Here is a 54,805-nt window from a genome sequence, read left to right as displayed (position 1 = left end):
ACAGCGCACGCAAGAACAATGAAAAAAGGAAAAGGAAACCCCAAGAGTCACATAAAGGAAAACCAATGTGTGAATTTGATGATATCTAAACGATCAAAGCACCCTTTCCACCCCACGCCCCACACTGCTAAATATATATAAGGAGCCCATCACAGGTTAGAAGGTACATAAATCAACAGCTGCACTCTTCAACAACACTGCTGAACATAAAGCTGACCAGGCCCTGACACCTGACAATGGAGCATCTTATCACTATTCTGCTTGGGATCTTTACCCTCTCAGGTTGCCTTCAAGCAAACCCTATATCTGACTTCAAACCTGAATTAATAGGGACACCCATATGTGTAAGTTATATTGTAATTTGTTCTATTTATTTGTTTTCCTATGTGCTTTTTAAACTATTTTTTGTTTTTTACTTGTAACTAATATTCTGCTTTATTCCACATAAACAGGATTCAAATGCATTGTTCTACACTCCCGGTGATGGTACCACTACCCAAGCGACGGTAAGAGTATGTTTTATTATGCATTTAGGCTGATTTTAATACAACAGAACCACTGTTGTAGAGAAGGAACAGTATGAGTATAACCTGTTCATGACACTGAAAGTAAATCTAGTCCCACACACACATTAGTTACAGAACACTGCAGTGGTCTATGTTCACTTGTTGGGTTGAAGTGGGGTCAAAACAGCAAACTTATAAAGCCCAACGAAAATGATATTGACTGAGAATGATGCATTTTACATTCCCAGTTTAGCAGATCAGTCCATTAAGAACAAAGAGGTTCTGCTGTATGATGCACTTACTCGTATCAGCAAGTTATTTTTTCATTATACTTTTAAAAACCACAAACAAAAGGAAGTGTAGTACAGGAAACGACAGCTCGGCATGTGTCTCTGTTTCATGTAGCAGCAACTCAGAGCAACAGCGAAAACCACACGCTCATCCTCATTCAGTCAAAGCTCTGAACAACACAACTATCTCTGTTCACAGGAATCCTGCATTAATGAAGTATACAGATGTTTCGAAGCTCAACTGGACGCCATAAAGAATTGTACCATCACTGCTGGACAGCGTTTCCACATCGACCTGACAAAGGCTTTCTTGAACAAAGAACAAGATGTGAGTATTTATAAACATTAACCCATTTAGGTATAACATTTAGGCATAATGTCAACGATGATTCATTTTATGTCTAAGTTTAAAAAATAGTTTTATATCAGATGTATTTTAGTTTATACAATTTTGCTGGAAATAATGCAATGACTCTTTTCTACAGGGAACAACAAACCTCAAAGACTGTGACTGTGAGAAATGGCCACAGCGTCCTGTAAAAGAGTTTCTTCACAAAATGGAAGGGGTAGTTAAAGTGATGAGACAGATTAAAAAGTCAAAACTGTCAAAACGGTAGACCAAACTCCAGCAGGTGTTTGATTACAAGCTGGGGTTGTAGGGTCACTTCATGAAGTATGAGTCTTAGGACCTCATGCAACATAAAACTCATTGTAGTCATGAAGATGGACAATGCGGGATGATACCATGTCAAAAAACAATGTTCTCTGCTCTAAATAATCACTAAATACTGTTGTTGTTGTTGTTGTTGTAACCCATTACTGCTATGTATTTATTCACTAATGCCACTGAAGAAAATATTTTGCTGTGAAACCTAGCTATTTATTTATTGAATTATGTATTTATGTATTCATGTTTTATTTATGTATTTATTTATTTATTTGGTTTAATTAAATTTAACTAATGCACATTCAGCTTAAAATTAGTTGAATATGAGTTGTCATTGTATTTATTGTATGTGTGATATTGTTAAAGTGGCACTATGCATTTTTTTATGAATAAAATGTAAATTTGTCCAATCTGTAAGGTGGAGTGTGTTAATACAATATACAATCTATATGGTAGAGTATGTTAATACAATATAACGTATACAATCTATATCAGGGGTCTTCAACAGGGGGTCCGGGACCCCTAGGGGGTCCTCAGAGTTACTACAGGGGGTCCGCCAAATCTTTGTGTGATATGATTTTTTTTTACTTTAACCACTTGAACCTTTCCTTTTCCGAGGAGAACTTTAGCCAAAAATAGCAGATCTACAAGCTCACAACGCCTCGCGCTGCGAGGCGTTGTGAGCTTGTAGATCGGCTATTTTTGGCAAAGAGATATAGGTGTAGAGGGGAAAAAAGAGCAGACCACGTAAACAAAAAAGTTGAATCTGAAACACAATTTCATACAATATGTAGAGGGGGTCCCTGCTTCATCTCTGTCTCAGCTAAGGGGTCCTTGGCCTGAAAAGGTTGAAGACCCCTGATCTATATGGTAGAGTATTTTAATACAATATAACTTATATAATTGGGATGGTTGTATTTAGTCTCCCTGCTCTTCTATTGAGACATTTAGATCCTGTGTGTAATAGGTGAGACATGACCTTTGACATAATCCTGTTTCTGGTTTGACACCACTTCTGATTACATTTCATTCAATGTATCCCCTGAGCAAGCGGGCAGGTTCTAGCTCAATGGTAAAAATGGCAGCGCTAGCACAGGAGATCCGGGTTCAAATCCGGGGTATAAGAGAAAGGTTACATAGAGCAGCTTTAATGCCCTGAAACTGAACGTATAACTTTCTAGGACAATTGTATTTTAATTTGCATGAGCCTTGAATCAATCAATATTCCTTATAGCAGTATCGAAAGGTGAAATGTGTCTAGATAAACTCTGCCTATAACTATTTTTATAACACTAACCACACACGCGCACGTGACTGTACATGCAACCATACCAGCCTGATGGGTGAGGTGAGGATAATGGCCCCGATTCACTAAGCAATTTAAGACCATATTTTGTACTTACCGGCATTTAAGACAATTCCTACACTAGCAGTCAGATTCATTAATGTTTTTTTGTCCGTGTTTTGAGCGTGAGGTGTGCACGTTCTCAAGTCAGCCCCGAGGCTGTCTTACCAGGGATCAAGTGTGCATATGTCTTTAGAATGCTTTATTCTTCAGGCCAAAATCTATTTGCACGCACGCACGCACGCACGCACGCACGCACACACACACACACACACGCCAATTTGATGGATAATTATCATCACTGACATTAACCACAAACAAAGCATGGTCTCATAACATATCATTCCTATCTGGATAGGAACTTATTCCAAAAATCAGGTTCTATCTAGAATAAACTGTCTGGAATAAGATTGTCTCAGCAGCAGATTTGAACTGGAAACACATGTGAAGGTGTGTGTGGTTCTGGTTCAATCCTGCTGCTGATCCAATCAAACAAAGCTATGGGAAAATGAACTACTGTATGAGCAATGGGAAAATGAACTATGAGCTATGGGAAAATGAACCGGAACAGGAAACAGGTATGCTGCCTTCTGGAAACCTGGGACTGACTACAGTTATGTACAGACTTTAGTAGATAGAATTTCAGAGCTAGGAAGTTTCTGTAACACGCCCCCAAGGTTTCAGGCAGTGTACTTTCCTATTATTCACATAATCACATTCGTAGATTAGATTTGACTAGATTAGATCTGATTTGATCTGATTAGATTAGATTAGATTAGATTAGATACTGACACCCAAAATGGAAAATGCATGATGTCTCCAGTGCAGAACATGTCGGTTAAAATAGAGACAAATAAGCAGAACATGTCGGTTAAAATAGAGACAAATAAGCAGAACATGTGGGTTAAAATAGAGACAAATGAGCAGAACATGACGGTTAAAATAGAGACAAATGAGCACAGAGTGAGGTGACGCACAGAGCGAGTGAGCGAGTGGACGCATCTTGGCATGACAAAGTTTGTGAACCCATGGATTAACTCACCATCATCATCATCATCATCTGGCACAATGAATGCAGGGGGGCATGAGCACTGTGACCCTGTCTGACCCCTCAAAGTTAAAAATGATACTTTGTATGTTTATGTTATATGAATAAGTAGTCTGTACTTCATGCAAACTGTTAATAAAGTATTCAATCAATCAATACAATATTAAATGAGTTCGTTTAAGTGTTGTTGGGGAAGAGGCAATTTAAGCTATTTTCAGATGCTTTACCGGTGATGTTCTATTTTTAGATCATGTCCTGTGTGAAAGCAGGTGTTTGTGGGCACCATGTTGGCCACCACTGACGTAGACAACACACACATATGAGTGTATTTAGACAAATATGGTCACAGTACAATGACTAAATGTCACCATCAGATCTCAAGTGAGGAATGACAAAGGACAGTGTGGAGGTGAGTGATGGTGATGTCCTGTGGGGGTTTCACCATAAGTGGAGAAGGTAACATTACTTTATGCACCTCAATGAAAGGAAGAGTGGATGAGAAAACCCCCTCTGTACCACTCACTGACGACAGGGAATCCTCTCTAATGTATTCCTGTTGTGGTTGATGACCAGTGACATATACTATGCTCTGTTGTGAGTGTCGGGTTGTGTGTGGTTTCATCGCACAGCCCTCAGAAGAAAAAATAAATAAATACAAATTTAAAAAAAGGAAATGCCAAGAGTCACTTAAAGCAGTGGTTCTCAACCAGTGGTCCAGGGACCACCAGTGGTCCTTGAGGGGGTTCCAGGGGGTCCCCAGACAAATTAATAGTTAGGAACCAAATTGACCCTTATGTGTCTGTAACTCTGAGAGTGCACAACGGGTCCATTTGCACACTCTCAGAGTTAAATGAACACATGATGATGATGATACAGTGTCGATTGGGACCCCCAAGAAATCAAAATGGTTGAGTCTCGGGCATATCATTTCAAATGGGGGTCCGAAACAATAGAGTGATGGAGGTTAACCCCTTGAAGCCTATAGCATCACTATTCTGGAATGGAAAAACAAAAACAAAAAGATCTTGAGCTTAACACACTTTGCAGAGGCGTAGAGGGAACATTACAGAGCCAATCCCGGTCAATAAGTGTTAGTTTTGAAGAGGCTTTAAGTTTTGATGTAAATCCTTATTGTTTATACTTTGTTGTCTGGTGGTGTTGCTTACAACCTCACAACTTGTTTTCACTGCACTCAACATTTGAATGTATTGTTTGAACTGATACGTTTATATCATTACACATTTTGATCAATTTGTTGTGGTCAACTTCCACAGAACTGACAGTGTCAAGTGATATAGAACATTTCCTGAACTCACTAGAAATTCAAAAAACATGAAAATCTATGTTAACCTGGTATTATAAATTCTAGCATGCTTGCTTCCTGTTAACTAGCCTGCATACAGAGTGCAGCAAATCACACACAGTGCACATAAGCACACAGACAACACCCAAACATGTGATCCGTGCAAGTATGAATACACTGTATAGACAATACAAATCACAACAATATAACGGGCATTCAGAACCAACCATTTTTTGTAGTTGAAGTTTCCCTGCTACACAGTTTAGTGGTTAATGTATCCATTTGTAAGAGAGCGCACAAATGTAACCAAATGGACCCGTAAGGGTGTAATACATTAGCACTCAGGATGTTACTGTGTAGTTAGAATTATTCTCTGACCTTCATTAACAAGGTCAGTGTTCACCTGCAGGACTGACATGAACAGTTTTTTTTTGTGTTCATCTCTGTAAACAATGGACAATATTATATCAGATTGGACTGGATTTTTTTGTAAACACAGAAACACAAACACAGTATCATACAATACTGGTAAAGACAATACATAGAATCCACATGCATATCCATATATTCTAGTACACAACATTGTCAGCGATGCAGTTTGTTTAACGCTGTGATGGCAAAGTGGACAGAACTCCTGCTAATGCTGCTAACGTTAGACATAATATCCAACGTTCAATGTTGCACAAACCAATGTGATGGATCATTATTATCACTGACCACAAAACAGTTATGATGTTTACAAAGCCTGCTCTCATAATACATGATTCCTATCTGGAGATAGGATAGGAAAATGGACATAGGAACTGTTGTTCCGTAATGGCTATTCCTATATCAGGTTCTAACCATAGACAGTAAAAAGTATGGACAACATTACGCCCATAGACTCTACAGAGCGTACATGAAGACTATTTTTCAACAATTTCAAATCCGCCATCTTTCTATATCCGGTGCACTCGGAAATGTATGCTATTGGTCGGGACCCGAGCGGGGGTGGGGAATTAATGCTATTGGTTGTGCAGCGTGTCAATCAAATTAAATCAAAGGTAGACACGCCCCTCCTACAGCATTGCCTACTTTATAATAATTTTTTGAATAAATGGGACCATAATTTAGCAAAACGCATATCATGGTGATTGAAATAATACTTTAAACTAGCAACTGGAAGCATAAAGTGTTTATGAAAATGTTTATTAAGGTAACAAAATCAAGTGTAAAGTTTGGCAGAAACCTTCTGACACCAGATTTAGGAATCTGATGCATGTGTGTGCGGTGAACCAAAAACCATGGTACACATCATGAGAGACTTGGGACGGATATGACGCCAAACGTTTGACTGGAACTAGTTAGTTTAAGTGTTATGGGGGAGAGAGGGAGAAAAGGCTTTTTTCAGACCGTGCTTTACCGGTGATGTTCTATGTTTAGAACATGCCCTGTGTGAAAGCAGGTGCTTGTGGTGCACCATGTTGGCCACCACTGACGTAGACAATACACACATATGAGTGTATTTAGACAAATATGGTTCACAGTACAATGACTACATGTCACCATCAGATCTTAAGTGAGGAATGACAAAGGTCAGTGTGAAGGTGAGTGAAGGTGATGTCCTGTGGGGTTTTACAATGCACTGGTGTTAGAAGAGGGGAACATATGATTTACAGGTAAAACTAAGCTGTTCCTATGTGACCAAATCAAACATTATTGAATGTAAAGCCTCAATGGACTATACACAAAGGTCTGCCCTACTCACTGTTATTAGTATAGGAATAAAGGCGAAATAATTAGGTAAACAGAAAATGTTCTTCCACTTCAATGGGAAGTGACTCTTGTGTTTTTGCAACAATCAGCAACTTTTCTTCAGTTAGAAAGGCTGTTGTGTCAAATGTGTCTCTTTATAAGGCATAAAAAAATCTATGACAATTTGTCAATTCAATTTATCTTGTTGACAGTACAAAATCATTAAAACTACAATGATATAACTACATTTCCCTATTCTGGGGGCGAACATTCTGTGAAAATAGGCGATCTACAAGCTAAGTACAAGTCACGTTGCGACGCTTTGTGAGCTTGTAGATTATATTTAGCGAATGAGAAAACCCCTCTGTACCACCGACGACAGGGAATCCTTTCTATATCCTGTTGTGGTTGATGACCAGTGAAGGATATTCTCTGTTGTGAGTGTCAGGTCATGTGGGCTTTCACCCACACAGCTCTGTCTCACAGCGCATGCAACAACAATGAAGAAAAGGAAACCCCAAGAGTCACATACATGTAAAGGAAAACACTGTGTGAATTTGATGATGTTTCCACACTACTAAATATATATAAGGAGTCCATCACAGGTTAGAAGGTACATAAATCAACAGCTGCACTCTTCAACAACACTGCTGAACATAGAGCTGACCAGGCCCTGACACCTGACAATGGAGCATCTTTTCACCATTCTGCTTGGGATCTTTACCCTCTCAGGTGGCCTTCAAGCTAAACCTGTCGATAAGGACTTCACACCTGAATTAATAGGGACACCCATATGTGTAAGTTATATCATATGTTTATATATGTTTGCACATCTGTATTTTAAACATTTTCTTTTTGACTTTTATGATTTTGACTTTTGACTTTTCTTGATTATTTTAACTAATAAGCTGTTTTCTTCCACACAAACAGGATTCAAATGCAACGTTCTACACTCCCAGGCCCGATGTGAAGGTAAGAGTACATTTTATTACCTGCAATTATTAATGATTTGAATACAACAGAACCACTGTATTGTAAAGAAGGAAAAGTATGATTACTGCCTGTTCATGACACTGATCGTAAATCTAGTCGAACACTGCAATGTTTGGTTAAGTTTGGTCAAAATGTCAAACTTTATGCCCAAGGAAAATTAAATAAAATTATGCAACTAATGAAAAGTATGAAAATATTATTCATTTTTAGATACTTTCGAAGTTTAGCAGACCAGTCCATTAAGAACAAAAATAGGTTCTGCTGTATGATGCACTTATTCGTTTTAGTTATTTGCTCATTATACTTTTACAAACCACATACAAAAGGAAGTGTGGTACAGGAAACTACAGCTTGGCATGCGTCTCTTTTTCGTGCAGATGCAACCGTGTGAAAACCACAAGCTCGTCTTCATTCTAAGTACTGAACAACTGTCTCTGTTCTGTTCACAGGAATCCTGTGTATACTGGTGTTTTGGCGCTGAACTGGACACCATAAAGACTGACTGTTACACCACTGAGGGACAACGTTTCCACATAGACCTGGCAAAGGACTACTTGAACAAAACACAAGATGTAAGTATTCATCAAGTTTTTGTTTTGTTTTTTTTAAATAAAATACTGAACCGGCAGGATCTTAACCACAATGCAATGCACAAACATCCAGAGATGAGCTGACCTTGAAATGCTCATGTGCCTCCTCCTATAGGAACTAATGTTTGTAAGGTTATGTGGCGTTATGGTTATGCTAGTGGTTTGAATTGCAGGTGGAATACATTTTACACATGGTATTGTAAGGGGTGATGTTAGGTAAGTTTATCATGTCAGCGATGATTACATAGTTTGTATAAGGTAAGAAAATAGAAAATAGGCAGTAGATTAGAGATGGTTTAGTTGAGATACAGTATGGGGGGTTGTCGTTTAGGATGGGGTAAAGTTTCGGTATGGCAGTTAGCGACAGATATTGGTTGACCATAGATTCGTGGAGTCAGAGCATAGAGTTATGGTGCCGGTTCAGGAGCCACCTTAAAAAATAACTAGCTTGAATGTAGTTGAAATGAAATGTATTGAATTAGTGATCAAGAGTTCCCCATTTGCTGGAAATAATGCAATAACTCTTCTCTACAGGGAACAACCAACTCTGAAGACTGTCCCTGTGAGAAATGGCCGCAACGTCCTCTGCAAGAGTTTCTTGAACAACTTAAAGTGGTTGTTAAACCTATGATACAGAAGAAAAACTCACGGCGTAGCTAGACAGAACCCCAGCAGGTGTTTGAATACAAGCCGGGGTTGGAGGGACTGGGGCCATGGTAGTAGTCAGTGGACACACACCACGTGTTCCTCTTCTTAAGTCACTTGTGTGAGAAGTGTGAGCCTTAAGGCCTCATGTAACATAAAACTCAATGTACTCAGTGTATACACGGTTTCACTCCCAAGAAGCTACGTGTTGACGCTTGGGCAGAACTCCGCCATGTCTGCAGGCTCACCACGAGTTACAGATGTGGCTCGCCGTGGGCCTGTGGATCGGCAGTTTTCAGTTAAGAGTGTGGGAGTGGGGACGCTCAACCGGGGGGACTTTTAACCGGTTTGAATTGGTCAACGAGTTGGTTTTATTTATTTATTTATTTATTTATTTATTTATTTATTTATTTATTTATTTATTTATTTATTTATGTATGTTATTACTACTGTTCATTTTTATGTTTTCTTTGAACGAACATGCATCTGTTCCATTTAGTCTAGCACAGTGGTTTCCACGACCCCCATAACTCTGAGAGTGTACAAATGGAACCAAATGGACCCGTACCTGTAAGAGGCCATTTGGAAGCCCATGAGGGTCCCTGGACCCCAACTGTAGACCCACTGGTGTTTCCAGTGGGCCAACATGCACAATATTAGCACCCTGAGGCTTCGTCCACACGTACACGGGTATTTTCATAAACGCAGATATTTCGTTTTCGTTTTTGAAAACCTCCGCGTCTACACGGCCCTGTTTAAAAAAATCTCTCTGTCCACACGACAACGGCTAAACGTTACAAAATGATTGCAAAAACTCCGTTTACCGTGTCCACACGTGAACACATAGCCGGAGTTTTTAAAAAAATACACTGTGGCAGGAGTTTTCCAAAAGATGCGTTTACATGGAGCAAAAACGCGTTTGCGTGTGGACGAACCCCCCAAAACGCATATAAAAAGCTACGTTTATGAAAATACCCGTGTACGTGTGGACGAAGCCTCGACTCTGTTTGACCAGAATTGAACAGAGCCTTCATTAGTATCATTGGTAACACCTGTGAATGTCTTCATAATATGGCTGCTGTGAATAGAGCCTATTACAGCGTAGCTATAGTTTGATGACACTCACACCTACGTATTGTAGAAGGCAATGGTGGAAAGAAACTAAGTACATTTCTTCAAGTACTGTACTTACTTCATAGTAATAAGTATTTGAAAACCTTAGTTACTGTTTTGTGTTTTGTTTTGTTTTAGATATTGCATTACGTGATGGATTATGCATTGTTATAGGTTAACCTAGCAGCCATTAAAGTCAGCCACAGCTTTACCAGCTGAAATATATGTGATAAAGACACTAATGCATTACATAACAATACGATAATATTAGTGTGGAATGGACCAGTCTGCATAATGAGTACTTTTACTTTTACATTTGGTAAATATATGTGTGTGTGCCAACAGTTTTGCCCATTTACAATACAGGACTTTTACTTGTAACAGAGTATTTAGTATTAAGTACAACATGTGAGTAGTTATTCCATCACTGGTAGAAGGCAGTGGTGTAAAGTAACTAAGTACATTTACTCAAGTACTGTACTTAAGTGCAATTTGAGGTATTGTTTACTTTACTGGAGTATTTCCAATTTGCAATACTTTTACTTCTACTCCACTACATGTCAGAGGTAAATATTGTACTTTTACTCCACTACAATTATTTGAAAACTTTAGTTCCTAGTTACTTTTCAGATATAAATGATTACATTATAAAGACATACATTAACCACTTTAGCTCTATTTTATACCTTGGCTATTTGAAAATAGCCGATCTACAAGCTCACAACTATTTTGCTATTTTCAAACATTTGAGTACTTTTACTTTTGGTGCTTTAAGTACATTTTGATACCAATACTTTTGGTACTTTATGACTCAAGTAACATTTTGAACACAGGCCTTTTACTTGTAACAGAGTACTTCTTACATTGCAGTATTGATACTTTTACTTAAGTAAAACATTTGAGTACTTTTTCCACCACTGGTAGAAGGTGAGATAGGCTCTATACACAGCAGCCATATTGGGAATGAATTGGGCCCCTTCCTTACTTCCTTTACAGGTGTTACCAATGATACTAATTCAGGCTCTGTTCCATTTAGTGTGGCTTAGTGGTTGTCTTATTTTCAAGGACCCCCATAACTCTGAGAGTGTACAAATGGAACATTTGTACACTCTCAGAGTTACACACCCACCATAAGAGGCCATTTGGGAACCAAAATGGAGTGTTTCTAGTGAGCCAACATGCACGATATCAGCACCCTGACCAAAATGGAACAGAGCCTTCATTAGTATCATTGGTAACACCTGTGAAGGAAGTAAGAAGAGGCCCAATTTATTTCCAATATGGCTGCTGTGCATAGAGCCTATTATTGAGCAGTACGAGGTTACTCCTCCTCAACGATGAACCCATCTACCTTCATGTTGGTGTAGACTAGAGTGGAACATAAACTAATTGTTCAGTCATAACTTCATCACCCACCAAGGAAACACAGGATATAGTGTGTGTCTACTGCTGTCATGTTTACCTCAGCACCCACAATGTGATCAGCAACATTCAACCTCGTGCCGCCAGGTTTTCCACACGATGGAAAGACTAATTTGTTTTCCAAATTGACCATTGTGACGCAAATTCACACAATATTTCTGTAGACCCAGACCGGATCAGCAATCTGCATAGTGGCTTTATCCCAGTCTAACTACATGCCTCTGGAAAAAAAAAAAAAAAAAGTTCCACGCAAATACAAGCATCCAGTTTCAGGATTTCTCACAGAATAACATCTTACGGCAGTACGGCAAGCTTATAGACCAAATTATCTGGGTATAGATAAAGATAACGCTGGCAGCATTACATCGGAGCAGTATTATTTATTAACCTTATTTCTGGAATTACATTACAGTACACTTATGATATTGTTGACTGTTATAAATATAAAAAATATAAATATATATCCACAGGTTGACAAAGTAGACACAGCTAATGTTCTGGATGCGTAATTCTATATTGTGAAAGCGTCCATAGATATTCTACCCGGACATACCAGTTTGTTTTACAAACATTCAAAAGCACGTTTAAAAAAGGTTAAACTATTTACTGTCTTCCAGATCAACGCTTATCAAATATGCATGTATTTATAAGTTTAAACATACCCCCAACTCCATTCCCAACCCTTTAAGTAATTACTTCCAAACAAATTCTCAAATACACAAATACAACACTAGACAGGCTACAAATCTTCACCCCCACCTTTTACCGTACTAGTCATGGTCGATTTCCCCTTAAATATAGAGGTACTGCACTTTGGGACAAGTACTCTACTGGTATACAACGTTCTTCACTTCATTTATACAAGAACAAATAGAAGGATGTTCTGATTGACCAGGTCACATAATGTCACATCAATTATTACACATTCCCCGATAACTTTTGTTTGTTTTTTGTTTTTTTCTATTCCCTGTTTTCCCCTGGTTGCACTATGGATTTGACATCCTGTAAAATCTGAAATCTGAATTATTATAATAATAATCTCGTCATTGATAATTAGGTATTTCGATCATGTTGTATATTTACATTTTTATACTGCAATCATGTTATTTGTACATTTTATACCTTTATATTTTCTCCCGGATCGCTGGCCTTGCGATCCGGGCACCTATAGGCTCATAAGCAGCCTGACAGTGCGTCGTCGGTTCGAGTCCCGTTACCGACGACCTTTGCTGCGTCTCTCCCCTCTCTCTCCCGTATTATCTTTACTTTAAAAAAAACTATCAATTAAGGCCAAACAACGAAAAAAATCATTCTATTCATATTTGTTTTGTATTCTACCTAAGTAGAGGCCTTGTATGAGCCCTTTGGGCTTCTTGCCTCCTCCTTGCACTTTTCTTTTAATATTCTGTGTACTGTTTTTTGTATTGTTTTTACATTGTGCTAAATAAATCTAATCAAAATCAAACATTCAAACATTGTGATCTGGTCTAGGCCTACACAACTTTGCTAAAGATTCATATTATAATGTATGTTGAGTCACTTCAGTACTGGTTGTGTGGTTGTGACCTACTTGCAGTTGGCTCTGACAGAGAGAGAGAACACACACACACGCACGCACGCACGCACGCACGCACGCACGCACGCACGCACGCACGCACGCACGCACGCACGCACGCACACACACACACACACACACACACACACACACACACACACACACACACACACACACACACACACACACACACACACACACACACACACACACACACACACACATGTTTTATGTGTGTAACCACATCATAAGAGTTGCATACCATGTTCATCTAGGAATCTACTATCACCACAGAGTGAAACTACAACGTTTCTTTTTGTCTTCAAACCATTGTGTGTATAAACATTTACCTTTGATCAATGACATGAGAACGGGATATATTCGCTACAACTCTTTTTTTTTTGGCACATCGTACAAGATTGCCAAGCAAATGTATAGTGAAAATAACCAATTTACAAGCACACGCACGCATGCATGCACGCACGGTGGTGGAAAAAGTACTCAAAGTAAAAGTATCAATAGTATCAAAAAGTTTGAAAGTATTGGTATCAAAATGTACTTAAAGTACCAAAAGTAGAAAGTACTCTGAATGTCCCATTTCACAAGTTTTCAAATGTATACAAGTTATAAAAAATGATTTGAAAATAGCAGATCTACAAGCTCACAATGCGTTGCAACGTGACACACTGTGAGCTTAATAGTAGTTAGTAACTAGTAACTAAGTTTTCAAATAATTGTAGTGGAGTAAAAGTATAATATTTGCCATGTAGTGGAGTAGAAGTAAAAGTACTGAAAATTGGAAATACTCCAGTAAAGTAAAAAATACCTCAACAAAGTACAGTACTTGAGTACACATACTTAGTTACTTTACACCACTGGCTGTTTCAAAATGATAGCCTGTCAGGCCTAGTGGAGACAGCTAGGCTCTTACAAGCTGCCAAATATACACACACGCGCGCACACACACACACACACACACACACACACACACACACACACACACACACACACACACACACACACACACACACACACACACACACACACACACACACACACACACACACACACACACACACACACACACACACACACAGGAACCTCAATATGTCTGCATATTAGTCATCAACACAAAATGAGAACAAAACACTAGACCAGATCCACCCACCATATCAAGTGATTATCAATAGGCTCTATGCACAGCAGCCATTTTGGAAAGGAATTGGGCCTCTTCCTTACTTCCTTCATATGTGTTACCAATGTTACTGATGAAGGCTCTGTTCCATTCTGGTCAGGGTGCTGATATTGAGCATGCTCGCTCACTAGAAACACTCCATTTTGGTTCCCAAATGACCCCTTACGGTGGGTGTGTAACTCTGAGAGTGTAAATGGAACCAAATGGATACTAAACCTAAACTTGCATATCTACAGTATGCCAACAAATGCCGACAGTACACAGTAAAATCCTCAGTGTTCATTTAAAGTTAATTTAATTTTCAAAATTGACAAATTAACTCTGATATTACTACTGTAGGCCTGCACCCCTACACCAATGTTACGCTTTAAACCCTAAATTCTGGATTTAGTCTAAGACTTAAAATAAACACAATGAAGCAGGTACTTAGGTGATAGTGGTACGTACCATACATCGTCGAGACATTACGGTTCCTTGGTACACTGACAATTCCTCTTCACGGACAAATGAGAGACAGAAAACACAAACATATCAATGCAGTCACACGTCTGCTGAAAACACAAGTGCTAAAAAGCCACAGTATCACACACACATACACACATACACAGGAAGCCCCACCCGGCATTTCCTGTGTGTGTTTGTTGTAGTGAAGTGGTGCTGTGCGTTCCAAAAAAAAGTTAAAAGAGGTAACTACAGGCTACAACTAACACATTCAGGGAGCGTCATTTGGGGTCTCAGCCAGGGGATGGTTGAGAGAGTCTTTTGCATATTTTGTTCGCTTTATTGTCGGGTAATATTTGCATTACGTGTGGATGCGCTCATATGTCACAAATAGAATAAAATGTATCAAATTAATCACACAAAGAAATAACCCAGTGTTTAAGGACCGTAAGCACACGACTCCTTCACAAGTGTTTCTGGTTTAAATGGAAGCTATGGGAAAATTAACCGGAACAGGAGACGGGTATTAATATGCCACCCTGGAAACCTGGGACTAAGGTTATACACAGAGTGTATATACGACACAAAAGAGCATGGCAGTAGTCGCCCCCATGGCTCCAGCTGCTGCCTAGATGAAGGCCGTCAGACCTTAAGGTTAATTTCTCGGTAATTCTCAAGGACCCGCTATTTGATATGCATTATGCCAGGACACTCATTTGATACTTCATGTATGTATAGTATGATGCATTTGTCTGTGTATGTATTTATATATTTATGTTTTATTATTATCTCTGGAACCCCAGTCTACACAGTAAAATCTCTAAATTTTACTCTGAGAGTGTACAAATAGAACCAAATGGTGCCATAAGGTCATCCTGTGTTCAAACCACAGAGTATATTGTTCAAGGAAAGGTCATGTTCTAACCACTGGGAGGCAAATTGGAAGGTTTTTCATTTAATTTTGTACTTTTATTAAAACATAATATTATTTTCACCTTTTCATTACTGTATTATCATTATCAATATTTATTGTCTCTGCCAGGCCGAAAGGCATGGCGAGAGTATGTTTTGCACCCTGTCCGTCTGTCTGTCCGTCCGTCCGTGTGTCATTCTGTCTGTCTGTGTACAGCTAATCTCCGGCACTGTTGGCTTGATCGCAGCAAACTGTGCACACACACTCCCTGGATGCCAATTCAGAACCTCTGCCACAAATTTTTCACATGGGCCTGTTATAGCGCCACCAGGAGGCCGCTTTTTGCAAAAAAAACATTTTTGATAGTACTCCTACAGATTTTGTTCAAACATCACGCAAATCGCTACACAGTATCCCTATAGTCATTAAACGAAACAGGTTCTTTCAGATATTTCAAATTCCATCGTGATTGGCTAAAAATGGCTTCCACAGTTTGCAGGAGTGCTCTGTTGTACCTACCAAAAAGTGACCTTTTCAAATGGCCCGGATTTACAGAGGACTATGTAAAAAAAACACACACACACACACACACACACCAACACGGTCTCATTCCCAAGTCGGCAGATATAGTCTTTTAAGCCATCCCCCAAGACAGCACACCCTGCCGCCGCGGGCCGCCGCCGACGGCAAATACGACAAATAGATGGTGTGTGTGTGTGCGTGTGTGTGGAGTGTGTGTGTGTATGACCGCTCCCGGCAGTATGCAAATCAACCCCTGGTTATATGATCTCATTGAAACGACAGAACGTGCTAAAAAGCATATTTTAACTGCATTAGACCACACACCACCACCCACAAAAAAACAATGTATTATTCTGAGCATTTTCATACTATTTTGGTAAGTTTTCGATGAGTATTTGTTGAGAACGGGACATTAGTTTGACTTTTCCAAGCCCATGAGGTTTCTTTTTTTTGCACTTTTTCCATTACACTCGGTACATCTACAATAACGTTCAAAGCTCAAATATAAAGTGCTTACCTAATGGCCACGGATGTTACAATTCTGCACGGGTCCTCCAAAATACCTGTATCTTTTGTATTGTTCAATAAAAAGCATTTTAACCCGATTGGTGGCCATTTTCTCCATGCTTTTAACTACCTGATCCTATCGGTCGGAAGGTGTATTGCACTCTGATACTTTATAACTCTTGGCAGCCAATCGGATTAAAAGGCTTTTTATTGAACAACACGGAATATACGGGTATTTTTGAGGGACCGTACATAATTGTAACGTCCGTGGCCATGGGGTAAGCACTTTATAGTTGAAATCTAAACGTTTATGTAGATGTACAGGCCGTAAATGAAAAAAGTGCAAATATCAGGTTGAAGTTTCGTCATGACTGTCATGATATGACGTTTCAGGGCTACTTTGAAACCGAGGAGTTATCTATCTATCTATCTATCTATCTATCTATCTATAGATATAGATAGATCTATCTATATCTATAGATAGATAGATAGATAGATAGATAGATAGATAGATAGATAGATAGATCTATCATAGATAGATAGATAGATAGATTATTATTATTATTAATAATAATAATAATAATAATAAATAAATAATTGTGCTTAGATGATTTAAACATTTAAATGCAGCGGTTTTCTGTTGAGGACCAGGCCGGCACAACCTTGACATAGCCTAGTTTCCATACATATTAAACGTATTTCTAATTAAAATACATATTATCTAACTCGTAACCGCTAATTCGTGGTGCATACTAGAATACGCCTACTACTGTACGTCCGGTCTAGTGGATACGTTTCCGCATCCGCTAGACCGGATACCACTTCTGCAGTCTGCACACAGCTGTTTCAGGGTAAGTGTCCGTCCGTTCATTGCATTTATAAGATATACATCGTTAAATATACACCACAAAATGATAGAACCAGGCCATGGTGTCATTGTTCACATGTTAGTATGAAGCAAGTTGTTTGATCTGACTGGACAAGTTAAAGACTATAAGCGACTATAAGTTAACTAGACTGCTTGGTTAGGTTGCACGTTGCTACGCTAACTAGCTAAAACAAAACAACGCTTCGCACTATGATGCACCAGTAAATCCCGTACTTCTCCTGTACAAATGCAACATATACGGTGCTTACCCGGTTGCCCCAAATGCTAACTAGCAGTCCGGAGTCTTTGTGCAATGTATTAGTCAATATTTTTCAATAAAGAAGTGTTTTAATCCCGTCTGTGGCCGAACGCCATTCCTCCCCCTCGTTTATTCCCGTTTACATTGAGTGTAATTCCGGCTTTGACCTGATGCGCCCGTCACTACCGCCATTGGGAACTTCCAACAGAATCGTCCACAGACGGGATTAAAACACTTCTTTATTGATACTACGGTCTAATACATTGCACAGAGACTCCGGACGGCTTATTAACATTTTGGGCGACCTAATCCTTAACTGAGAGAGAGATGAATCAGGGACCCCCTAACTGAGAGAGCTATCAAACAGGGACCCCCACTATACAGTTGTGTTGCAGATTTCATAGATGTTGGATTCATGTTAATGTCTGTGTATTTTCAGACATTTAACCACTTAAACCCCCAATACTTTCACTCTGTACTTGGTCTGCTCTTTTTCCCCCTCTTTGCCAAAAATAGCAGACCTACAAGCTCACAACTCCTCGCAGCATGAGGCGTTGTGAGCTTGTAGATCTGCTATTTTCGGCTAAAGTTGTCCTTAGAATAAGGATGCTATAGGGTTCAAGTGGTTAATGTAAAAAGCAATGATCCTATCACACAGAGATTTGGCGGACCCCCTGTAGCAACTCTGAGGACCCCCTAGGGGTACCGGACCCCCTGTTGTAGGGGCCTCATAAAGAACACTCATTGATCCTGCCTGGGTCCCATTACATTGAACCAAATGCAGCACTTTTTGGCACATTAACCATGAGCTAAAGTGGACTGAAATAACATGCCAATTTCTCTTGTAATTCAGGTTGAAGAGGGTAAAAATTAACATATGTTTACACTTGGCCATGGGGGGGGCTGATAAATGGTTACTCTCTCCTGATTTTCTGTTTCTCTCTTTGAAGATTTTAATATGTAGAGGTCCTTCTATGGCAGTGGTTCTCAACCTGTGGGTTGAGACCCCAAGGGGCTCCCCACATTATTTTGGGGGAGTCCCCAGATGACAGTGAAGTGACAATTAAGGACTTTTAAGACCTTTTTAATACCAAAGAAAATGACAAAGAAAAAAGACCATTACTGCATCAAAAGTAATCAACAGACTACTCTATTAAAACAGGTAAAACATTGGCCAAATTGGCGAATACTGTAAGAAAAAGCCAACAATTATGAAAATAGTCGATCTACAAGTTCACAACGCATCGTAACGCGGGGCGTTGTGAGCTTGTAGATCTGCTATTTTCATAATATTTATCTGTGGAACCGAGTCAAACAAAATGTATTTAAGCTCTGTAAGTTCTCAATATGTTATGTGTGTCCCATTAATCTTCCTTAACCTTAAATACTGTTTGTTTGTTATTCTATTTATAGTGGCTCATAGGAATGGACGGAGAGACGGGTGACAGCCGGAATGTAGACGGCATCCGGGAGCAGTATGGGTTGGCGCCCCAGCCTGTGTCTTCCGTGAGGAAGAAGCCCAACAAATCCACGGTGAGGCCTTTAAGGAGGGCCATTCAAGCAAGCTGCAGTACCTCCACGGGCCAAGAAACCATCACATCACACCAGAATGAAATGTTTGGAGTGGGGGAGTCTGGTGCAACGCTCAGGTCCTGGACCTGGTGAGACGGAGGAGGAGCCCGGCCAGGATGCCAGGATTATTTATACCCCTATTCGTTGATATACATTTGACCTTTAGTCGGCCATATGCATGCACTGGACAATGGACTATACCTGCCATTTTATGCTATGTGAAGATAACATTGATTCATCTCATGTCTATAATGCATTCAATAGTGCTTAGAAATACCTTGGGGACAGTGACGAAAGCAGGGAAGATCGCGAGAGACCCAACTCATAACCTCAGCAGGTCCTGCCCTCAAGTAGGAGATATGGTGCCTCTATTCAGGAAGGCAAAGGGCAGTGCCAGTTTCATCCCCTCTGCCATTGGGCTCCTTAATAAACCCTGATCCACCTCACCTGGTCGAACTGGACTTGCTTGCTAGCCCCACCACGCACACACACAGGCACACGTGAAGTCATACACAAACACATTCTGGGTTCTCCACAAGTGTGGAGAGGACATTGCTTTCTTTTAAAGCCTCTTTTAAATTTAGAATTGTATCTTTTATAGAATTGAAGTACTTTGTTAGGTGTTTTAATTGTGGTGTATATTTATGTATTGTCTTGTCTTGAATGTATGCATTGACCTGAGCAAAACAATTTTCCCTTGTGGATAATGAAGACATCTAATCTAATCTAATCTAATCATTATTAGCATACTTATAATGCCATATGATCTTCTTTATAATCTTGTATAATTATAGTCATAAGAACTAATAAGTACTCATAATGCTTTATAACAATAAGCATGTCACATTATACAGCATTCTATAAGGACTCACACGGTCAAGTATAAATGCAATGTAATATGCTTGTAGCACTATAATTACAATTACATTATAAACAAGTATAAGCACTCCTAATGTAATCAGAACACATTAGTCATATGGTCAAGTATCATGATACTTTATAGTTACTGGTCACTCACTGACTTTTTTTCCTTTGGCCAGGATCATAGGATTACTATAGTTCATTGTGTATTCTTAGATACAGATGCTGAGAGACTATGGAGACTTCTTCGGCTATTTTTGCAATGTTTTAGTTAAAAGAGAAATTCAGAAGAAAATCTATGTTCATCACAATATTTGGTCCAATGTGTTATGTATGCATGTTTGTTCACAAATGACACGTATGTTATTTAGATTGCATCTGGTTTGGCATGTATACCTGTATCTTTCACTAAATTGTTTTCTTTGAACGATTAACTTTGTCCTGCAATTTGGTGAAATAAAAATTCTGCTTTTTGAATTTGATTGGAGTGATTGAATAACAATGCCCTTATTAAAACATTACATTACAGTAATTTAGCAGACACTTTTATCCAAAGCGACTTACTGCAAAATCATACTGCATTCAAGGCTAGACCTATATGTGAAGTTAAACCAGATAAAAAGTCAGATAAGCCGTATTACAAAAAGGGTTAATTCAACATAGTATATTGTAGTATACAATACCCCAGTATGTAGACTACAGCATGCAAGAGAAATCCTAAAGAGTGAGATCTTTGATGACAGTGTTATTCATCAACCGTGCTACAAGGCAGTGTTTCTCAGTGCTACTGTAGATGTGGATTTTCTGGGTTACTTTGATGATTTTGATTGATTGATTGATCATCCTAAAGAGTGAGATCTTTGATGACAGTGTTATTCATCAACCGTGCTACAAGGCAGTGTTTCTCAGTGCTACTGTAGATGTGGATTTTCTGGGTTACTTTGATGATTTTGATTGATTGATTGATCATTAACAGTTTGCAAAAAAAAGGCACAGTGGCACAAATGTATACAAAATAATGCTAAATGGACAACCCAAATAAGCCCTCAGGGCTTGTTTCCATTAAGATCTTGTGCATTCAATTCATAGGTACATACATATAAAGACAAAATATGATATGCAGTAATATGCAAAAATATCATATATACGAGTAGTAATAAGAAAGAAATATATGTACTGTAATCAGTTTGGGGTTCGTTTCCGGTGATGAGCTTAGACTTTTTACAGGGGCCAGTTACAATTTGCAGTCTTTTGGAAGAGGGTAAGTCCTCCATTTTGCTAATAACATAAAGGGCATGACCTTTACACCATATTATAATAATTGTAATAATAATAAAGTCAATTAAGAGAACCGTGTGTCGGTATGTGAGAAAAGTTATATTGGCGCATTCGGGCTGAAGAGCTGATTAAGAATCCGTTGTCCGATTGTATTTTCGCCCCCTAGTGGCCGAGATAATAGTGAAAAACTGTTCAAAAAGAGTAAAAACAAAATCGGACACCAAATTACGCATCAGCGCGCCGCCCCGAACTCGCTCGTATAACTCTCCTAGCACACGGCCTTACCGTTCTCCTTAATTGGCTGGGGTATAATCTTAACGTATTTTGCGCAATAACACAATATATCTCCATAACGATACGTTTTTAGAATCTGCCGTTCGGATATGTTCTACAGCTTGCCGAGACGCACGCGTGGATGTCTTTTTTGTCCCGCTACGACACTTCTAACGTTTGCTTCTGACACTGTCCAAGGTACATAGAGGCGTAAAACGTTGACCCATACTGACAGGCAAAGTCAAAAATAAAAAAAGTGTCGTAGAGGGACAAACAAGATATCCACACGTGCGTCTCGGTAAGCTGAACAACATATCCAAACATTGGATTCTAAGTCCTTATTGTATTCGAGATATTAAGCGAGATAGGCTAACCAATTAGCTATCAATTAAGAGAACCGTATGTCTGTGTGCTAGGAGAGTTATACGAGCGAGTTCGGGGCGGCGCGCTGATGCGTAATTTGGTGTCCGATTTTGTTTTTACTCTTTTTGAACAGTTTTTCACTATTATCTCGGCCACTAGGGGGCGAAAATACAATCGGACAACGGATTCTTAATCAGCTCTTCAGCCCGAATGCGCCAATATAACTTTTCTCACATACCGACACACGGTTCTCTTAATTGACTTTATTATTATTACAATTATTATAATATGGTGTAAAGGTCATGCCCTTTATGTTATTAGCAAAATGGAGGACTTACCCTCTTCCAAAAGACTGCAAATTGTAACTGGCCCCTGTAAAAAGTCTAAGCTCATCACCGGAAACGAACCCCAAACTGATTACAGTACATATATTTCTTTCTTATTACTACTCGTATATATGATATTTTTGCATATTACTGCATATCATATTTTGTCTTTATATGTATGTACCTATGAATTGAATGCACAAGATCTTAATGGAAACAAGCCCTGAGGGCTTATTTGGGTTGTCCATTTAGCATTATTTTGTATACATTTGTGCCACTGTGCCTTTTTTTTGCAAACTGTTAATGATCAATCAATCAATCAAAATCATCAAAGTAACCCAGAAAATCCACATCTACAGTAGCACTGAGAAACACTGCCTTGTAGCACGGTTGATGAATAACAGTCATCAAAGATCTCACTCTTTAGGATTTCTCTTGCATGCTGTAGTCTACATACTGGGGTATTGTATACTACAATATACTATGTTGAATTAACCCTTTTTGTAATACGGCTTATCTGACTTTTAACTTCACATATAGGTCTAGCCTTAAATGCAGTATGATTTTGCAGTAAGTCGCTTTGGATAAAAGTGTCTGCTAAATTTCTGTAATGTAATGTTTTAATAAGGGCATTGTTATTCAATCACTCCAATCAAATTAAAAAAGCAGAATTTTTATTTCACCAAATTGCAGGACAAAGTTAATCGTTCAAAGAAAACAATTTAGTGCAAGATACAGGTAAACATGCCAAACCAGATGCAATCTAAATAACATACGTGTCATTTGTGAAAAAACTGTTTAGATAGATAAACAACATACATGCATACATAACACATTGGACCAAATATTGTGATGAACATAGATTTTCTTTTGAATTTCTCTTTTAACTAAAACATTGCAAAAATAGCCGAAGAAGTCTCCATAGTCTCTCAGCATCTGTATCTAAGAATACACAATGAACTATAGTAATCCTATGATCCTGGCCAAAGGAAAAAAAGTCAGTGAGTGACCAGTAACTATAAAGTACCACGATACTTGACCATATGACTAATGTGTTCTGATTACATTAGGAGTGCTTATACTTGTTTATAATGTAATTGTAATTATAGTGCTACAAGCATATTACATTGCATTTATACTTGACCGTGTGAGTCCTTATAGAATGCTGTATAATGTGACATGCTTATTGTTATAAAGCATTATGAGTACTTATTAGTTCTTATGACTATAATTATACAAGATTATAAAGAAGATCATATAGCATTATAAGTATGCTAATAATGATTAGATTAGATTAGATGTCTTCATTATCCACAAGGGAAATTTGTTTTGCTCAGGTCAATGCATACATTCAAGACAAGACAATACATACATATACACCACAATCAAAACACATAGCAAAGTACTTCAATTCTATAAAATTCTAAATTGAAAAGAAAGCAATGTCCTCTCCACACTTGTGGAGCACGCAGAATGTGTTTGTGTATGACTTCACGTGTTCGACCAGGTGAGGTGGATCAGGTGTTAGGGGGTTTGTGTTTATTAAGGAGTCCAATGGCAGAGGGGATGAAACTGGCACTGCCCTTTGCCTTCCTGAATAGAGGCACCATATCTCCTAGGGCAGGACCTGCTGAGGTTATGAGTTGGGTCTCTCGCGATCTTCCCTGCTTTCGTCACTGTCCCCAAGGTATTTCTAAGCACTATTGAATGCATTATAGACATGAGATGAATGTCTTGGAGGGGCTAGGTTCTGTGGATGGCATCCTGGCCGGGCTCCTCCTCCGTCTCACCAGGTCCAGGACCTGAGCGTTGCACCAGACTCCCCCACTCCAAACATTTCATTCTGGTGTGATGTGATGGTTTCTTGGCCCGTGGAGGTACTGCAGCTTGCTTGAATGGCCCTCCTTAAAGGCCTCACCGTGGATTTGTTGGGCTTCTTCCTCACGGAAGACACAGGCTGGGGCGCCAACCCATACTGCTCCCGGATGCCGTCTACATTCCGGCTGTCACCCGTCTCTCCGTCTATTCCTATGAGCCACTATAAATAGAATAACAAACAAACAGTATTTAAGGTTAAGGAAGATTAATGGGACACACATAACATATTGAGAACTTACAGAGCTTAAATACATTTTGTTTGACTCGGTTCCACAGATAAATATTATGAAAATAGCAGATCTACAAGCTCACAACGCCCCGCGTTACGATGCGTTGTGAACTTGTAGATCGACTATTTTCATAATTGTTGGCTTTTTCTTACAGTATTCGCCAATTTGGCCAATGTTTTACCTGTTTTAATAGAATAGTCTGTTGATTACTTTTGATGCAGTAATGGTCTTTTTTCTTTGTCATTTTCTTTGGTATTAAAAAGGTCTTAAAAGTCCTTAATTGTCACTTCACTGTCACCTGGGGACTCCCCCAAAATAATGTGGGGAGCCCCTTGGGGTCTCAACCCACAGGTTGAGAACCACTGCCATAGAAGGACCTCTACATATTAAAATCTTCAAAGAGAGAAACAGAAAATAAGGAGAGAGTAACACATAGGGGGTCCTCAGAGTTGCTACAGGGGGTCCGCCAAATCTCTGTGTGATAGGATAATTGTTTTTTACATTAACCACTTGAACCCTAGCATCCTTATTCTAAGGACAACTTTAGCCGAAAATAGCAGATCTACAAGCTCACAACGCCTCATGCTGCAAGGAGTTGTGAGCTTGTAAGTCTGCTATTGTTGGCAAAGAGGGGAAAAAAGAGCAGACCAAGTACAGAGTGAAAGTATTGGGGGTTTAAGTGGTTAAATGTCTGAAAATATACATTAACATGAATCCAACATCTATGAAATCTGCAACACAACTGTATAGTGGGGGTCCCTGTTTGATAGCTCTCTCAGTTAGGGGGTCCCTGATTCATCTCTCTCTCAGTTAAGGATTAGGTCGCCCTAAATGTTAATAAGCCGTCCGGAGTCTCTGTGCAATGTATTAGACCGTAGTATCAATAAAGAAGTGTTTTAATCCCGTCTGTGGACGATTCTATTGGAAGTTCCCAATGGCGGTAGTGACGGGCGCATCAGGTCAAAGCCGGAATTACACTCAATGTAAACGGGAATAAACGAGGGGGAGGAATGGCGTTCGGCCACAGACGGGATTAAAACACTTCTTTATTGAAAAATATTGACTAATACATTGCACAAAGACTCCGGACTGCTAGTTAACATTTGGGGCAACCGGGTAAGCACCGTATATGTTGCATTTGTACAGGAGAAGTACGGGATTTACTGGTGCATCATAGTGCGAAGCGTTGTTTTGTTTTAGCTAGTTAGCGTAGCAACGTGCAACCAAACCAAGCAGTCTAGTTAACTTATAATCGCTTATAGTCTTTAACTTGTCCAGTCAGATCAAACAACTTGCTACATACTAACATGTTAACAATGACACCATGGCCTGGTTCTATCATTTTGTGGTGTATATTTAACGATGTATATCTTATAAATGCAATGAACGGACGGACACTTACCCTGAATCAGCTGTGTGCAGACTGCAGAAGTGGTATCCGGTCTAGCGGATGCGGAAACGTATCCACTAGACCGGACGTACAGTAGTAGGCGTATTCTAGTATGGCACCACGAATTAGCGGTTACGAGTTAGATAATATGTATTTTAATTAGAAATACGTTTAATATGTATGGAAACTAGGCTATGTCAAGGTTGTGCCGGCCTGGTCCTCAACAGAAAACCGCTGCATTTAACTTTTTAAATTATCTAAGCACAATTATTTATTTATTATTATTATTATTATTAATCTATCTATCTATCTATCTATCTATCTATCTATCTATCTATCTATCTATCTATCTATCTATCTATCTATCTATCTATCTATCTATCTATCTATCTATCTCTATATCTATATCTGTATAGATAGATAGATAGATAGATAGATAGATAGATAGATAGATAGATAGATAGATAGATAGATAGATAGATAGATAGACAGATAGATAACTCCTCGGTTTCAAAGTAGCCCTGAAACGTCATATCATGACAGTCATGACGAAACTTCAACCTGATATTTGCACTTTTTTCATTTACGGCCCGTACATCTACATAAACGTTTAGATTTCAACTATAAAGTGCTTACCCCATGGCCACGGACGTTACAATTATGTACGGTCCCTCAAAAATACCCGTATATTCCGTGTTGTTCAATAAAAAGCCTTTTAATCCGATTGGCTGCCAAGAGTTATAAAGTATCAGAGTGCAATACACCTTCCGACCGATAGGATCAGGTAGTTAAAAGCATGGAGAAAATGGCCACCAATCGGGTTAAAATGCTTTTTATTGAACAATACAAAATATACAGGTATTTTGGAGGACCCGTGCAGAATATAACATCCGTGGCCATTAGGTAAGCACTTTATATTTGAGATTTGAACGTTAATGTAGATGTACCGAGTGTAATGGAAAAAGTGCAAAAAAAAAAGAAACCTCATGGGCTTGGAAAAGTCAAACTAATGTCCCGTTCTCAACAAATACTCATCGAAAACTTACCAAAATAGTATGAAAATGCTCAGAAAAATACATTGTTTTTTTTGTGGGTGGTGGTGTGTGGTCTAATGCAGTTAAAATATGCTTTTTAGCACGTTCTGTCGTTTCAATGAGATCATATAACCGGTGGTTGATTTGCATACTGCCGGGAGCGGTCATACACACACACACTCCACACACACGCACACCATCTATTTGTCGTATTTGCCGTCGGCGGCGGCCCGTGGCGGCCCGCGGCGGCAGGGTGTGCTGTCTTGGGGGAGCACACACACACACACACCATCTATTTGTCGTATTTGCCGTCGGCGGCGGGCCGCGGCGGCAGGGTGTGCTGTCTTGGGGGATGGTTTAAAAGACTATATCTGCCGACTTGGGAATGAGACCGTGTTGTGCAATATTAACTCATTTTGCTGGGGACCTGTGATAATGCAGCCTACTGTCACTTATTTTGGTAGACCCGGATGCTTATTTCTCTTGCAAAATCTGGCAACGCTGTACAGTGCCCATATCCACAGTAGAAGAGCCCGCCTATACTGTATGTGACACTTCCCACACTCACAATTCAACACGCTTCAGAGGGAAGTGGGTGGGTTTCTTTTTTCTGCCTGAACATGGAGCAGAAACTGGTTTGTTTTTTTGTTCTTGTTTAGTTTTTAACTTCTATCTATTAGAACATTAGGCCTATTCTTCTGTCTTTAGTTATAGTTTTCTCTCTCTGTAAACAGGATGTTCCATTTATACTTGTTTTTACTCGTGATTTTCATCTCCTGTTACTCTGTCGGTGAGTCATACTCGCAGCTAAATTGTTATTGTAATTAATCCTGTACCCTGTATTATTTCATCATCCTAGCCCTAGAATGGCTGTGGTATAACATCTTAATGTATTCCATAATACACAGCCATAGATCACTCCTATGCCCTCCCGGTTATAACGGAGTCGCCTGAACCCTATAATGAATTGACTTGCGGTCAACTTAGGCTATTGTCATACAGTAGTTTGAAAGTTCTGGCAAAACATGTGTGTTTAGTTAAAAATGTCTCCACTTTTCCACTAGCTTCACAAGGACCCACAAATGCCTAGGGCACTGGTTCCCAAACTGGGGGTAGGGGAACCAGCCTCGCATTGGGAGGCGTTGTGAGCTTGTAGATCTGCTATTTTCACAATATTTATCTGTGGATCCGAGTTAAACTAAATGTAATGCCTACAAGTGCTTGTCAAGGTGGGGGGTCCCCAGTTCAAATATGATAAAAAAAATATGGGGGGGGGGGGTGGGGTCGCGGCCTGAAAGGTTCGGGAACCCTTGGCCTATAGGGTGCCATGACCCTGGGGGATGTTCAACGAGCCAGGATTTTTATTATATGTTTTTTTTCTTTACATTTTTAAGAATTGTAAATAAATAAAATGTTATTGTGTTTTATAGAACACACAATATTAAATTGCACCCTCGAATGTGTACGCTTTAGTTTTTGGTTTTGCCCAGCCGTGCGTATCCAGACCAGACACTCCAGACACACAGGTGTGTTTTCTACACTCTGAGGATTTGCCCAAAATCTTTAGGCAAAATCTTGCCATGGGCATCAAATTGGTCAGGGCCTGCACTGAATACATGAAATGTATGTATTATCACAGCCATTCTGCTACTCTCCTCCCAACCCCTGGGATGTCCGGGTACATTAAAGGAGTAGTTCACCCAAAAAATGACTTATTTTCTATACATTACACACCCCATGAAGCATTGAATTCAGCCAATCCTGAGACAATAATTTGATTTCCGGTAGGAGACTCAAAGAGTCTCCTTTGAGTCTCCTACCGGATACATTAGCATCTTTCCGCCGGTCATCAAATTATTGGCTTAGGAATGAGTCAGAAACAAAACAATCTCCTTGAACTCAATGCTTCATGGGGTGTGTAATTGATAGAAAACTAGAAAAAGTGCTCCTCGGAGCACAGGTCTCCGCCAGGTCAGGTAGGTTATTGTGGGCCAGCAATGTTCAGAATTTGCCAATCAGGCTGGAATATAAAAAATTGGACGGAACCATCTTGATCACTTGACTATAGAGATAATGTGTACTGATTTGCATGATGTTTGGACAAAATTTGTAGGAGTAATATAAAAAAGAAAAATCGGCCTCCTGGTGGCGCTATAATAGGGCAATGTTAAAAGGGTAGCGTTTGTTCTTCAACGTAGTGCGAATGTGTGTGCAAAGTTCCACCGCAATTGGACGCTGCGTTCATGATTTGCGGCATTTTGTTCAAAACGGGCCACTCCTGCAAACTTTAGATGTCAATGTTAGCCAATCAAGATGGAATATGAAAAATCAACAGATCTATCTTGATCACATGACTATAGAGATCATGTGTACCAATTTGCGTGAAAATTTGGATAAAATCTGAAGGCTTAATCTCAGAATATGTGTTTTACATAAATCGGCCTCCTGGTGGCGCTATAAAAGGCTAATGTGAAAAATACAGGGCAGATGTTTTTTCTTGGCCTCTATAGAGTATGCGTGCAAAGTTTCATGCAGATCGGTGCAGTTACAGTTAAAAATGCAAATTGGCCTTTTATAGCGCCACCATGAGGCTGATTTGAAAATGTTCAAGTGCCATTTCTTCCTCGGCCTAGTGGGAATGTGTGTGTGAAATTTCACAGAAAGCGCAAGCTGCGTTCATGATTTGAGGCATTTAGTTAAAAATGGACCAATCCTGCAAACTTTGCGTGATGTTTGGATAAAATATGTAGGAGTAATTTCTAAAAATGGGTTTTGCACAAATCGGCCTCCTGGTGGCGCTATAACAGGCCCATGTCAAAAACTCGCAGCGACCGGTCCAACTGTGCCGGAGATTAGCTGCTCACAGACAGATGGATCATGACACACGGACACACACACACACACACACACGGACACACGGACACACACACGGACGGATGGGGTGCAAAACATACTCTCTCGCCATGCCTTCGGCTTGGCGGAAACAATAAGCAATTTTTTGGGTGAACTACTCCTGATGATATAACCTTATCTCTCTGTCTTGTTTTAAGCTCCTGGAGTCTGGGTAGGGATATCTAGAGAGGTATGCTATGGGAAAGATTTTACTATACCTCTTCGTGAAGTGGGCATCCCCGAAATGAGCTTCGTCCCTCGAAACCTGTTCTTCAGTCCAGCTAAAGGAGGCAAGAAGATACAAGTGATGGAGAATGGGACGGTAAGATATGGAATATGTTCTACATGTTTGTAGCATCATGTTGGAAGAATTTGACGGTAGGCCTATTGATTGAGCACTTTATTGAAAATTAATTCAAACGGATAAACACCTATGAAGGAAGTAATGAAACAGCCCAATTTATTTTCAATATGGCTGCTGTGTATTAGAGCTTATTTGCCTCTGGTTTATGAGCATGTATGTGTGTTGTCACCCCTTCTAGATGTTGGACCCACACTATGAGAACTCATCTCATCAGTTCATTGTACGGGAAGCGACAGAGAGAGATGCGGGGGACTTTTCTTTCATGTTGTGTGACATCTCCTTTGGTGCCCTGAGACTGACAATCAGCGGTGAGACCATAATGACTCTTAAATCCCGTCTCTTCCAGTGTAGTCTCGCGTGGCCAGACAACTATTCCACAATCTCCGAATGCTATATATAGAGTCTGGAACTACACCTCCCGAAAGCAGAGAAAGGAAGCTGTCATCTGTTTGTCATTTCCGTTTCCGAAAATACATTTTCATTTCAAGCTATATATCGTTGCTGTCCGGCATGCAGGAACCAGCTAACTTCATTTTTCTGCTTTTGCATTTTTTTCCATAAATCAGTGCTATTGAACACCCTTTACGTCTGTGTGTTGGTAAAAAAAAACCTGAACCTATGAAAAGTATTAAAAAGCGCTTCTGACAAAAGCAGCTAACTCCATTGGATCCTCAAACTTTCTGCTAAACCAGCTAACTCCACCAAAGGGGGGTGGACTTAGCTGGTTTTGCTGACTCCAGGCTCCACCCCCCTTTGACCTCCAACCTCATTGTGAGCTTACAAAAACCTCCTATCTCCATTTTTGTTTTGTTTTTTTCATTTCCTGAAAAATGAACATTTTGGAGTTAGTTGTTTCCTGCCGTAAGCACAAAAAAATATCCAAATAATTGGATTTACTGTAGGACAAATTTACATGACTGCAAAGACGAGACGGAAGTGGGAAGGAGGTGGGACATCCCCTTTACCCCCCGGATCATTTTCAGCACTTCCGTTCTCCATGCTGTATGACGCGAAGCATTTGGAAATTGTGGGAGGCAACAGTCTGGCTCGCGAGACTACTACTAAATATATCGTTTCTGTCCGGCGGGAACCATGCAGCTAACTCCATTTTCACAAAACTCCATTTTCACATTTTTTTCATAAAACAACACTATTGAACATCCTTTATGTCTGTGTAAAAAAAAAATGTAACCAATGAAAAGTATTAAAAAGCGCTTCACCATTGGATCCTCAAACTGTCCGTCAAACCACGCAACTCCACCCCCTCTCTTCTCCCTGCTGCCGTTCTACAGCACATAGTGAGCGCACACAGACAGAGGAGGAGATCTACTGCGGAGCACGCACTAATGTTATGAAAACAAGTAATTCTATTTCTAAAATCTATGAAGTGTTTAATGAGGAGAGCAATGTGCCAAGAAAATAGTTCATAGCATTTCTCTTGCTAGTTCTACTGAAACTCCAACTCTGTGAAACCCTCTTTGCAGAAGTTATTGTTATATTTAAAGTCCTGTTTATTATTGTAGGCCTATATAATAAGTGTCATGAAGCATTGTGAGCTTGGAGATCTATTGTTAGCTTAGCCCCAGCCCCCATTTGAAACCTCTCCCTCCGCAGCGATTGGAGCTATTGGCGTCAGCTGTTCAGACAAAACTCTGAACTCCACTTGAGCTGGATTTGGGTAAAGTGGTGATAATATAATGCATGCAAGTATCTGACAATATATAAAGTCACTATACCAACTTTGATTAGGCAGTATGGCTTTGTTTTAAAAATATAAGGTTTTCTTAATTTCCTGAAAAACGTATATTTCTTTTTTTTTTGTGTCATTTCCTGAAAAATGAGCGTTTTGGAGTTAGCTGATTGCTGCCGGACAGCAGAGATATCTATCTATCTATCTATCTATCTATCTATCTATCTATCTACAGTATCTATCTATCATTTTACGGTGTATTTACACAATAGTCCATCTCATTTTTCCAGCAGGATGATAGCTTGATTCTGATTCTTAATGTCTTCTCTAAATCGTCTTGTTTTATTAATTATCAATCATATATTATTTCCCCCCTCTGTATTTTTTAATTCATGTATTTGTTTAGATTGTTCAAGTACAGAGTGGGAGGAATATGGGACCGACAGCTCCTTCAAGGTTCCCAATGATGCGTATTCCCTGGTGTACACTCCTCTGGGAAGCGACGGCGAGGCCAACGCTTCATCGTCGGTGCTGCTGTGGAATCGCACCGGCAACCCTCAGACCAGTGAGGGAGGAGGAGTCAGGGGAAGGCTGGCGAGCAGCCGGTGGAAGACGGAGAAAGTCACTCAGGAGGACAACGGCTACTACACCTTCAGAGACAAAGACCACAAGTTTATCTCCAGACTGGAGATGACAGTTGAAGGTTGTTGTGACGTAGAACTGGGCTGCCATTGTATCACGCATAACCAATGGTGTAAAGTAATTAATTACATTTACTCAAGTAGTGTATTTTTTACTTTACTGGAGTATTTCCAATTTTCAGTACTTTTATTTCTAGGCAAATGTTTTACTTTTTTACTCCACTACAATTATTTGACAACTTTAGTTACTAGTTACTTAATTGGATTATTATTACAAAACATACATTAACCACTTCAGCTCTGTATATATTTCGGCCATTTGAAAATAGCCGATGCGATGCGACGCATTGTGAGCTTGTAGATCTGCTATTTTCAAAAGTTGTGTATACATTTTATACATTTGAAAACTTGTGAAATGGGGCATTCTGTATAATGAGTACTTTGTACTTTTAGTACTTTAAGTACATTTTGATACCAATACTTTTGTACTTTTACTCAAGTACATTTTGAATTCTGGACTTTTACTTGTAACAGAGTATTTCTACATTGCAGTATTGGTACTTTTACTTAAGTAAAACAATTGAGTACTTTTTCCACCACTGGTTGTGACGTAGAACTGGCTGCCATTGTATCACGCATAACCCCTGTGTTCCATCTCAACTTAATTCCATACTTTAATAGCAAGTACAGAGCCATGGCCAAGTTAACTATCGCGGGTTTGCATAGTTAAATAATGTCTGACAATAGGCCTACATGAATCCAACACATTAATAGAAAGGATGTTTAATCCGTTTAATCTGCAACACAACATTATACAATATGTATAGGGGTCCCTGCTTCAACTCTCTCTCTCTCTCTCAGCTAAGGGGTCCTTGGCCTGAAAAATTGTTGAAGAGCTTTATTTTAATGCTATCTCTTCTATCTCATATACAGAGCAGAGACGGAACAGGCAGAGAGTGGAGGGCGAGGATGTCCAGATCATCAGTCTCGGGGTGGACTCTGCGTTGTTCGACCTGACGTTCACTCCAACGGATAGCGTTTACCCAGTGGTGCTGATGAAGGCGGGTGAGTCGGGAAGGGACCATTATGGAAATGTCATGTCACGATTGTTATGGCCAAAGTAATAGGCTCTATGCACAGCAGCCATTCACAGGTGTTGCCAATGATACTAATGAAGGCTCTGTTCCATTCTGGTCAAACAGAGTCAGGGTGCTGATATTGTACATGTTGGCTCACTGGAAACACTCTGCTACACCAGTGGGTCTAAGTTGGGGTCCAGGGAACCTCATGGGCTTCCAAATGGCCTCTTATGGGTGTGTAACTCTGAGAGTGTACAAATACAAAACAGCGTTATGAGGGTCGTGGAAACCACTGTGCTACACTAAATGGAACAGAGCCTTCATTAGTATCATTGGTAACACCTGGGAAGGAAGTGATAATATGGCTGCTGTGCATAGAGCCTATTGTGATTAACAATATTTGTGACGATTGAAATCTGCTTTTGTTAACCACCCCATTAACACCCGAGGCAGATTCTAAAAATCTGTTCTAAATCCTAACAGTTTTTTTTCAATATATATATAAAAATATGTTTACAAAATAAAAAATATCTTAAAATATTTTGTTCCAGGGACCCCCCAGAAGCAAAGATTTGAGTTACAAATGTTTGCATTAAAAATATATATATATTCAAAGATTTGCAAAAATGTCCACCATTTTTCAAAAATAGCAGATCTACAAACTCATAGCTTGTATATCTGCTATTTTTGAAAAGCCAAAGAAATCTAAGATGACACGGATGCGTTCCCAGTCATTTAAGTTTTATTTTAACACCAAAGTTTTATTTTAACTTTGGGGCGGAATCTTTGTCAAATGCGTGGATTCATGGTCTTGCGCATCTTTCACTCGAATCTACGCATGTGTATCGACAAAGCATTGGCAGATTCAGCCCCATAGGTAAAATAAAACAGTGTGACTGTGCCCTTAATGGGTTAAGGGTTACTAAAACAACCATTGCAAGGCTATAGCAATATTTTCATATTATTTATATTAGAGCTAGGTTTAGGGATAACTTCACTAACACATGTACTTAGTTACTTTCCACTACTGCCTTTTTGCTAACGGCACAAAGGACATGTTGGTTGTCCCAAGGGGGAGAATGAATCTATCATTCCCCCCGTTGCTGAACCTTCCCACAATCTCCAAGTGAAGGGGATTAGAAGATGGTTGTCCATAATATGCACCCTGTAGCAACCATATTCTGGGGGAATACGACGCTTTGCAACTACTGCAATATTTGTCAAAGAGATTTATTGTAGACGGTCCGAGCACCGAGACGACTCAGGTCCAATGTATGTCGAACGGCTCCACGACAAATCTCTGCAATATGATTATTGTGAGTGCTTTTATTTATTATCGTGATGATACCGATTATCGTCTCATCCCATACAGGCAAGATGCAGATGGACGCCATCGAGTGGACTAAGTTTGCAGGTAGACTTCAGAAGATGGATGGACCCCCACTGCAGATTGTGATTGAGGACCTCCAGCCCTCGGACTCCGGTCGCTTTAAGCTCACAGACCAGAAAGGCAACCTGGCCCTCCGCGTGAATCTTGAAGTAGAGAGTGAGTTATGCTGCATTGATCCATGGTGGCACGTTTAGGTAGCCTGGGTGCCAGCCTGCTTCGCTACGTTCGGCGGATTTTTTTTTCTCTCTGCGCTTATTAGTCTGGAATGCCCCCGATTGACTCGTCTTGTAGAACTACACTGGAACTACATCTATCTATCTATATATACATTTCTAAACCCAAAACCCAAAAAAAAAACCTGCCACTGTGTGGGACTAAACACAAAAACAACATATCAATGTCACTAACAAGACACGCCACAACGTGCAGAATTACTACGCGCAGTCTGTAGGCCACTTCATACTGCTCAGCACACATCTGCCCCCTCGCAGCATAATTAATTGCGGCCAACACAAACTCACAACATTACAGTCGGCCATGTTGTTCCTTAGCGTCATCGCCGACCACCGCCCAACGAGACCCAAGTGAGGTCAGACAACACACTCCATATTTGGGCATAGCTCCATTGGGAACATCTCCTATTATGGCTTTATATATCTACCTTACAATTGGAACCTGCGCCAGAACGGTTGTCAGTATGTCGGTTGTCAGTATGTACGTTGCATCACTCTTGCCAGATTGCATGTCAGTATGTACGTTGCATCACTCTTACTGTCTGTCTGAAACTTTACACTACATCATCACAACAAACCAACCTGTTACCAAGACGACGATGACGATGAGACGGTCGTCCCGAATATGGACACAACGCCAGTGTGACGTAATCTCACGACAGCATGACATCACATCCTACCTATAAATTCTAGGATGCCGTCAGATCGCACCAGTTCGACGGCTTCCATAGTGATAAATAGTAATCTACCTTACAATTTGAATCCAGTGTCGAATGTCCCCGTGTGTGTACGTTCCTGTCCCCGTGTGTGTAAGTTCCATCACTGTTATATCCATATATGGAGTTTCACATCAGCATGACGTCAGCACTGGATATCTCCAAATGACATGATGATCGCCGTGGGCAGTGGTGGAAAAAGTACTCAAATTATTTACTTAAGTAAAAGTACCAATACTGCACTATAAAAATACTCAATTACAAGTAAAAGTCCAGAATTAAAAATTTGGATGCCAGGTACCTCCACCAAGCTGAGCAGTGCTGACACCCTGGAGCACGACCAAGATGCAATGCGCTTCAACGTGGAATATCTAAACACCCTCTGCCCCCATGGATTTCCCAGGCACATCATCACCCTCAAGCCTGGCATGCCTTTGATGCTACTCCGCAACCTCAGCCCCAAAGACGGACTCTGCAATGGGACAAAACTCCCGTGTGTGTACGTTCCTGTCCCCGTGTGTGTAAGTTCCATCACTGTTATATCCATATATGGAGTTTCACATTAGCATGACGTCAGCACTGGATATCTCCAAATGACATGATGATCGCCGTGGGCAGTGGTGGAAAAAGTACTCAAATTATTTACTTAAGTAAAAGTACCAATACTGCACTATAAAAATACTCAATTACAAGTAAAAGTCCAGAATTAAAAATTTGGATGCCAGGTACCTCCACCAAGCTGAGCAGTGCTGACACCCTGGAGCACGACCAAGATGCAATGCGCTTCAACGTGGAATATCTAAACACCCTCTGCCCCCATGGATTTCCCAGGCACATCATCACCCTCAAGCCTGGCATGCCTTTGATGCTACTCCGCAACCTCAGCCCCAAAGACGGACTCTGCAATGGGACAAAACTCTTATTCCAGAGGACCCTCAACAACAAGCTGCTGCTGTGCAAAATAGCCGCCACGCAAAAGGAGGTCCTCATCCCTCGGATCAAGTTCATTCCTGATGCTGGACTTTTCACTTTTGACTGGGCCAGGCGACAGTTTCCAGTCCGCACTGCTTTCGCCACCACCATCAACAAATCACAAGGGCAAACACTTACAACAGTTGGGGTCTGGCTTCGATCCCCTGTCTTCACTCACGGACAGCTATATGTTGCCAGTTCCAGAACGGGTGACCCAGCAGCCCTGAAGTATGCCATACACCAGCAGGAAGACCACACTGCAAACGTCACTGAAAACGTGGTTTTCACAAAAGTGCTTCTTCCCCACTGAGGTAAGGCTGTTGCATTCTTCCATCTGTCATTTCGGATTGCTCTACATAACTAACAATGCCTACAACTTCACACAAACATCACTGTCTTCACTCTCACATGATCCATGGTGTACGTCTCACATTGCGTGCTTGACTCCTTCTCCTTTTCTCCCATTCTGCAGGCTCTGCCATGACAACCTGTGGACATGACGACGTCGCCACTGTCTTTCACACCTTCTCATTCTTATCCACCTTTTACACAAATAAACTGCTCACTTCATCTCCTGCCATTTGGTCTATCTTTTAACATTCTACACCACTGCACACTGCTCACAGGTCTGCCATGCCAGGTGTGAGTAATCACAAAGTGGGTTTTGGTCATTGCAGAGGTCATGCACGTCACCTGTTTGTCAAGTGGGTATTTTCATAGCCTGGCGTGGATTTAGGGGAGCACAAAACTCTCTCTCACACTGTGAGGTGCCGGTAATGTGGCACTGCCAAGTGGACGCCGCGTCACGCTAGACGTTCGGGCCGCGTAGCGGCCCGAACTTCTAGTATGTTACGTTAGGCAACGTCGTTGCTGATTGGATGTTGTTCAAACGAATGACGAATCAAAACGATCACACCGTTTTTTTTGTCCCGCCCCGCTCCACAGACCAATCAGAAGCCACGGTAGGTTTCGAACCTTGGCTGCTGTGTCCCGCCTCCTGGAGATAGGAGGCATTCCAGACTGAGAAGCGCAGAGAGAAAAATAAATCCGCCGAACGTAGCGAAGCAGGCTGGCACCCAGGCTAACGTTTAGGGGTCATGTCCATAGAGAATGCCTTTTGAGTTGGCAGCGCCAGTCTGCCATGTATTTCTATGGTCAAGAGGCGCTGGTGCGCTCCTCTTCCCAGTGGGCTATTCAGGCAGGAAAACGGTTCAAATTTTGTAAAGGAGTCATTTGATCCTCCTGGTCAGTGGTGGAAAAAGCACTGAAATGTTTTACTTAAGTAAAAAGTATCGGGTGCAATACGTTAGTCCGACAGCGCATTCCTCCGACAGCGCAGTGCTCCGACATTAAACAGTAAACCCGAACCAAACCCGCACCCTAACCCTAACCGCACGCGGATGCCACATAGTCGGAGAAAAGGTCTGTCGGATTAACGCATGCCTCCCAAAAGTATCAATACTGCAATGTAAAAAATACTCTGTTACAAGTAAAAGTCCAGAATTCACTGATCAAAATGTACTTAAAGTACCAAGAGTAGAAAGTACTCATTGTGCAGAATGTCCCATTACACAAGTTTTCAAATGTATAAAAATCGTTTGAAAATAGCAGATCTACAAGCTCACAATGCGTCGCATCGTTGCGTTGTAACTTCGGACAGACTACATTGCTAACCGGAAGATGCTACTTCATTCAATTCAGTTGCCTGACTGTGTTAATAATAACATAATTATTTTTATAGAGCGGACGTGTGCATTTTCAGAGCATGTTTATTTTAGTAGTTCACCCAAAAAATGACTTATTTTCTATCAATTACACACCCCATGAAGCATTGAATTCATGATTTTTGTTTTGTTTTTATCGCATTCCTAAGCCAATAATTTGCTAACCGGCGGTCTCTCCGGTAGGAGACTCAAAGAGTCTACTTTGTGTCTCCTACCGGATGTATTAGCATCTTTATTATTATCATCAAAGTATTGGCTCAATAATGTTCAATTCCTGAGCCGGAACAAAATCAATCGATTGTGTTCCTTGGGCTTGGATCAATGGAACTAACATAGTGTACTTTAAATTCTTATTTATCTGTATCACAATAAAAAGTCATTTTCTTCAAGGTTTTAAAGGAAAACAAATACCATGACATTTATTACATTATTATTAAAGCTAACTTAAGTTAAAAGTAGCAATACCACAATATAAAAATACTCTGTTACAAGTAAAATGCCTGTGTTCAAAATGTTACTTGAGTAAAAGTACAAAAGTATTGGCATCAACATATACTGTACTTAAAGTACCAAAAGTAAAAGTACAAAGATTTTTGAAAATAGCAGATCTACATGCTCACAACACATGGTAATGTGACGCGTTGTGAGCTTGTGGATCGGCTATTTTCAAATAGCCTAGGTATAAAATAGGGCTAAGTGGTTAATGTATGGTCTATCATGTAATCATTTATATCTGCAAAGTAACTAATAACTAAAGTTTTCAAATAATTGTAGTGGAGTAAAAGTACAGTACAATATGTGCCTCTGAGATGTAGTGGAGTAGAAGTAAAAGTACTTAGTACTTTACACCACTTTTCAAATCTTATTTTTTTTGCAGGGGCCCACTTAATATACCCTCGCAGCCCACCAATGACCCCCAGCACACAAGTTGAGAATCACTGATGTAAATGAACCTAAAGACATTTGTTTCTGTCCTTGCAGAGCGGGACCCTCCTTATGGCTTGTATGTCGGTGTCCCCGTCGGCATTTTGTCGGTGGTGGTCCTTGCTGTTGTGAGCTGGTGTTGTGTGAAAAGGTGCTGCAAGAAGACCACTAGCAAGACCGCAGACACACCTGCTGTCTATTACCATGATGTAAGCACCAACGCAAACACACTCTATCGCAGCGGTTCCCAAACTGTTTCAGCTGAGATCCAAAAGATAACTTTGTTGTCTCCCTGAGACCCAAACTTACCAGAAATCGATTATGAATCAATACTATTTAATAGTGAAAATAGCTGACCTACAAGCTACAACGCGTCACACGTTGTGAGCTTGTAGATCTGTTGTTTTCACTATTTACGTTTTTTTTAACGTTTATGGATTCTTTTTCGTTTTCTTCTGAAATTCTATGAAATATAATAATATAATAATAATATAATTTCTGAAACACTTAGATTTGAAAACATATATATTTTAGAAAATATTTTAAGATAATAATGATGTTTTTTTTTGGGGGGGGGGGGTGCAAAATAAAAGGGGGGAAACAAAAGGGATATTTACTTATGACCCATAAAAATTGGTGCGTGACCCACAATTGGGACCCGACCCACTGTTTGTGAAACTGCTCATTTCATAATAGTTTGCATTTGAAGCAGCTTTGTGTTTTTGTCTCATTTCAACATTCTTGGTTCAATTCCAGGACACCACTCAACCGTCCACTTCAGCTCATCCTAATTCATCACATGGACAAACTTACCCTGCCCAACCACTGGTAGGTGCTTTATACATCATTATACATTTTGTCCACCTCAAATGTCTTTATTTATACCTTGGCTGATACGGATTGATATGAATTGTTTCATGTGTCTGGTCCTGAAAACCTTCATGTCTGCTCATCTCAACCTGAGGGTGTGGACCAAGGTTATAATAGTTAAAGAAAACTAACAAAATAACTAAAATTGAAAACATATTTTCATTAACTGAACTAAATAGAAACTAAAAAAAAAACCTAGAAAATGTGCTCCTCGGAGCACAGGTCTCCGCCAGTACTGTTCCTGATTAATCCTGTCTTACCTATTTATATTACATATTGTCACGTGTCACTTGACCAATGTTAGTCACACCCCATTCATATTTAGAAACAACAGTGGTCATCACAGTGATGGAAGCTCACTTCAAAAAATAAAAATGATTTTTTGAAGTGCGTGGTCATATTTATAGGTTTTTATTTCATGCGTCTCGCTAGCCAATCAAAGCATTGGTGACAACATATTGTCACGTGTCACGTGAAGCTTGACCAATGTTAGCTTGGCTGAGACGGACACACACACGGACGGACAGAAAAGAAAACATACTCTCCACCATACTGGCGGAGACAAAAAAAGATAACTAACTGAAACTGTATTGTGTGTTTACAAAACTAACTCAAACTAACTGAAATTATAGACAAAATGCCCTTAGTTTTTGTTTGTGCATGGTTATTGGTTCATCTGTAACTGAATAGATTTTGAAATGCTAAATTTTGTTAAGTTTTTATTACACAATACCTTACTTACCTTTTCAATCATGCACCTAAAAAATAACCCAACGTATAAAAAAAACTAAAACTAATAAAAACTAACTAAAACTATTAGCATTTTCTAAAATAAAAACTAGCAAATCCGCTCTAAACACCTATTAAAACTAACTGAATTAGAAAACAAATATTCAAAACGAACTAAAACTAAATTCAAATGAAAAATCCAAAACTATTATAACCTTGGTGTGGACCCACTCCTAAATACAATTTACAATGTCTACATTTAGCAGACGCTCTAATCCAGAACAAATTTGCAAGTTGGCGATCAGAATAAGCAGAGTAAGCATGAATTCAAGTCAATAAGTAAGGTAAATAATCACATAAGTAGAGTGATCTACAAGCTTGCGCCGCGTTGTGAGCTTGTAGATCGGCTATTTTCAGCACTTCTTAAACATCTGTTTTAATTTCTAATTAATGGAATTTCTTAGATTTAAAAAAAAAAATATTTATTAAATTATTTTGGAAAATAATGTTTGATTTTTTGCTTTAACAAAAACAAAGTGTGGGTCCGTGACCCACAAATGGGTCCCGACCCAGTGTTTGGGAACCACTGGCTTAGACAATGTACCTAGCATCTGTCTTAAAAAGAAACACCTAAATAAACATTATGTACATTTGTGGTCAAGAAAAACAAATCGAAGAAACACAAAACATGAGCACAAGTGACCAAGATATGTCTCAATGTCTGCATAGTAGCCATATATTGGTCAATCACTATAGCATCAATTGAAAGAAAAGGTGGTAAGGAGGGTACAGGCAGAGTGAAGTGCTAGGGGGTGAGATGGAGGAGGAGTTCACCTAAAAAATGACTTATTTTCTATCAATTGCACACCCTATGAAGCCTTGAATCCATGGATTGTTTTTTGTTTTTGTCGCATTCTTAAGCTAATAATTTGATTCCCGTCTCCTACCGGCTAATGTATCCGGTAGGAGACACAAAGTAGATTATTTGTGTCTCCTACCGGAAATACACACGGTCATCAAATTATTGTTTTAGAAATGCCACAAAAACAAAAATAAATCCATGAAATCAAGGCTTCATGGGGTTGTGTAATTGATAGAAAATAAGTCATTTTTTGGGTGAACTCCTCCTTTATAAGGTGAGTGCTAGGGGGTACGGTGCGAGTCTGAAGAGAATGCTAGGGGGTACGGTGGAGTCTGAAGAGGTGAGTGCTAGGGGGTGAGGTGGAGTCTGAAGAGGTGAGTGCTAGGGGGTGAGGTAGATAGTAAATAGGGAAAGACCTTTGCACTTAAACCCAAAGCCTTAATTTCTACTAAGCCCCGTGTGAGGTTCACAAATCTTCCCTCTAGTGTTAGTTTAAAGTACAGTTGAGTTCCCTGCAGCGCTCTATAGTAAATACAATATTTATTAACAGTCAAGCAACTGAACCGAATGAATTAGTGTCTTACGCTGTTTCCTGACACACATCGTGAAAGCAAACGTTCAGTTTTTCCAACAACTCGAGGTAAATGTTCTGTGATAGGAACTCTTTTCTTTTACATTAACCACTTGTACCCAAGCGTCCCTCCTAGTCTTTGGATGGGAACATTGGCCGGAAATAGCCGATCTACAAGCTCACAACGAAGAGATTTGGTGTAGAGGGGAGGGGAAAAAGGCCAGACCCACTGAGAGCCAATGGTCAAGTTTACTTAATAGTAATGGTTTAAGTCAGGGGTGGGCAACTTTGATGATGGAGAGGGCCACACTCCACACTCACTCCAGAGTGCCACATTGCATATACTGTCGGGCATACACCTCTTCTCTCCGTATTTTAACTTATTTTGTAAATGAATGCCGTACTTCGCCATTCTGTGTCACACAAAAGTAGCAAAATAGCCCATCTCATCATCAATAGCCCTCTCAAAACGCAGTGCGATGTATTTTGAGCTTGTTGATCTGCTATTTTGGAATTGGAATCCTGATTTTTTTTTTGCTATTTTTGAATTATATTCCTGAAAAGTAACATTTTTATTTCATTTCAAATGCATTTAGTTATACTTATGTTAACTTTATGAACTTAAATACAAATATGTGGACATAAAAAAGACAACAGAATTGTAATACTAGTCATTAAGCTACTAATTTAGACTGAATTAATTAATCTGGGTCATGATTGCATGTTTGGAATTGTAACAGCTGAAATCAATTATTTATCAGTATTTCAATAATAACCTGCGGGCCGCATTAAGTGAAGGTGGGGGCCGCATGTGGCCCCCGGGCTGCCAGTTGCCCATGCATGTTTTATTATCTGAAAATACACATGAACATGAATGCAACATATTAACCCATTAAGACAGGGAAATAATTTGTGTCAAGTTTAGATTTCTTTGAGTGCTGCGCTATGAGCTCGGAGATCTGCAGTTTTTTCATAATGTCTATTTATGAATTGATTAATTTAAGTAAATAAATTGATTCATTAATGTAATTTATACTCCTATCTTATAATTTAAATGCCTGCCCATCTGCCATCTCTGTGTCACAAAGATAATTTGTGGGCTAATAATAACAATACAAAATCTATTCTAGATTATTGAATTATTCAATTTTAGCTTTTTCTTTTTTTAAGTAACTAAACAGTAATATGTAATATTAATATATTACTGTTGCTCAGACATTAATATGTAACAAAATGTATTACTTTAAAAGGAAGGTAATAGGTAATGGTAATATATTATTAAAATAAAGTAACTTGCCCAACACTGATGTTGGTAAACAAAGAATTGGTCTATTTGATGCCAATACTTTTGTACTTTAACTCAAGTCAATTTTGAATACCAAACTAACTACAATAGGGTATTGATACTTTTACTTGAATAAATAAAAATGTGTACTTCCATCACTGGTTCTTCTTTCTCCAGGTGGAGGCCTCCACAGCGTCTCATGAACCTGCTCCAACTGCTCCTCTGGGTTTCGACGCTCTCTCTAATGACGCTGGACCCCAGTTTGACCCCTCTGCTCCACCCCTGAGTTCACCCCCACCTTACAATGATGTTTACGCCTCAGACAGAAGCAACTTTCTGTAGACAACTAACTCAACATTGAACAAATAAAGAAAAGGAAAAAGAAAAAAATATGAATAAAAGATTGGTTAAGGGGCACGGTGGCGCTGTCGCCTCACAGCTAGAAGGTCTTGGGTTTGATTCCCGCCGGGGATGCTGTGGGCGTTGGGTGCGTGTCCTCTCCTCTGCGTCATCAGTGCCCATACCCTAGGTGGGGTTGGCGAAAGGGCCTCTCTGTGTGGAGTTTGCATCTTCTCCCCTTGTCCGCTAGGGTAGGTACCCTCACAAAAAAGATGCAGTAATCCTGGTCTCTATATTGCCTCCCCCTGGTCAGCCGGGGCGCCTGATGGAGGGGAAAGGAACCGGTTGGAATAACGTGTTCCTTCCACGCACTATGTCTAACCAGGGAACCTCCCCCCCTGCTGAAAAAACCAGCACAAACCAGCTTATGATGGTTGCTGGTTTTAGCTGGTATTAGCTGGTCTTGGCTGGTCTTAAGCTGGTTTAGATGGCATACCAGGCTGGACAAGCTGGTCAGGCTGGTCAGGCTGGTTTGCCAGTGTAGTTGGTTAGCTGGTCACTAAGCTGGATTCTGCTGGTCTTTGCTGGTCAGCCAGCTGGCTGGCTGGACTGACCAGCAAAGCCAAGCTGGTAGCTGGTCAAATGGGTGGACTGACCAGCAAAGACCAGCTTACCAGCTAGACTTAGCTGGTCAGATGGCTGGACACTGGACAGACCAGCAAAGACCAGCAAAGACCAGCTTAGCAGCTGGTCAAGTTTGGTTAGATCAGTGGTTCTCAACATGTGGATCGGGACTCCCAGGGGGGTCCCCACGTGATTTGGGGGTGGTGCCCAGATGACAGTGAAGTGACAATTTAAGGACCTTTAAGACCTTTTTAGTACCTAAAAAAAACCCACCATTACTGCATCAAAAGTAATCAACAATCTATACTATAATTTTTTTTTTGAAAATAGCAGATCTACAAGCTCACAACACCTTCCTTGCGAGGCGTTGTGAGCTTGAAGATCTGCTATTTTAACAATAGAGTCAAACTAAACGTAAATGCATCAACTCCTACATTCCAAGTGCTTATCAGGGTGGGGGGTCCCCAGCTCAAATATGATTATATAAAAATCTAAAATATATAATATAATATAATATTATATATAATATAAAAAATAAAAAAAATCCATCAATTAATAAAAAAAATAGCAGATCTACAAGCGTTGTGAGCTTGCAGATCTGCTATTTTAACTAGTTTGGATCCCGGGGAGACATCATACCTGCCATTAGACTGTGAAGATTTTCTTCTGTTACAATTGCCCCCCCCCCCAGTATATACAGTATGTTATTGTATTGTATTGTATGGTATTGTAATGTATTGTATTTTATTGTATTGTATTTTTTTTTATTTCACTTTACATTTCTTATGCTTTTCTTGTGATGTGACATAAATAATATGGGTAATAATAATAATAATAATAATAATAATAATAATAATAATAATAATATATTATTATTATCATGACATTCATCCAAACTTATTTACTTAATTTCGCAATTGGCAAATAATATGCTAGTTTGATTCTGAATAACACTTTTTTTTGCTATGGTTACCAAAATGAACAGATCTACAGATCTACATCTTGTCGCAATTCGACGCGTTGTGAGCTTTGTGATCTGTTTTTACAGAGAAGTGGGCCTGAGCAGTGTTGCCATATCTGCTTATTATAAGCGACTTTGGGCTTGTTTTTCTGTTGCTTGTAAATATTAGTGAAATATTTCACTTATTATTTTTGAAAATAGCAGATCTACAAGCTCACAATGTGTTGCAAATGCGACGCACTGTGAGCTTGTAGATAAAGCTCTATAAACCTGTGTATAGGTTTAAAGTGCAAATGTCGCTTCTTTTGGGCTTAATTGTTTTCACAGACCTGGCTGCTTATTTTTCTCACAAAATCTGGCAACAATGTCTGCTGGCTCGCGACCCTTGTACTCTATGCTCGCGACCGCTCGCGACGCGCGGGGAGAATGAATGCTGTCTCGAGTCACTTCAATAGAAAGTTAGATAAATTGCGTTGCTTTGGATTCATCAAAAATAATTATAAACCGGCTTCAGAGAAGATAAAAGAAAGAAGAAGAAGCGGCGGACATTTTAGGTGAGTGTTGACACACAGAAATACTATTTATGTAGGCTTTTTAGCCTACTATTACTGACTGTATTTATAAGTGCGTAGGCTGCTGTGTTCGAAGCCAATCACAAGTCATGACCCAACATTGTTTAGTTATTTAATTTGTCTTGAAAAAGGGATTATGACAATAATTACAAGAAATTACAGTGGGAATATACAATATAATGTTTAATATAGGCCACTATCTGTACTGCTTGCCTGTGTGCTGCTCAAAACTAAATTCAGAATCTGACGTGTGTGTGTGTGTGTGTGTGTGTGTGTGTGTGTGTGTGTGTGGGGGGGGGGGGGCTTTCAGTGATGAAGCTACAGAGTGTTTTAATATCCTGTGAACTCTGAACATTAATGATTCGCCTGTCTGTCTGTCTGTCTGTCTGTCTGTCTGTCTGTCTCTGTGTGTGTGTGTGTGTGTGTGTGTGTGTGTGTGTGTGTGTGTGTGTGTGTGTGTGTGTGTGTGTGTGTGTGTGTGTGTGTGTGTGTGTTATTATTACACATTTCTTTGGCTGCAGTGGCCAAGACGAATGGTTTGCAGGCAGCCCTACTAAAACAGAAAAAGGAACCCAAGAAGAGAGAATTGTTTTGTGTAATATTAAAGTAATCATTGCTTCAAACTGTTCAATAACAGGGGTCTCCCAGACTCTCCACCTCTTTAGTAAGCCGAAAATGCATTTCCAGGAATACCAAATTTAACCAATCAGAACTCTGGATACAGGATAAATAAGTGCAATTGGAAGTGATGACACAAAGAAGTGGGCATATAACATTGGAACAGGAACACTAACATTGAAGCTAATGAATAGGTACTCTCTCCTGAAATTGGCAACCCATCTGAAACTGAATTGTCTACTTATTAAAGAGATGAGAGACCCCTGCTTATTAAGACTGGGAACGCATCTGTGTCATTTTGTTTTATTTCTTTGGCCATTCAAAAACAGCAGATCTACAAGCTCATAGCGCGGCACTCGGTGGCACGCTATGAGCTTGTAGATTGCTATTTTTGAAAATCTTTGAATATATATTTTTTAAAGCGAACATTTGTACCTCAAATCTTTTTCCTTTTATTTTCAAAAAACTTTTAGTATTTAGAGAACATTTTTAGAATCGGCCTCAGGTCTTAATGGGTTAAAGCTGCACTATGTAACTTTCCTCTTCTCCCCCGGATTTGAACCCGGTTTCCTGAGCTTTTACCATTGAGCTAATAGAGCCTGCCTGCTTGCTCAGGTGATACATTGAATCTTGACCATCAGATCAAAATTCATGTCAGATCCTGTGTCTAGGTGAGACATGACCTTTGACACTAAATGTCTCAATAGAAGAGCAGGGAGACGAAATACAACCACCCCAATTGTATAAGTTATATAGTATTATTTGTATTAACATACTCTAACATACAGATTGCATAAGTTATTGTATTAATATACTCTACGATACAGATTGCATAAAATTACATTTTATTCCACTTTAACTTTATAACAAAAAATATCTTGTTTTATCCAAAATATATCTTGCACTACCTTTAGACTCTGACTCGTCTGAATATGGTGGAGATGCTGTTGTACCCCAAGCTATCCACGACGAAATGTCAAGTACAGTCGTACCCAGGCGAAGGCCAAAGAGTTGGAGCTGGACCTACAGCATCTTAAAACTAAGTAAGCAATGACTAATTTTAACGTTGCATGAGTTTGCTCTTCTCTTTTTGTATATATCTATATGTTGGTTAATTGTTCTCATGTTCTTTTTTACTTAGATCTTGACCACAAATGTTAAAAAAAACATTATATAGAAAGCATGTTATATGGAGTGGACAGATGCTAGGTTCATTATTAAACTGTTATCCTACTAACGCATACATCAATTCAGTTTTTTTTTTTTTTTTTTTTCGTACCCTGTTCATGCTTTAAGATGCAACAAATTAGAGATTGCAAAACAGAAACTGGAGGAAGGGCCTCAATATAGCTCTGCAGCAAAGCCTGACATCCCTGCTGCAGATAAGCAAACCAGTGACAGCATAGGTGTGTTTAGACAGTCATACTGTTCTACGGAAAATGGTGACAATGTGTACAATATAAGTACTGTGATACTGCCAAAAGGATCTTAAATGTGATTTTCTACATTTTCAGTTGCAACTTCCTCCATTTCCTCTTCCCCCGAGTCAGACGATTTGGCATCGACACCTGGGATGTTTGACACCAACGGTGACAAGGTATTGAAGAAACATACTGTGTAGGACAGTGGTTCATAAAAGTGGGGTCCCCAGGGGGTTCCACAGTGTCCCCAGCTAAATAAGAAACAGTTAAGCACAAAAGCACTATTTCAGAAATAGGCAACGGGTCATGATGCATCGTGAGCTTGTAGATCAGCTATGTTTTGCTATTTCTGAACTATTTTTGAACAGTTTTGCCTATAGATACACACAGAGATAGACGGGAATGCCCAGGAACGCCCATTCGATTTTGGCTCGGGGGAAAACACAACGATCTGCCTCATAGAGTTACATCATACACGATCGTTTGGATCACTTTCAGAGCTATTTTATGGACGATAGAAACATTGTCAGCCAAGAAAAAATCCATCAGAAGGACAGCTGGAACACAATCGTCCACTCGCCCTCGGCAAAGTTGACTTATTTTTAAGATATATGTGACTAAAAAGACCCAACATTGACAATCTATGAGCTCACAGCGCGTCGGAACGCGACGCGTTGTAACTGTGAGCTAGATTGGCAATGTTTGGTTTATGTTCCCCCCAGAATACATAAACTGGGGTTCATGTGGTTTATCACTGATCAGATTATCCTTATATTTTATTGCATTAGTCAAGTTTCAGCACAAGCACCACCGAGACCGGAGATGTTTCCCTCTTTACATCTCCGTCTGAATACTAAAACACTCGCCCCAAAACACAGTCGCCCCGGGGCAAACCCGCCGGTATTCACCTGGTATTCCTAAACGTAACCTCAGTAAATCTATGCCTAAACTGTTAAACATAACCTTATTCCTATACGGAACCTCAGTAAAACTATGTCTAACCCTGAACTTATTTCAAACCGTAATACAAGAACCGCTGGTCGGTGAAAATGGGGACGAGCGTGTTTTGGGGAGAGTTTTCTGGTTACCACCCGTCTCCCTCCGTGTTGCCAAACATGTTTACATATGCACAGTGTTGAATCGCCTGGTAGAGACACTATTACAAGATATGATCAATTAAACTTACCATAATATCAAAACCCAACAACCATTAAAGGACGACTTCACCGCTTTTCAACCTATCTTCATATAATTGGTCCTCACTAATACTCATGATAAAATGGTACAATTTTTTTCTACTTGGTCTGTGTCTCATAGGAGGGCTGTGGACAGTCCAGAAACCTGTCTACCAGTGACATCATCGTTAGGCATGATTTTTTTTCCCAACAAGATTTCACATTTTTTATTTACATTTTTATTAACATGAGAACAATGGCTTCTTTTATTGCATTGCAACTTTCCAGGAATAGAAAGCCTGCAGTTTCTATTAGCTTGGATTCCCCATTGATGATGTCACTGGTAGACGGAACTCTGAACTGTCCACAGCCCTCCTCTGAGACACAGACCGAGTAGAAAAAAATGGTACCATTTTATCATGAGTATTAGTGAGGACCTATTATATGAAGATAGGTTGAAAAGCGGTGAAGTCGTCCTTTAAGTCATCAATAATGTTTATAGTAAATTTGAAGTACAGTTTAGAGACTGTTTTGTGAACGGCACGTACCGACACCATTATCATTTGGTGACATGCGTCATTTAATATCATGCAGGATTTACACACTGCTTTAGCTCCGTGTTCATTGCCAGATTAACAATTGTGTTTTCTGTAGGTTTTTAAACGAGGATAGGTTAGGGTTTGGCTTGTTTTGTGTGTAAATCGCTGCATGTTGCGTTCCAAACTGTAATGGCGTCGATGTCTCCTGTACTAGGAATTCACTAAAACGTGTTCTATAAACTTCATTGATGAATGAATGGCTTTTGCTTTTTGATATTATGATAAGTTTAATTGATCATATCTATAGAAAATGTAATAGTGTCTCTTACCAGGCGATTAAATCAGATAACCTCGGGCCATTGTGTTGTGTTGGATCCTCTGTCCAGTCAGGACAACATTCCAATCGGACTCTTGTTTAATTTGCTAATGTAACGTTCCTTGTCGAGTGGCAACATGGTTCTGTGCCTGTGATCTGGCAAGCCATGACGCCTGCTTTTTAAATTGGTATACTTTTACAGCATGTGAGTTTGAAAACCCCACATCCCTCTGTCTATACCAGCTGGGGGAAATTTGTGTTTTCCCCCGAGCGCGACTCCGCCTCCGTAGGTACGGCCCACTGATGACACTACGCCGCGTGGATGTATGGCATGCACAAAATAGGGATGCCAGGCGCAAAGGGTTATTTCACTACTGTTTTACCAGCTAGTATGTAATCCAATGACATTGTACTGTATAATAATTACTTTAACTCTCCCCACCTACAGTATAGACAGTTGTAGAATTCTGTACTAAATCTAATGCAACAATTAACATCTTCTCTATTGGAGGTCCATGGCACCAACTCTTTTCCAAATGGGGTCCACATTTGGGGGTCCTTGACATGAAAATGTAATTTCTTTACAGTAAACTGTTTGAAGTGTGCCTGCTTTTGTCCAAAATGAAAGTCTGGGAAATGTCATGGTAAAATGTGTTTTAATTTCTAAAACATGTCTTGTTTTCTTGTTTCAGGTCCACATTGGCTCTGGTGTGTGGCTCCAAAAGGAGATCTGGAAGATGGTGGCAGCAAACACCAAGGACTCCCTGTTCATGAAGGAGCCTGCTGTTGCCATTTGGGGGACAAGAACCCTGAAGACCATGAGCCTTACAGACAAAGAATGCCCCACTAGCAAGTGCGAGGCCAAACCCCCCTGACCCCAGGACTCAGAGGTATGTTTACTGAGGGGTGGGGGGGGGGGCTGTTTTGGCTCTGTGCATGCCTGTAGTTCTCTTTAAGTTTTCCAGAAGGTGGAATTCCTGTTAGCGTTACTGTTCATACCTTCATTTGGTTGTCTCAGTGGCATCAATTTCAACCAGAAACCTGCCAAGCCAATCAACTGAAGCTATGAAAAACTGAGCGGGAAATGGGAATGTCACCTTCTAGAAAAGAGAACTACAGTCATGCACAGAAGCCTATTATTAGTTTATTATGCAAGTCTTATTAGTTTACTATGCAAGCCTTATTAAGCTTATTAATCAATCATAAAAGAAAATACTCTATTGTAATAAAATAATCCATTTTAGGGCTGAAAAAATTGCAGATCTACAAGCTTGGAACTTGTTGGACGCGTTGTGAGCTTGTAGATCAAAAAAGTAATCAATAGAATAATCGTGTAGAATAATTGGTAGTGGCAGCCCTACATGCATGTGTGGCAGGGGTAGCTTTTTTTCCCCACCTTTTCCATTCAAATGCATTTTTCCATAACTGAAAAAGGGGGTTAAAAAAACACTTCACCCCATTTTCAACTCATCTTCATATAATTGGTCCTCACTAATACACATTTTAAGATGGCACCATCTATTTCTACTCACTCTGTGTTTCATTGATGGGTCGTGGACAGTTTAGAAACCTGCCTACCTTTGACATCATCGGTAGGCAGGTTTGGTCATTTTGAACAACATTTTTAACTTTTTTATTTGTTAATTATTAATGCAAGAACAATGGCTTCTACTTTCTATTAGCTTGGAATTTCCATTGGTGATGTCACTGGTAGGCAGGTTTCTGAACTGTCCACATTCCACCAATGAGTGGCAGAACGAGTAGACAGAAATGGTGCCATTGTATAATGAACATTAGCGAGGACCAGTTATATTAAGATAAGGTTGAAAATGGGTGAAGTTTAAGTTACTTTAAGTTATTCTCAAAACATCACAATTCATACAACTCACCCCATGCATGTCTAAGCTAATTATATTTGTTTTATTGGTGGGGGTTCTTGTTTGTTTTCTTTCAGACTGTTTCCATTGGTGGCTGGAGGGACAGAACATTAATGGGGAAGATCTCACAAAGAGGAAGAAGGCCATGGGGATATGATACATTTCAGAAAAAAATCCAGGACATCAATAGAAAGGACAAGAAATTGTGTGTCTGTGTATGGGGGGTGATATGGGGGTGTGCGTAATAGCGCCACCAGCAAGCCGATTTTTGCAAAAACATTTTTGACTACAACTTTTGCAGATGTTTTCCAAACATCACACAAATCGGTATACAGTATCTCCATAGTCATGTGATCAAGACAGATCTGTCCGATTTTTCATATTTTCTCACTATTTTCCAGTCATTTGAATTTGTGTGTGTGTGTGTGTGTGTGTGTGTGTGTGTGTGTGTGTGTTCCTCAGGTTGAAGTTTATGAATGTATTTGTTTATTTACATATTTGTTATTTGAATGTTGTTTTTTAGTTTTTTAATAAGTGTTTAATAAATTATTGTTATGTATGAAATTGATACATGATTATTTATTCCTTTGTGGATTTTGCTCACTTTTATATAGGCTATTTTAGGCTACTGTTTTTTTAATATACCACGTGCTGTGGGAACCTGGCTGAAATTCACCGTGATCATGCATCCTCTCCAGCAAAGTTGTTCACTGCATACCAGAATACACCTGAATAAAATAAAAAACAGATAGCAGCTTAAACCAGCTTAAACCAGCTGCCTACCAGCTAAACCAGCTAAAACCATCATGAATACCAGCTCCCAGCTTAAACCAGCCTTGACCAGCAAAATCATCATAAATACCAGCTACCAGCTTAGACCAGCTACCAGCTTAAACCAGCTACCAGCTTAAACCAGCTACCAGCTTAAACCAGCAAAACCTACCATCTTAAGCTGGTCAACCACCAAGACCAGCTAAAAGGTGGCGAAAACACACCTGAAGCTGGTGAAAACACAGCTTAAACTGGCGAAAACACACCTTAGGCTGGTCAACCACCAAGACCAGCTAAAACCAGCTGGTCCAGCTTAGGCTGGTCTAGGCTGTTTTTTTCAGCAGGGCCCCCTGTCAGGTGATAAGAAGGCTTGCTCTCATGCATTGAAGGAGGCATGAGCTCGGCTCTGGGCTCTCCCTATGCTGGCAGAGGGAGTGTAGCGCCCAGGATTACTTAGACAATTGGCACTGGGTGAATCAACTGGGGTTGCAAAATAGTGGGATAAAACATTTAAAAAATGCTTTGGTGGATGCTTTGCGACTTAACACAAAGCTCAATTCATGACATGTTTTCATACTTCTGTTCAATTCTATTAAGCTTAAGCTCAAAATGGGACACAATGCTTGGCGTGTGTGTGTGTGTGTGTGTGTGTGTGTGTGTGTGTGTGTGTGTGTGTGTGTGTGTGTGTGTGTGTGTGTGTGTGTGTGTGTGTGCGTGCGTGCGTGCGTGCGTGCGTGCGTGCGTGCGTCACAATTATTCAGAATAGTGCTATCATATCATATCAGACTATATTCCTTGGCTTGTGTTCTTTTAGTTTACATAAATGTACTAAATATTAGCTATGGTGCATCTGTAGAAGGCCCAGCGCTGCATGCAAAGTGCCTTTTCCTATTTGGCTCTGTGAGTCTGCATTTCCTGTTGATATGATTGGCTCAGCAGCTGATTTGAACTGGAAACACATGAAGGTGTCACACAGTGGTGTAAAGTGCATTTACTCAAGTACTGTACTTAAGTACACTTTTGAGGAATTTTGACTTTACTGGAGTATTTCCCATTTACAGTACTTTTACTTCTACTCCACTACATCTCAGAGGCAAACATTGTGCTTTTACTCCACTACAATTATTTGAAAACTTTAGTTACTAGTTACTTTTCAGATATACATTATGATATTATGAAACATACATTAACCACTTTAGCCCTATTTCATACATAGGTTGTTTGAAAATAGCCGATCTACAAGCTCTTGTGAGCTTGATTAGGCCAGTCGCTGTGATTGGCCAGTAGGCAATGCGCTATCACTTTGAGCGGCAGCGTGCGCCCTCTAATATGGCGGCCGCGATACAGGTCGCTCCAACGAACTGCAGTGGCCAATGAGGTATCTAGGTTTCTATATCTATGATGTGGAAACTGGGAATATACAGTTATGCACAGAGCCTATAGGCTCTATTCACAGCAGCCATATTATGAAGACATTCACAGGTGTTACCAATGATACTAATGAAGGCTCTGTTCCATTTAGTCTAGCA

The 54,805-nt window shown here is 39.9% G+C and overlaps 2 protein-coding genes across 2 annotated transcripts; both read left to right on the top strand.

Moving 5' to 3' along the window:
* The first annotated feature begins 27,692 nt into the window (after positions 1 to 27,692).
* On the top strand, positions 27,693 to 44,797 carry LOC311057132 (uncharacterized protein). The gene is made up of 9 exons (XM_084074072.1): positions 27,693 to 27,911; positions 30,172 to 30,335; positions 30,556 to 30,685; positions 32,474 to 32,770; positions 33,642 to 33,773; positions 35,160 to 35,333; positions 39,804 to 39,955; positions 40,503 to 40,574; positions 44,241 to 44,797. The coding sequence occupies exons 1-9, from the start codon at positions 27,857 to 27,859 to the stop codon at positions 44,403 to 44,405; spliced, it is 1,341 nt and encodes a 446-aa protein (XP_083930198.1). The 5' UTR covers positions 27,693 to 27,856; the 3' UTR covers positions 44,406 to 44,797.
* A 3,294-nt stretch (positions 44,798 to 48,091) lies between these two features.
* LOC311056899 (uncharacterized protein) lies at positions 48,092 to 53,073 on the top strand. Its single transcript, XM_084073743.1, has 5 exons — positions 48,092 to 48,220; positions 48,692 to 48,774; positions 51,321 to 51,413; positions 51,466 to 51,518; positions 52,583 to 53,073. The coding sequence occupies exons 1-5, from the start codon at positions 48,151 to 48,153 to the stop codon at positions 52,617 to 52,619; spliced, it is 336 nt and encodes a 111-aa protein (XP_083929869.1). The 5' UTR covers positions 48,092 to 48,150; the 3' UTR covers positions 52,620 to 53,073.
* Positions 53,074 to 54,805: the final 1,732 nt, after the last annotated feature.

Source organism: Gymnoscopelus microlampas, assembly GCF_963454915.1.
Source record: "Gymnoscopelus microlampas genome assembly, chromosome: 12".
NCBI lineage: Eukaryota > Metazoa > Chordata > Actinopteri > Myctophiformes > Myctophidae > Gymnoscopelus > Gymnoscopelus microlampas.
Note: the sequence above shows the minus strand (reverse complement) of the source record. Positions and strands in the feature narration are given on the sequence as shown.

Excerpts from the sequence above, each read along its gene's own strand:
- LOC311057132 (XM_084074072.1), top strand. The coding sequence starts at position 27,857 with ATGTTCCATTTATACTTGTTTTTACTCGTGATTTTCATCTCCTGTTAC. Across the intron at positions 27,912-30,171 it reads CATCTCCTGTTACTCTGTCG|CTCCTGGAGTCTGGGTAGGG; the intron begins GTGAGTCATACT and ends TCTTGTTTTAAG. Across the intron at positions 39,956-40,502 it reads CTGCTGTCTATTACCATGAT|GACACCACTCAACCGTCCAC; the intron begins GTAAGCACCAAC and ends GTTCAATTCCAG.
- LOC311056899 (XM_084073743.1), top strand. The coding sequence starts at position 48,151 with ATGTCAAGTACAGTCGTACCCAGGCGAAGGCCAAAGAGTTGGAGCTGG. Across the intron at positions 48,221-48,691 it reads CTACAGCATCTTAAAACTAA|TTGCAACTTCCTCCATTTCC; the intron begins GTAAGCAATGAC and ends CTACATTTTCAG. Across the intron at positions 48,775-51,320 it reads TTGACACCAACGGTGACAAG|GTCCACATTGGCTCTGGTGT; the intron begins GTATTGAAGAAA and ends TTCTTGTTTCAG.